This window comes from Babylonia areolata, chromosome 4 (assembly GCF_041734735.1).
Source record: "Babylonia areolata isolate BAREFJ2019XMU chromosome 4, ASM4173473v1, whole genome shotgun sequence".
Taxonomy (NCBI): domain Eukaryota; kingdom Metazoa; phylum Mollusca; class Gastropoda; order Neogastropoda; family Buccinidae; genus Babylonia; species Babylonia areolata.
The window spans coordinates 33,112,961-33,170,460 of NC_134879.1; the positions used below are offsets into that span (position 1 = coordinate 33,112,961).

The window sequence follows — 57,500 nt, forward strand, 5'->3', positions numbered from 1 at the left end:
GTGTGTGTGTGTGTGTGTGTGTGTGTGTGTGCGCGTGTGTTGGGGAAGTGTGTGTGTGTGTGTGTGTGTGTGTGTGTGTGTGTGTGTGTGTGTGTGTGTGTGTGTGTGTGTGTGTGTGTGTGTGTGAGAGAGAGAGAGGGAGAGAGGGACACACACACACACACATACACACACACACACACACACAGATAGACAAACAAAGAGACAGACAGACAGACATATATACACAAACAGAGACGAACACAGAGGTACACACACACACACACACACACGCAGACAAACAGACAGACAGACAGACAGACAGACAGACACACACACACACACACACACACACACACACACACACACAGAATCACTCCAACCACCCGTACCCCGAACACGAGACACCCCCCACATACAATATCAATTTGAGGGGCAGAGGTTACCTTCCGAAATAAAACTGGACGATTCTTTCAATTAAATGCATCTTTTGATGACTGCTTATCAAATAATATTTCCACACGAAAAACTACACAATAAATTCTGTAAACCAATACTTGGAGTACACAAAAAAATCCGTGGTACTTCCTGTGTTACATGAATTATTGGATAGATTCCCAATATGTTTATGGATAATAATCATGCCCGATTATTACATATTGGATTGACATAATACAATAATCAGAAACTTCTGTCGTCAACAGAATATATCAGTCCATGTACCAACAAGAGAATACAGTTTTTTCGTGGTTAATGTTTGTTAGAAAGACACATGAAATCATAGGCCTTGATCACATAAATTTTGGAGAAAAAACCCCCAAACAAAACAAATTCACGCTCAGCGTACATAGACTTAAGTATGTGATTTCTATCAAAAAAAAAAAAAAAAAAAAAATCAGAAACTGAATACATTAGATACTGGAAAGATGTAAGAGAAAAATCATAAAGCTTAAATTTTACAACACCATTGTAACAAATGACAAAACTGAAACCTATCTTTTGAATATAATTATCAGACAGAAAAGACAGACAAGCTTTAACTTCTTCTTCTGCGTTCGTAGGCTGCAACTCTCACGTTCACTCGTATATACGCAAGTCGGCTTTTACGTGTATGAGCGTTTTTAACCCGCCATGTAGGCAGCCATAATCCGCTTTCGGAGGTGTGCATGCTGGGTATTTTCTTGTTTCCATAACCCACCGAACGTTGACATGGATTACAGGATCTTTAACGTGCGTATTTGATCTTCTGCTTGCGTATACACACAAAGGGGGTTCAGGCACTAGCAGGTCTGCACATGTGTTGACCTGGGAGATCGTAAAATTCTCCACCGTTTACCCACCAGGCACCGTCACCGTGATTCGAACCCGTGACACTCAGATTGAAAGTCCAACGCTTTAACCATTCGGCTATTGCGCCCGTCGAAGCTTTATCTAAACTCGGGATAAGTGCACATGACTTGAAAATTGAAAAAACAACAACCCCAAATCCCCTCAAAACAAACGAACAAAAAAACAACAACAAAAAAACAAAAAGGTGGATATTTTAATATTCCACGAAACGATTGTGTAGCAATATTGTAACGTATTGGAAGACGAAACGCATCTACTGGAACATTGTGTTTGATATAACGTCATAAGAGAACACTTTCTAATGGATATTAAAAATCGACTAACACAGGTAACACTACCAGTCGGTTGGTGCTAAAATATTTTGTATGTCTACGAAAAAGATCTGGAAAAAAATGTTTTATGAATGCAGCCCCCCAACTGATGATGCTAATCAATCATTTGCATATCTATTGGTGTCTTTCAAGCCTTAAGGTGTCATGACAATGAATTCTATTCTATTCTGTTCGCACACACAGACACACAGACACATTCACAAACAGACAGACAGACTCACACACAAACACACACACACACACACACACATATATATATATATGTACATATGTTCACCTACATGTTGTACACCAGACAAAGGCTATGCTTTGTTTATCAAAGTGTTTGTACACGAGACAAAGGATATGCTCTGTTAATCAAAATGTTTCAAGGGAAAAGAGATGGGACAGGCAGACAGATCCACACACACACACACACACACACACACACACACACACACACACACACACCACACACACACACACACACACAGAGTCACACACACACACACACACACACACACACAGAGTCACACACACGAGACGTCTCCCCCTTCCGCCCCTCCACCCCCGTCCTCCCCCCCACACACTTTCCTAACCCCAACACTCACACCGCCCCTCCCGAATCCCCCCCCCCCCCCCCCCCCCCCCCTCACACTGTCACCTAACACCCAATGACTCGTCACGCTTTCTCTTGCCCAGCTGTCCAGCTCCTCAGGAAGTGACGACATAGAGGAATCCTTTGTTTACGCCATCACCTGTAATGGTGACGAGCGCTCTCTCGACGACTGTCTGTTCGAAAAGGAGTTCACCAGAGGATGCAAGTACATGGTGATTGAATGCTCAGGGGCACCCGCTGGTATTGGTGAGCATTTGTTATCGTTTCCTTAAAAAAAAAAAAAAAAAAAAAAAAGGAAAAAAGAGAAGAACAAGAAGAAGAAGAAAAAAGCCATTTCTAGTGGTGAAAATATTCGTTGGCTTGTTTCCAGAGTAAAAAAGAAATGTCGTCACCAACTGTGAGCAATTTCGGGGTTCGTTTCATAAAAAAAAAAAAAAAAAAAATCATTGCCAACTGTCAGCATTTTTGGCGTTCGTTTCGTTAAAAAAAATCATTGCCAACTGTGAGCATTTTTGGGGTTCGTTTCCTTAAAAAATAAGATAAAAAATAAATAAAATAACATAAACATTACCAACTGTGAGCATATTTGGAGTTCGTTTCCTTAAAAAAAAAATCATTATCAACTGTGAGCTTTTTTGGCGTTCGTTTCCATAAAAAAACCCAACAAAAAAACATTACCAACTGTGAGCATTTTTGGCGTTCGTTTTAGTTAAAAAAAAAATCATTACCAACTGTGAGCATTTTTGGCGTTCGTTTCCTTAAAAAAAAATCATTACCAACTGTGAGATTTTTTGGCGTTCGTTTTAGTTTAAAAAAAATCATTACCAACTGTGAGCATTTTTGGCGTTCGTTTCCTTTAAAAAAAAGAAAAAAAAAAGAGTAGACGCCAAACCCTCGCACAAAGCCAGTCTACTGATCAGGCCTTGAGACCATGCCTCGGTGTGTGTGTGTGTGTGAAAGACCGACATTATGCGGAGTTTCAGTTTCCAGTTTCCAGTTCCAGTTTCTCAAGGAGGCGTCACTGCGTTCGGACACATCCATATACGCTACACTACGTCTTGCTTGGTAGATGCCTGACCAACAGCATACCCCTACGCGCTTAGACAGTCCTTGAGTGCATGCATATATGTATGTATGTATGTATGTATGTATGTATGTATGTATCTCTCTCTCTCTCTCTCTCTCTCTCTCTCTCTCTCTATATATATATATATACATGTGTGTGTGTGTGTGTGTGTGTGTGTGCGCGCACCTACAGGGTGGATTTTTTCTACAGAATTTTGGCAGAAGACAAGACTTCATGTTACCATTAGCTCTTTTTCAGCTGAGTGCGCCAAGCGCGTGCTGCACACGGGACCTCGGTTTGTCGTCTCATCGGAATGACTGGACACTCAGTTTGATTTTCCAGTCAAATTTGGGAGAAAGGACTCTGACGGACTCTCTGCATTGGCAGAGGAGCGTCTTAACCTTCCCCAATTAAGTGAAATGAATGAATAAACAAAATAGATAAATAAGTGAGTGGCTACATCAAAATATTATAAAGTGAAAGATATGTAGAAAGTAAATGGATGAAATAAAACGAAAAAAAATGGGCCACGCTCAGCAAATCATGCACAGAATCATACAGGCGTGTAAATGTGCGCGCGCGCGCGCACACACACACACATCTATATATATATATATGTACATATGTTCACCTTCCATGTTTGTACACCAGACAAAGGCTATGCTTTGTTCACCAACGTGTTTTTACATGAGACGAAAGCTATGCTCTGTTAATCAAAATGTTTCAGGGGAAAAGAGATGGGTAAAACCCCCTCCCCCCAAAACAAAAAGTCCGCCAGCTGCTTTCCCTGTGTTTTTTCCATAAGATTTTGTCGAACCTTGCCATGATTAAATTTTTTTGTTGTTGTTGATAAGACTGAGACACAGAGACGCCACGGCAGAATCAGTTGACGTTGGACTAAAGGTTCGGTTTTCATTATGGATCATAGTTCGAGGCCCCGTTTTAGCATAAATTTTCCCCACTGGTTGTACGGGGCCTATTATTTGTGGGGCAGAAGTTTTCGTACGCCTGATTTGAAGGACTGTAATGAATCTCACATTTAATGAACGGAGGAAGAGAGTTCCAAACAGATGGTCCAAAAAACGTAAAACTGGAAAATAAAGTCAATATGTTGACGAAGCCGAGACAGATTATAATCATCTGATACGCAACGCTGTGATGCCGTTTGAATAAATTCATTGGGAGATTCAGAGAGAGAGAGAGAGAGAGAGAGAGAGAGAGAGAGAGAGAGAGAGAGAGAGAGAGAGAGAGAGAGAGAGTTCTGCTCACAATAAATCAACTAAACGCAGTTCTTCCGTTGCAGAGGCCACCCCCAGGCCCCATACTGCAGAGGAACCAAACTCCACAAGCGTCACGCACCGTGAATCTACCACTTCTCCTACCACCACCACCACCAGCACCACCACATCCCCTACCGCCACCACCACCACCAGCAGCAGCAGCACTTCCCCTACCACCACCAGCAGCAGCACCACTTCCCCTACCACCACCACCACCAGCACCACTACTTCCCCTACCACTACCACCAGCAGCACCACCACTTCCCCTACCACCACCACCACTTCCCCTACCACCACCACCAGCAGCACCACCACTTCCCCTACCACCACCACCACCACCAGCACCACCACATCCCCTACCACCACCACCACCAGCAGCACCACCACTTCCCCTACCACCACCACCACCACCAGCACCAGCACTTCCCCTACCACCACCACCACCAGCACCACCACTTCCCCTACCACCACCACCACCACCAGCACCAGCACTTCCCCTACCACCACCACCAGCAGCACCACCACTTCCCCTACCACCACCACCACCACCACCAGCACCACCACTTCCCCTACCACCAGCACCACTTCATCCACCAGCACTAGCACCAGCACCACCTCTTCGTCCACCAGCACCAGCACCACTACAACCACCCCGAATACTTCCACCACCAGAACCACTGCCTCAAAGCTGGTGACAACTGGTTCAGTAAAGCTGTCGTCACCACCATCAGAAGCAGCAGCACCAATAACTCAAAGTGCTGACGACCCAGCAGCCGTAGTTCATTCTGAAGATACAGCTGGTTCCCAGTCATCAACAGTTCTGAATGGCACAGAATCTGACCCAGGAGCAGCAGCAGAATCATCAACAGCAGCTACATCTGCTAAAGATTCAGCCACCACTGCCGTCAGTTTTGAGCTACCAGGTCCTGATCACGACGACTCTAACACAACGTTGGAAACAGAAACAACTATTCCAGCAGTGCCTTCAGAAACACCTGCATCCAAAACTGCTGAAGATCCAACTGATCTCGACTCCTCAGTTCCTGACCCTACAGAGTCTGACTCGTCTTCAGGAACAGCAACAGCCGTGCCAGCAGTTCCTTCAGAGACTACACAAACTACAACTGCTGAAGGTCCAGCAGCTGCAGTCTTTAGTCCTGAGCCAGCAGCTGTTGGTGATGAAGCGTCTGACCCAGCATCACAAACAAATGCAACTGCGCCAGCAGCAGCAACAGCTGAAGAAGAAGAAGAAGGCCCGGCGGGTCAAGTGTCATCAGTTGTTGTCGGTACAGAGCCTGACACAGCAACACCTGTGGACCAGACGCACGCGCTACCTGCCTCTGACTCTACGGGTTCACCCGTAACAGGACGGTCCAGCATTGCGGGTCAGCCCACCACTAGCTCTGCCCATCCCTCTGCCGGGGTCTTGGCACCCTCGCGTGACTCGCCCGTCACCGCCACCAACGATGCCAGGCCTCCCTCATGGAACAACGTCACCACCTCTCCTTCAGTGTCTTCAGGCAGCACGAGCTCCACGCCTTCCACCCCCACCCCCACAAGCCACAGTCCTGGCAGCGGGTCAAAGGACATGTCCGATGCTGAGGGGGCCGCCGTGGCTCCCGTGCTGACCACGTCTGTGGTGTTGATGTCTGTGCTTGTTGCCGTCTTCATCGTGTAGCCTTGTCCTGCCCCACTGCAGCAACAATGCCATCACTTGGCTACCTCATGTCGTCTTTTTGCTGTCACATCACAGTAAGAATATATCTACCTCATATCTACCTCATGTAGTCTTTTTGCTGTCATATAACCGTAAGAATATATCTACCTCATATCTACCTCATGTAGTCTTTTTGCTGTCACATAACAGTAAGAATATATCTATATCATATCTACCTCATGTAGTCTTTTGCTGTGACAAAACAGTAAGAATATATCTACCTCATATCTACCCTCATGTAGTATTTTCGCTGCAAGAATATCATCACTTATCTACCTCATGTAGCATTTTCGCTGCCCCGTTACAGCAAGAATACCTTCATTTATCTACCTCAGTAGTCTTTTTGCTGTTCAATCACAGCAATAGTATCATCACTTATATATATCATGTTGGCTTTTTGCTACCCCGTTACAGCAAGAATAGCATCATTTATGTACCTCAGCGTTTTGCCACTCAGAATGGTATGAAATATCAGTACAAGGACATAACTGCATATTATGAATAAACATCTCAGTTCCAACCGTATTTTTGTGTCTGTGTGTGATTTCCAATTTATTTTTGTACTTTTTATTTACTAGCCCCCTCCCCAATATTCCTTGTGACCCCGGTACCGTCGCTAATAAAGACATATTCTATTCTATTCCACTGTTTCAAAATTTCTGGATACAATTGTTTTGTCCCTTAACTTGTGGCGTAAAGCGCGTCTTACTGATCCATGCGCATCTACTATGAGCGGTTAGACAGGAGATCTGAAATCTCTTAAACTCATAACTGTCTGTCAGGGATCATGTTTTCGTGGTCAGTGGTCGGTTATCATCTTAACATTGTGGAAGATTTAACAGAAGAAATCAACCACGTGTCGTCATTCTGACAGTGGGTGTTGTATTTCTGTGATCATTGATTCAGGGTGGAATCCGAGCAGCTATCTTTTTTTTTTTTTTTTTTTTTTTTGGTTGCACTTCAACTGTCAGCGGAAGTAATTTCTTATCACTTAAAAATGCCTGTAAGTTGAGGTAGGTCTACCAGAGGAAGTCATATTCAGATTATGTGACACTCTACTCGGTTGGAAAATCCACATCTTATCATTCTTTGTGGCGTTTTTTATATTTATTTGTTTATCTATTATTTTTTTTTTTTTTCATTCTTTGTTTTATTTTATTGATTTTTATTTATATTTATTTTATTTTATTGATTTATTTATTTATTTTTTTATTATTAAAAAAATTCTCAAGGCCTGACTAACGCGTTTGGTTACACTGCTGGTCAGGTATCTGCTTGGCAGATGTGGTGTAGCGTATATTGATTTGACCGAACGCAGTGACGCCTCCTTGAGCTACTGATACTGATACTGTGGCGTTCCGGGTCCTCACGGGTCCTTTGGTCAGTGTTGTGTCTCCATTCCCCCTTCAATGCCTTCAGGTCCATTGGTCACTGAACATTTCTCGCTGTGTCTGTCCATAAAAAAAGTATACATATTCCTCTCCCACATTTGCTTTTTAGTTGTATCAGATTGTATGATATAAGCACTGTGGCAGAATCGGTCAGGCGTTGGACATCTGATCCAGTATTCATCAGGGTTCCAGTCCCCGTTTCGACATGGTGTTGTGTCCTTGGGTAAAGGCACTTCACTTCGATTTTCCTCACTCCACCCAGGTGTGAATGGGTACCTGACTTCGTATGGCGCAGGTTAGAACGGCGGAAAGAAAGGCACAGCCTTCCTGTGCCGAGCCCTGGACACAGTAGGTTTGAATTCACTGCCCCGATGGCTATAAAGGCTGAGGGATCTTTAACCTTCCTTATTGTTTGATTATATCGTCTGATCAAGCAGAACATTTTTAGGTTTCGTGTGATGACATAAGCTCTGTGATTAACCCGTACTCGTTTTAGCACACCATCAGATGCATGGTATACATTTTCACGTTTCCTCATCAAGAAATAAATGACCTGACTATGGAGACGGGGGAGGGGGGGGGGACATGGGCTCAACAAAGTGGACAAGATTCATCTTTTGTATTACCAGTTTCAATAAACAAGTATTTTCGAAACGATCTGTCACGTGTGTGTGTGTGTGTGTGTGTGTGTGTGTGTGTGTGTGTGTGCGTGTGTGTGTGTGTGTGTGCTCATAGAACGAGAGAGACAGAGATAGAGAAGTATACACACACACACACACAGAGGAAGAGACAGAGAGAGAACAAACGCACACAGACAGACACAGGCACACAGACACACACACACACGGAGGAAATGAATGGATGGTACAACACGGGCGATGTGCTCTCCTCCTGTGCTAGATATTGAGTGAAGGTCTCAGTATTAATGTTTCCGATGAAACGATAAAGTGCAATCTCGTCCGCTGCAATCTTTCGCACGCATAAAAAAGTGCATTTTTTTTTTATCTTAAAAAAACCCAACAACCCCCCCCCCCAACCCCCCCCCCCCCCCCCCCCACACACACACTTTTTTTTTGGAAGTAATTCAAATAGTGCAAGATTGATATTAATATTGTTATTGTGTGTCCGTGTGTCTACCATCATCTTAAATTTGAATTTAAAAAAAAGTTGAAAAAAAAATCTATCTCACGTATAAGAACAAGCATCTCCTGGCAAAAAAAAAAAAAAAAAAAGGACAAAAAAACAGGCACTTACAAATGAATAAAGGATAGGAGAGAAGAGTGAAGGTGAGCCGCACTGAGCAAACGCTACATTTCCGGGGACAGCAGCCGAATGTGAAAAATGATATTGCCAGCCCAGTCCAGTCCATTGCTTTCGAGTCCTTCAAGTTTTGTGTTTTACAACTCACGCCTTTTTGGTATTCATTGGCGTTGTCATGGACAACGCTCTGACCCTCAACAGTTTTTTCACCTGTCTGTTCGTCTGGGGCACAGGATCACATATGTTCTTCAGCGTGGAGACAGTAGTGTTGCGGTGATGCATGAGGCGTTCAGCCAGCACTGTTTATCGCTATGGAGTGCTACCAGCACTTCTACAACGTATGGAGGGTGGCTGGACATGGGAAAGAGAGCCAGCGTTGATAAAGCATGCACAATTCATGTCGTGTGTATGCATGCATATTGCATGTTCTCTGTCCATATCAACTTTGTCATGTCGGTCAAGTCTGTGAAAAGAGTTATGACTGAGAAGTAAACCAAAGACAATGGGTATGTCTGAGCACGAACAATTCCCATCCTTGCGCTTTACACAGTTAAACCGTTAATGGTAATTTCCTATTTTACCGTCCAAAATTCTAGGACGTAGTTAAAAGAAGTTTCTGGGCGTACACCGATGTGCGAAAGCTATACTGATATAAGTACACATCAAATTGTGACTGCATGTCCATAGCAACATGTCAAAGGAGAAATCGAAACTGCTTCTTGAAGATACACAATCTAAGCGTTGTACTGAATGGACCAAAATATTGAATGAGGATCTGAACGTGATGCAGTATCAATCAGTAAGAATAGTAAAAATACTGGGCAGAAAATTGAAATGGGTTCGAATCAGGTTGGTACACAGAAGTTTAGTCACTTGTAAGTGTGCGTGTTTTCAGTGACAGCAACATACTTTTCCTGATCTGTTATTTCAGCTTTGTCTTTCGGTGCACCGTGTCTTTATCTAGCAACAACACACACTGTTGAATCCAGTAAAATACTTGATTACATTGTCATGGGCAAACTTCATCATTAAATGCAAGATAAACGTAGTGTTTCCAAAGTTAACCATTAATTTTTTCAAACATTGTTTAAAGTCTGAATATAATACTTAGGGAATACATTCATAAATCAACAGCAACAACAAAACAAGTAAACGTCACATACACCCTTGTCGCTTTTATCACTCTTGTGGAAGACAGATACTTTAAAAAAAGGTTAAGATTAGTTAGAATATTTCTTTGTAAAATTTGGTGTTTTCCAATGTAAGCCACTAAGTGCTCCTGTATTTCTGAACTTTTATAGTGGTGTGAATCTGTTCGGGTATGTTCAGCCAGGACCACGTATTTCCCTGCAGATTGCTGTGGCAAAATTGGTTAAGTGTTGGACTCCTGATCTAGTGTTCACCAGTGATCAGCGTTCAAGTCTCCATCTCAGGACGGTGTTGTGTCCCTGTGTTATGCATCTTTACCTCAAATAGGAACGTCTAGCGGAATGAAAAAAAAAGAAAAAAAGAAAAAAAAAGAAAAAAAAAAAAAAAAAAAAAAAGAAAAAAAGAAAAGAAAAAAAGAAAAAAGAAACAACTTGAATATAATTTTGCTTTTTTATATAGGGTATATAAAAAAAATGGTTCCAGATTAGGCAGACACACAGAATCTTAACTGCTAATGTATTACTTGTAAATATGGTTGTTGCAAATGATAAGATAAAGAATAACTCCATTATCTCCAATTAGAGAAATTTGGTCAGGTGCATTGTCACAAGTACACAACATGGAGACCATCACTATAAAAATAACAAAAAAACCAAACCAAAACAAAACAAAAACACACACACACACACAAAACAACAACAACAACAACAACAGTTATTAAGATTATAACGAAACACAGATGTAAAAAAATCACACAGACTGTTTCGTACATTCATTCCATACATTGCAGGCAATATTTCAAAATGTAAAAAAAAAAAAAAAAAGAAAAAAGAAAAAAAAAGAAAAGAAAAAAGAAAATTAAATTATTTAAAGAAAAAGAGAAAGAAAAAGGAAAATTAAACATTACTTTGAATAATTATGATCGTGAGCATAACATACTATACTGCACACTGATTATGATTAAGATAAGAATAACTATTTATCTCCCTAAGATTAATTGCATCATGTGTGGCAAAACAACCAGACAATCAGTACACACATACATACACACGCGCGCGCAGAAACATTAAACATTACTTGGTTAAACAGGAGTAATAAACATACGTTTTCAAATAAAAGGATTTCACATATTAGCTTTAAAAACATTGTAATTATGATTATTACAACGTACTTACTCGCATAAATGTATTTAAAATATGAAAGTTAACATCAGGCATATTGCTTTGACATTCATCCTGCATATTGCACATTCATCCTAAATGTTGCACATTCATAACAACCATTGTCATGTGTTTTACGCTAAATTAGATTGTTAAATCCCCCAACTAGAACAAGGTCTGACAACCTATCTTGCATGGACTTTCACACGTACTCACATGAAGGCGCGCGCGCACATACTCACCACACACACGCGCGCCCGCCTGCTCGTGCACACATACACACACAGAGAAACATACGCGTATGCGCGCACACACGCACACACACACACAGGCGCGCGCGCACACAGTTATTAAGAATTAAAAAGGTGGATTAAACATGGAATAAAAGACTTGAGTGTTCTGGATTTCAATTTAGAAGTTCTGTAGCGCCGTCCTGATGGCAGCAGCTCATAGCACTTTGCTGAAATATGGGTGTCGTCAGTTGCTATCTGTCTGCTTTTGTGAACCACTCGCTTCTCATACAACTCTTGCATACTAGCTTCCTTCACTCCCACATTTTTTCTGCACACGCTCATGATATCATTCAAAACACGCTTACTCCTCACTCCCAAACTTCCATACCAGCACAAAAATGAAACTGAGCACGGACTCGATGCAACATCGATAGTAACTTTGAAGAATATTGGAATTTATACCAATATTCCTGAGTTTCTGCAAACAAAATATTCTAGATTGGCATTTCTTGTGAATGGAATCAACATTCCTGTCAAAAGCCAGCTTATTGTCTAAGATAGTCCCTAAATATCTATATTCATTCACCCTCTCCACTGTTTAACCATCTATAACAAGGTTAGCTACAGGCAAGGGGTCTTTCCGAAAATCTATCAACATTTCTTTTGTTTTCAGTACGTTCAAATCCAGATAGTTTTCCTCACACTAAGAACAGAACTTTTTGATTTCACTAAAGTAAATAGCATCAGAGTTGGACAGATCTTCAATAGCTGAATCATCAGAATATTTAATGACCGAAGTTTCCCTCGTGCATCTGCTGTCACGTGACCGGTAAATGTTGAGGATCCACCAACAACCTGACTGGCCCCGCGCAATCTAGTAAAAGAAAATTTACGAAAAAAATGGGTCTCCGGATCCTCGCACGCTCAATATATTGCAGCCCACATCAAGAAATTTTTTTTTTTTTTTTTTACAAACAATACAAGACTATTCACTCGCACAGACATACATGCAAAAGAAGACAGCAGTGAGGCACTAACAGCTATTTCCCTTTGTCCCCCCTCCCAACCTTACTAACCCGCTTATACAAATCGCCTCATTTGAAGCTTTGTTTTTTTAAAATTTTTATTTTTATAGTAGGTATGAGAGAAAAAAAAAACCCCAAAACCAAAAAAATCACATTCGCTCAAACACACATTCACCCCTCCTGTGCACTGCTCTCACACATGCACACGCATCCTCCACCGTCCATGTCCGGCTCTCATTGGTCCTAAGCACGAGGGTCCATGCCACAGTCAAACCAAGATGCCGGCGACCACTGAGAGTCCTAGTCCCGCAAACAGGCCATGCAAAGAGGCAATCTTCACGCGCGGCGGGCACACCTCTGTGACAAACTCGGAGATCTCTCAGGCGCAGAGAAGACTGCAGGTGCCCAGGACAACGGCGGAGGCTCAGGAAGGTGGGTTGCTTGAGCCCAGGACGACCATAACACCCGGGGAACGTGCGGGACTCGTCGGAACACTCTTCGGAGCTGTAACCAGACTCGAGCCGAGAGTCAAGCACAAGAAAAACAGGATGCATGTGCTAAGGCAGACACACAGAGGGGTTTCGCACACCCCCACACGTACAGCTGAATGCCTTAAGAAAATTGATTATCATTATCACGAAAACAAAACAGAAGATATGTGCACACAGATATACATAAAGTAGGATTCACAAGGATAGGGAGAGCTATACTGCACTGAAATTAAATTCGCAAGTGTATTTTTAAAATACGGCAACAAAACCTGAAATTGGCTACCTCTCAGTGGCCCTCCCTGTCTTTTGAAAAAGAAACAATCCCAACACTCTTCACTCCCTTCCAACATGACTCACCTCAAGAGCTCGTGAGGGGAAAAAAAACAACATATGGGAGATGAAATCCCTGGAACTGGAACGCAGTTCCGGACCTCCTGGTCGGACGAGGACTCAGGAAACGCAGTGGCACTGGAGACCCCAGAACAGAACCGAATCGGAAATCCTCTAAACTTCAAAATGAATGGAGCAGGATTTGAAAAAAACAAACAACCTCTCCCTGGCTGGGTACAAATGCCAGTGCTCAAAACATCTTTCGCTGCCCACGACATCGACAGGTGAGCTTTTCTTCATCAAACTTGTAGCTCAGCTTAATAACGTGCAGGTATACATGCACGAGAAAGAAAACAACAGCCTGAGCTGACTACGAGGAAGAGAAGGAACACACACGCACGCACGGGTGCACACGCACACACACACTTTGGGAAGGCCTTAATTGCGTTCCCAAATTCTGAGCACGTGTGTGGTCGAGAACTAGTATCTATATATAAAGCTGATATTATCCTGTAATTCGAGAAGCATTTCTGGTTAGCTTCTGCGTTTGTGTCAGGCAGATACACAGGTTTGTGAATGACTGGTTGAGTTTATCTTCGTTTTTCTGTTGTACTCTGTTCTGTCTGTCTGTCATCTGCTGGGTTTTCTCATCGAACCACATTTCTTTTGTTCATTTACTTGTTTATTTATTTGCTTAATCATTTAGTTTTCTATGACCCTTATGCAGCATGTCTCGAGTTTCACTAACTGCTGCGATGCTGACGTTGTATCCCAACAATTTACGGGCAATGACGGGTGGTCTTCTCTGAGGCCTGGAGACACTGTCTCGATGAGGGTACATATATTCGACGTACCAGTGCTTAATTTCTTCTTTCCCTGATTGAATCGACCGCTTATGGTAGTAAGTTTGCAAGCGCGGTACAGTTTAGTGCAGGCTTTGTTCAAGCCACCATTTCTGGGCCCCTCCATTACTGAGGTGGCTAGTGCTGCCCTAAAGAGGCTTCTCAGTCACCTGGGAAACTGCCTCCCGCCCCCTCCCCCAAAGTCTTCTGTACGAAAGTATTCTGTGCAATGTTGCAAGTTTTAATGAATTTACTAACTCTAAGGAGAACCCGTTTACTTGCAGGAAATGATTTACAAAATGAAGATATGGACTTTGGGCATACATATTAATCCGGTACTAATCTTTTACGAATATCAGAATACCACACACACAAATACACACACATGCACTCGCACACGCACAGAGCTCTCTCCTCACACACACACACACACACACACACTGATTATTCATTGCTTAGAATGTTTTCGGAAATTTCAAACTCAAGTCCAGTTGGTATGCTCCTTTGACGTATTTCAACCAATGTCGTTATTTATATTTACATCGTTGTAAGTAAATACTTGATGATGTGAGTTAATATTTGTTGATATACATACACCTAATTTCCCTCCTATAACACCTAATTTATCACACACCATCATCTCTTTAAACTTTTTATTTCTTATAATAGACTTATTTTTGTTTACTCTAAAACATAGCCTACATTTACACTTTCCTACACTAATATTCACAAGCATTTCCTCTCTTTCACCCACTTCCTCTCTTCTTTCCGTCTAATAGCACTTCAAGAGAATAGACGTTGAATTGAAGATCCTACACACACGCACGCACGCACGCACACACACACACACACACACACACACACATACAAGATTTCCGTGTTTTTTCGGGGTCCGCTGTTTTCAAATTGATACCACAATGGATAACCACAGCTTCGGGTTGTTTTTCTGAAGAGCTAATTTCTTGTAGGCATTGTTGTGTAGCACTCACTGTGTCCAAGACGATTTTTTTTGTACGTCATTCATGACTGAATCGTGAAGAATTAGGGTGTTTGGTAGTTCTTGCTTGTTGTCATTTGAGTTCTGTCATGAGTTAAGAAGTTTCTTCTGTTTGGATTTTGCGTCATTTCTCGCGCATTCCGTGGATGAGAAATTGACGTCATTCTTGGGCTTGGTAGTTTATTGTGTTGTTTTTTTCTTGACTTGGGGGGGCCCATTGCCTTTGCATCCTGCCCACCTATTGGCAAAGTGCAGACTTTCGGTCTTGATAGCTGCCCTGGTGTGGCAGAGGGACCCGACCTCACTGCTTCTGGGTAGGTTGTTGCTGTTGGAGTGCATTAGTCCGTTTGCGTCCCTTAAAAGACACAGCGAAAAAAACGACCTGCAACGAAATTCATTGTAAGTAAAATTGTTGTCGTGAAAGGCAAACGCACAGAAATGAAACATCAGCTATATAACGTCATGCTGACGTTAGAGCTGTATGACGCAAAGAACATTTTTTTGTTGTTGTCGAAAACACTAACAGAAAACTTCACCACCTGCGAGACAATCTGCACCTCACCAGGAAGGGGACCAGTCTGCTGGCGGGGAACGTGGGGCGTGCTGTCAGGGACATGCTGTGGGAGACCCCCAGGAGACCTGTCCGACCAACGCAGCGCTATCAACACCAAGCCTACCCCGCCTTCCCCCATTCCACGTGGTACAACCCGTTCACCACCCTGATAGACTGGTCTTCATACTGATCACTGGGAAAACTTACTTCTGTTCAGAAGTGAGAACTCACTGATTACCACGTGAACACCAGGACGCTCTGCTGCGTGTTATTCCGCTACTTCATCCATGTTTTCAACTCTGTAATCATTAGCACATATTTGTTTATTATACTGATCCATAACCAATCATTTTTATTTATTTCATTTTATTTTGTTTGCACTTATTAAATACATCATCCTTCTGGAACTGTTTTCAACAAAAGACAATCACAGAACTTTCTCGAGCATAAACGGCGGGCAACAACTTAAATGTGTTTCAGTGGAACTGTCGATCAGTTGTCACGAATTATGATCACTTAGTGCAACATCTGGTGAATCATAATTACCACTTGTTAGCCCTTCAATCTCTAAATCAGTAAATGCAAAGAGAGATAAACTGCCAAAATTTAAACACTATTACTTTCCGCCTTTACCTCAAAAAGTGGATACCAATGAGAAAATCAGCACAGCTATATACGTTCGAGAAGGGGTCACGTTCACTCCATGCCTCAGCCCCGTTCCACCAGATATGCCAAATATCCATCCATGTGCTGCAAAAGTCCAGTTTAATTCTTCACCCTTAACGGTCATGTCTGTATACCTACCTCAGTGTCCAAATCACTTTAACACAGAGTGGATTCGAACCTTACAGACAGACCAGGACAAAAAAGTTCTCATCACGAGAGACTTCAATGCACACTCGCCATTTTAGGGGGAGAGAGATCAATAGCAATCGTTTTATCGAAAACATTGTAGATGCTTATCTCTACTTACTTAACGATGGCAGAATAACACATATACCAGACAATCCAAGGCATAGAGCAACTGCCATAGATCTCACTCTAATCTCACCAGATCTCGCACCAATATGTGATTGGAAAACAATGGAAGACACCCTTAATAGTGATCATTTACCTATTATCACGAGGCTTGAATCTAAAATATCTCACTCGATAGTTCCAATCGAGGATAAAATTCCAAAATATAATTAGACTTGCGAATTGGGATAAGTTCGTAAGTTTGCTTTCAACGTTTCAAATAAACAACATAAACGATACAGATGTCAACGGTTTATATATTGATATTTACAAAGGCAATAATCACTGCTGCAAATGAATCTATTCCCAAGTACAAATCAATAAAATCTCATAAGCACTCTGGTAATGTTTGGTGGAATGAGGCTTGTGAAGCAGCAAAGAAAGAAAAGAAACCAAACTTCAAAATATACCTGAAAGAACAATCTCCCCCAAATAATTCATAGATGAAAAAAAAAAACTAAAAGAAAATAAAGCAAACAGGTTTAACGTACAAGCGAAAAGGCAGTACTTGTTATCTTTTTGCAGAAATAAAGTTTTCAATCACAAAGATATGCAAAAGGTATGGGAAAAAATTTAAAAAGGGGAAACAAGACAGGCAAGGCCTTTAAGACTCACTTGTGATACACTTAAAAAAAAAAAATCTAATCGTTAAAATGTGTTCTGTATTTGTTATTATAAAGCTTCGGGTTAAAAGAAAAAGAAAAAAACAACAACAAGAAAAACCTAACGGCAGAGTCGAACTCCGCGTGTTCGGGTGAGAAGAAACTGTTTTACCCATTACACTATCGTGGCTCCTTAACTGACGTTCAAAAATATATTTAAACATGCTTTCTTAAAGAGCGATAAATCGATTGCGGTATTTAAATCATCAGTTATTCTGGTGTATCTTGGGCATTCAAAAAATCTTTAAGGGCAATTAAAAATCCTTTTTAAGTCCGCGGTAAAGGAGACGTGGCTATCGCCGCAACCACACTGCAACATTTTCTCTGGATCAAGATAGATGTACAAGCTTAGTTACACCCGGTTGACACGGTCGATTCAATTTCTCTTTTATGTTCATTCTAGTTTTTATAGTTTTAAAGTTGATATGAAAATTGAGTATTTTGTTAAACTAATAACATGTAGAGCCAAGTACAAGTACTTCTAAACGTCGTATGAAGTGAAAAGGACTTCATTTTGAGAAAAGTCAAGACTGGAAATTTTTCGTTTCATCAATTCAAGGGTATTAACTCGCATGGTTTACAATTTTTAACTGTGAATTCCGACTGATTCAGTGGATATTTTTATGGCAGTTTGGGGCATAATCCAGTAAGTGATGAGGCGTTCACAAATCTTTCTTTGAATAAATATTTAACGGTCTACTTCTCCAACTTCCATCACATGTTATCGTGTATTGTCGATTGAATATAGGATTGAACGGGCAGGTCAACAACTTGAAACAAAATGGCGTCGTTCGCGTTCGCGAAGAATATGAGCACGTGCTTTGAATGTGTATAAATATGTGTACGCAATTGATTTTTGCCCATGACCTTCAGGGCTCAGCCAATAGATCTATAAAGTCCACTCGTCGTATTGATTTTAGTATTTTCCAAAAAAGACCACTTGGGCGAATGATCATAGTGAAAGCCATGTACACTGAGAGTAAAACACACAAACTTTTTATGTATTGAGTGTAATTTCAAAATGTAATGTTTAAGATGAGAAAGATCAGTTTAAAGCAAATTAAGTCCCCTAGCATTAATTACAGATTAATTTCTCTTTTTTACTATCTGCACCAAAACGTTTGCAAAATAAATAAAACTTCCATGCTTAGCAAAAGAAGTTCCTGTTTAAACAAAAATGATAATAATGACTGCTCTTGTTGTTGTTTCAGAATATCAGATCAAAGTGCCAAGTTTAGAGAATAAAAAATATAAATATAACAGTAAATGCAGTTTGGATATAATTCAGCTTCTTTTTTCTTATATATATTTTTTGTGCCCATCCCAGAGGTGCAATATTGTTTAAAACAAGATGATTGGAAAAAACTGAATTTTTCCTATTTTTATACCTAATTTGGTGTCAAGTGACAAAGTATTTGCAGAGAAAATGTCAATGTTAAAGTTTACCATGGACACACACACACACACACACACACACACACACAGACAACCGAATACCCGGTTAAAACATAGACTCACTTTGTTTACACAAGTGAGTCAAAAATGAAGCATACCAAAATTCAGATCGCATGAATCACCTGTATGGAAATAGTGAAATACCATCAGATGAAATAAAGGAGTATCTCTCAAATCTAAAGCAGCGAAAAGACATCTGTTGGGTAAGACGGAAATTCAAACGAAATGTTGAGATATTTCCCCGGAAATCTGACTGACTTTTTACACTTATTTTTAAAGAAATGTTGGTCTGATGGTGACATTTCCTTGTATGGAAACACTCAATCGTCCCAATCCACAAACAGGGCAAACCCAGAACAGATAAAAACAGTTATAGACCAATTGCCTTAACATCGCATGCATGCAAACTAACGGAAAAAATGTTTTGACAGACTTGTGCATTATTCTGACAAACATAATGCTTATGAATCAAGCTGGCTTTAGAAAAGGTAGATCGACCACAGAAGATCTAGTTAAACTGACTACACAGGTAAAGCAACAGTATGCAAGGCGAAAAAAACGTTCTGGCGACTTTTTTTTTAATGTGAAAAAAAAGAAGCATACGACCAAGTGTGGCGTGCTCGACTTTAATATAAACTGAAAGACGGGCGCAATAGCCGAGTGGTTAAAGCATTGGACTTTCAATCGGAGGGTCCCGGGTTCGAATCCCGGTAACGGCGCCTGGTGGGTTAAGGGTGGAGATTTTTTACCAATCTCCCAGGTCAGCATATGTGCAGACCTGCTTGTGCCTGAACCCCCTTCGTGTGTATACGCAAGCAGAAGATCAAATACGCGCGGTAAAGATCCTGTAATCCATGTCAGCGTTCGGCGGGTTATGGAAACAAGAACATACCCAGGATGCACACCTTTGTAAACGGAGTATGTCTACCTAGATGGCGGGGTAAAAACGGTCATACACGTAAAAGCCCGCTCGTACAAACGAGTGAACGTGAAAGTTGGAGCCCACGAACAAAGAAGAAGAAGAAGATATAAACTGAAAAAATATCGGTATCACAGGCAACATGTATGATTATGTTAGAAGTTTAAAAATGTTTTTTTTTTTATCGGATAGATTTATACAAGTAAGATTAAGAAATACATAATTAAACCTTAGACGATGACACATGGGGTTACCACAAGGAAACGTAATTTCGCTGAATTTATTTGATATATTATTAGCAGATCTACCAAATAAGCTAGCTAAAGATACAGTCTTAGTTCAAGTTGCTGATGATACTTGTTTATGGATGAAGGTAACAATGAAAAATAAAACACCTACTAGGACATTGAATTCCACAAAGAAAACATACCAGCGGGAACATGATAAAATTAGCAACTTTATGGCAGAAAACGGCTTATCATTATCCTTAGAAAAACAAATATGATGCTATTTAATACAGCATCTGACCCAGAAAAGCTCCCCGTGTTTACAATAAATGTTATAATTATAAGATATACACAATTTGTTAAATGTTTGGGTGTATATCTTTCTTCAAAACTTTAGTGGAATTATCATGTCGACTATAGACCATGTTCGTTAGAAAAGTAATTTGCCCTTGATTACGCCGGAAAGAGAATTCGTGGGGAGTCTCTAAAAGCGAAAGTTGCGAGTTCGTCGATTGCACTTGTGTAAATGCTTCACAATGAGTCTAGGGGAAACGGGAGGAAAGAATTACTGTTTGTGCTGTTCGAACTTCAAAGGAAAAAAGGTGACATCGCAACGAATACCAGCCACGAACCGATTGCATAGAGCGTGGCGATCTCAATACCACTTCGTGAACTGAACTGAAGCCAAGGACCACACCCTCAGTGGCGATGATATTCCTTCACTTTTTACGAACAAGGTCTTCAAAACAAGCACGGTATGTGACATTTTGAATCGAATGTATTTGTGTGTGTGTGTGTGTGTGTGTGTGTGTGTGTGTGTTTGTTGGTCACATTCTTAGCTGTGATATTTATTCAGCACAGATATATGCATCTCTGACACATCTATAGTACAAAACTGACTAGTGTACCCCTGAAACAAACACTACAAAGAATTTCACTATACAACATTTGTCAGCACATACTTCTTTCAAGTGGAAATGTTTGCACATTTTTAGAAAGTGCTCTAACAATGATACTGAGACAGTGAGATCCTTGCTACTTCCACAGGCAATGTGAATGTTTACACACACACACACACACACACACACACACACACACACAGAGAGAGAGAGAGAGAGAGAGAGAGAGAGAGCATAGTTATTGTTGCAAATTTAAACAACTCATTGGCTTGAGAATCTGCACATGCATAATGCAGTGAATAGATCTGACACATTTTGGGGGTTGTATGCCGTTTGTCTGAAAATGTTTAACTAAAACAAATGTCATTACATTCAAGCTATAATAATATATTCTTTTCTTTTTTTGTCACAGCTGTCAGATGTACAAGTCCAAGAAGACATCACTGCTACTTCTGCATCAGCAGTGGAAACCAATGCTGCTGACAGTAAATTGAGTACTTTTACAAAATGTAACAAATTTGGAAGTGAAAATATGTAATGATCTGACAGCTTTGCTTCCCCCTTTACACCAGTCTGACACTGATGACACAGTGAAAGCTGACTTATTAGGGCCTGAAGACTTTTGTCAAAAACTTTAGACTGAAGGGGGGTTACAGTAGTGGGTGTCAATTTGTAGAGTGTGTGTGTGTGTTAGTTGAGAGTGGATGGATTCAGGTGGATCATTGGTATTGACAAATTGTGTAAGAAGTCAGATTATTATCTGTATGAAGTTTTTTTTAAAGCTTTCTTCTTGGGAATTGTGGAGTTTGAATGCTCCTGATTTTTTGTTCACACTGATGTGAACATATATTGCAACTGTTTATATACCGTTTATATTTATCTGATATAATGTTGATTCATATGCAACATATACATCACTTGTATACAAGAGATAATTTGATTTCAACAGCAAAAACTTATACCCACTGCTTGCTAATGATATTGATCATATGGTACATTTAAATAAGACTTCAGAAACTGTTCTGTGATTTTCCTTCTTCTCTTTGAGGGAGAAAGGTGGGGGGTGGGGAGGGGTGCAGTGTGGTTCAAACCAGTTGAGATCCACTGCAGAGTTGTTGTTTTCTTTTTCTTTCCGATCATGGAAAAAAACAAAAACAAAAAAACTTTGTGAATGTAGACATTGCACTTCAATACAGATGTACATCACACACACACACACACACACACACACATATACACACACGCGCGCGCGCACACATGCACACATGCACAACATCTAAAACTAAATGGTGCTCACATCTTAAATAACTCAAATTGTTTAGACAATTGTTCATTGTTTAGCATTTAGGTATGAATGAATGATACAAAAAATAAAAGAAAATATCTGATCAAAGTGATTTTCTTCTAGTCTGTTTGTGTTTGACTCAGACCTGCTTACACTGCATTTTGTAAACAGTCCTCTACTGGATTTGTTAAAGAAGCTGCAAAGCATTGACTGTAAAGTTTATAAACTCGCTCCATGTGTGCCCATTCATACATCAAATATTGAAACTTCAGAGAAGCAAGTGTTTTATCTCTTGATGAACAAAGGAAAGCTTCGGCAGCAAAATTCGTTATCGAATCTTCCGCATATGAAACCTTTTCAAAAGAAGACGTTAAATTGAATTCATAAAACGATTTTGCAAAAAGAGCTAAGATAATACAGTCCATGACATACATCAATACATTTGCATCAGATATCATTAGTGCCCCAAAATCAAAAGGCAAACAGATTGCAAAAATACCTGTTTTTCACAAGTTCCTGAATGAGATCAGTACAAAGCTACCTTTGACATAGATTGCACAGATTTATCCAAGAACCAGTCACAATTTCTGTTAAAAACTGAAGTACTCTCCCTTATGGAAAATCAATATTCAAATTATCTAAAAATATACACAGATGGATATGTTTTCAAAATGGTAATTCGGGAGCGACCTTTGTAATTTCACCATTTAGAAAAGAAAAATTATACCATATCGGTAGGCAATACTCCATTTTTACAACTGAACTTATAGCCATACTTATGGGCTTAAATTATATTTCAGACCTACCGAAAACTATGTGAGGTTTTATTATGTGTAATTGAAGTCAGTATTACAAGCTATTAAATCTCCAAATTCAAAGAAGCGGATTGAGATGACAATGGACATAAAACATGTTATTCACCAATTCACAAAATAGGGCATTTCTATAACTTTCTGCTGAGTCCTTTCGCTCTGTGGAATATCTTCAAATGAATGGGTAGACCAAGCCGCTTGAAGAGCAGCACGTAATTTCGAAGGCGCAGTACAACTCGACGTCCTATTAGATATACAAAAATGCTTTCGTAGTATAGAAAATGTATCCAGTAATCGATTTGATAAATTGCTTATAGATTCAAATGATCATTATTTCCAATATTGTGTAAACACAAAAATGCGGCTAATCCCAAACAAGTCTCATGTATAGAATTCGTTTAAATGCCTTTCGTACAAAAATGTGCAGTGATCAAGTAACTGTAAACCATCTACTCATCCATTGTCCAACCATAAGTCGGTTAATACCAAAAGCTGTAGTTGATCACTTTTCTACCAATGTTCCATTAGCCACTGAAACGATTTTGAATGATTATTCATTGCTTAGAATATTTTCGGAAATTCTGAACTCCAGTCCAGTTGGTATCCGCCTTTGATGTATTTCAATCAATGTGGTTATTTATATTTGCATTGTTGTAAGTTAATGCTTGTTGATGCTGTAAGTTAATACTTGTTGATATGCATATAACACTTCATTTTTTACACACCACCATCTCTTTAAACTTTTTATTTCTTATAATAGACTCATTTTCATTTCCTCTAAAACATACATTAACACTTTCCTGCACTAATAATTTCAAGCATTCCCTCTCTTTCACCCACTACCTCCATACTTTCCGTCTAATAATAATTATTTACAAAGTCGTCTCTTTGGTTCAAGTCCATGAGGCTACTGGTTCACAGTATCTTTCTGATCTCATTCATCCTTACGTACCCTCACGCCAATTCCGCTCTTCTTCTGAAACCTGCATGCTTAGGATCCCCCCTGCTCGAACCAAAACGTATGGCCAACGCAGTTTTTCATACCAAGGCCCTTTTCTTTGGAATCAACTTCCTCATCATCTCTGTAACTCATCTTCACTGCAGTCTTTCAATTCCAGTCTGAAGACCCAGCTTTTCCCCACCTGAATAATTCTCAACAGCTCATCCCTTTCCAGTATAAACTAAAGTAACTATTAGTGAGTTAGTGAGTTTTGATAGTTTCAGAATTTGTTCGTTGTTTTTCTTGATTGTGTACTATTTATGATTGTGTACTATAACTTGTGTGTGTGCTTGCGCGTGTGCCTGTGTGTATTGTGGGTGTGTGTGTGGGTGTGGGGGGTGAAGAATAATTTTTAATAATGTTTGGCATCTTGTGTTAAATTTTTCCTTTTTGATATTTACATATATGCTCTATTTGTAAACGCCTAGGGCATATTTAGAAGATTAGGCGTAAACGCTCATAATAATGATAATAATAACAGTAGTAGTAGTAGTAGTGATGATAATGATAATAATAATGATCACACTTCTAGTGAATAGACGTTAAACTGAAGATCTCTCTCTTTCTCTCACTGATTTGCTGCAGTAGAGGTGGGAAAAGATCTCCGATGCCAGGATTATGGCGTCAAGCGTGTTGCTCAGTATACGGTAGTTGAAAAAGCCTGGAGAGACGTTTTTCCGTTTCGAAGAAAATTGCGTTATATTGGTTTGGAAATGATGCTAATGTTCGTTTGATTTGCAAAGGATCGTGCTTTACTTTTCATACTTGAATAATGGCCACCCCCCTCTTTCTCTGTCTTTCTGTGAGGCGATCAATAGTGTGGTGGCTTTGTATCTGGTTTTTGAGGTACTCTTTTCTTAGGATTTCCGATTTTCCCAGATGTAGACCACTCGTTTTCGTTGCGTTACCAGCAAGCCTGTCGGCTTGCTCATTTTCCTTCACACCTGCATGTCCTGGGCAATATGAAAATGTAACCTTTTCAAACCGAAAGTTGCGCATTGCCTCATCCGCTCAGGACTCCCCATTCCCCCCCGCGCCCCCCCCCCTTTTTTTGTATGAGTTTAACTGAGTCAGTCAGGATCATGGCATGTTGATTTCCATGCATATGAATAAATGACAGCCACTGAAGAGCAGGTTTCACAGCTTCAACTTCCATAGTCGGGCTGGAGGTTGTGACTTTGTGCACGGCACTCTCTTCCCTAATTGTTTTTTCCACTTTGATTAGCAGTGAATCCCCGGTCGGACTGGGCTTTGGTGACTGAGCCATCTGTGTATATGATAATGTTCTTTACTGTTTTGTTCTATGAGTAGCTTCATTTCTGCATCAGTGTTGCCCTCTGGCCATTCCCGCCAATGTCTTCCTAGAGTGAGTGAAATGTCTTGAAAAGATCTTTGAGATTTTCAGAGTTTTCCTCCCATTCTCTTGTTTCGTTCAGGTTTTATAAATCACTTACCAGCTGGATTGTCCCATTCTTGATCTTCCACGTCCTAGACGGCTGCCTTTTCGTTCCTTAACTGCATCATGCAGTGGGTTTTGAGGGTTTTCTAATGCTCTAAACTAGTGTATAGTATAAAAGAACTGAAACACAAAACTGACATTTACTTAGATCTGAAAATTAAAATTCTGTTATCAAGAAATTCCCATTAATACTTTTATACAGCATTTTCGAGTGCATGGCCTTTCCTAATTCTTTGAAACTGAGATTTTCTAAGGATTTCTTACTTTCTTTTTGACATGCCAGCAGACGAAACTTCATATTAAAAATAAGGTTGTGGATAGCAAGAAACAAACGGTACACACTGCATAACTTCAAATCGTTTATCCCAAATGCTTCATTTCGTGAGTTCATTTTGTTTTCGAAAGGACATTCTTTTTTGTATAATCTTTTTACTGCTCATTCTACTGTGCTTACAATTCAATTTATGCCACTGTACCTTCAGATTGATCATATCATACATTTTCAAAAATCTTTTTGATGCTCAGGTAACAGACAAAAGCCCCGCAGGATGACATCCACCATGCCCCAGTTCAGGACCTTACCAGACTTTCTGCAGCACTGGGCACAGGAGAAACCTGACTCTGAAGCATTCGTCTTCCGAGACAAGAATCAGCGGCGCAATGTGCTGACCTGGGCTTCTCTCTACACGCTGGCTGGTCGCTTTGCTGCCGTCCTGAGGGACAAGGGGATAGCACGTGGGGATCTGGTGATCAACACTCTGCCCAACAGTCCAGAGAGGGTGGTGTGTGAGGCAGGCATCTGGATGGTCGGAGCGGCATCTGTCAATGGTCAGTGTCTGATGGCTGATGGATCAGACTTGTTGAACACGATCACGCAGTCTCGTGCCCCTGCTATTCTCGTGGATCCTGACGTCACAAAAAGTCCTTGGAATGTGCTGAAGAATCACGTGGTCATGGATGATGGGGAGCACGTGACATCTTCACAGCTGGCCTGTCTAAAGACGGTGATCTTTGTTCGACGTGTGGAGAATGAGGGGAGGGGGGATTTCATTGGCCAGCTGAAGGCACAGGAAGAATGGTTTCAAGCAGGGGATGTCAAACCCGAAGATGTCTTCAGTGTTTTTACCACATCTGGTACTACAGGATTCTCTAAGCTGGTTGTACGAACACAAGGACCTTTCATCAGATTTGTAGAAAGTGATGAATTTTCCATATTGGGAATTGCTGGGGTTTGGCTCAACATACAACAGATGGGGTGGATAGGTGGTACCCCTGCCTATACTTTTGTACCAGGTGGTACACGTATCACTACTGACATGAGAGCAGGGGTTCCTGAGGACATGATTCAGCATCTCTTGACCAGTATCCAAGAGGAAAAGTGCAACACAGCCATAATTCCACCCATTTATCTATCAAAATTGGCTGAAATGACAGACTTGACGTCTTCTCTACATCGATTGGATTCACTGATGCTGGGTGGTCTCCCAGTCCAGCAGTCCACAGTAAACATAGGACTCAAGGTGGCCGATAACATCTGCGTTGCGTATGGAGCAACCGACTTTGGGATTGTAAGTGGCATGGGGGTAACTGACAGCCAGACCTTCACTGACCATGATTCAGGAAAACCGCTCAAAGATGTACAAGTAAAGATCGTCAGAGCGGAAGACGAAGCCAAGCTATGTGCTACTGGTCAGGTCGGTCATATCCTTGTCAAGGGACCCAACATGATGAAAGGCTATCTTAACAATCCCAAGGCCACTGCTGATGCCTTCACTGAAGATAGTTTCTTTCGAACTGGGGACTTGGGCCGACTGGATGAACGAGGTCATCTGATTGTCGATGGAAGAGGAAGTGACGCAATCATGAGAGGCGTCTACATCTTCTACCCCTCGTGGATTGAAAAACGTCTCCGAGAATGTCCTGGAGTTGATGATGTCATCGTTGTCGGGGTGCCTGATGCCGAGGTGAATGAAGAGCTGTGTGCCTGTGTGGTACTGAAGTCAGATGACGTCTCCATGGAGCACGTCCGTCAGTTTGCTGAAGAAATCTTTGCGTCAAAGGATGATGTAATGTCAGCCTGTCCTCGGTACTTTCTGAAGTTTGAATCATTTCCTCAGACTGATACAGGGAAACCCCTGAGAAACGTCATCAAGACACGAGCTGCTCAACGACTTGGGCTGATGTCTGCATCAAATTGATGGCACACACCAATCGAACGACATACGATCATCAATTCAATATCGCGGGAAGTAAAAGTTCAAGAATAAAGAGGAGAAGGGTGAGAAGGAAAAGAAGATGAAGAAGAAAGCTGAGGAGGAAATGATGTTGGTGATAAAATGAACTGAGGAGGAAGGGAAAGCATGGATGAATCACTTGGCTTTCAGTGAAATTATCAACGATGTTTGCTTATTTGTTTGAGAGGTTTCTTTCCAGGCTACAGGCTTTCCTGCTTAATCAGAAAAAAAAATTACTTCGAAGTCTCGTCCTGTGTATCAAACGTTTGCTGCAGACCACTGTATTCTATACCTGGCCACGATTCTGCCAGAAACATAATGTCTTGTACCATGCTTGTATTTACTGGATGTAAAGGAAAGTGACATTTTTAATGTGTTGTGTGTGACTGATCTGTAAATAAATCTCCCGTTTCTGTGTCTTGTACTTGATTGCTATCAGACTAAGTTCCCCTATGCTTTCTTAAACAGAAGATTCACTTAAGAGATTTAGAAATAGCAAGATGAGGAGCCAGTCAGACTTAACAGTAATCTTTAAAGCAAATATTTTAATGCAGAGTGGAAATCAATGTTAAAATCGTTCAGCTATTCAAGTTTGTGATTGTATAGGAAACACCCGGACCTGATGGAGCAGAGAACCATGATTAATCAGAGATCTATAGTTTCCTTCCTGTATAAAGTTATTTCATTGAAAAATAAAAAGAATTTCAACTCATTTGTTCTTCATATCTCTGAGTCTCTGTGTCTCTGTCTATGGCTTTCTGCCTTTCTCTTTCAATTATTCCCACCAATCTCCCTCCTCTCTCTCTGTTTCTATCTCTGGCAGCCTCTGTCACCCACTGTTTATCAGACTTTATCTTTCTTATGTGCACACACACTTTCACACATGCAGTTACATACACATTAACATGTATACACGTAAATATGCCCACACAACATGCGCTGTACGCCCATGCCCATGGACACACACACGCACGTACACAGATACACACAAGCGCTGACAAACAAATACATGCACAAACAGACACACACATATAGTCCACGCAGTAGGCACACACACACACACACACACACACACACACACACACACACACACACGTTTCAAGTTTCAAGTCTAAATTATCCTTTCGCTCCTACTGGAGTATGGAGGATTACTGCAAAATAATCTTTTCATGCCCAGAACAAACATTTCCAAATGCACAACAATGTCACATAAATGTCACACACACACACACACACACACACACACACACACACACACACACACACATGAAAATCATGCTGGCACACTTCACAAAATAAAAAAGATGTCAGTCAACTGCGTTGTAAGACACATGACCGGAGTGCAGATGCACACGGCTGATATCAGTGGCCGTGCTCAGAATGACTTGTTGAAGAACATGATGTGACACAGTGAAGAGGATGTTGAAACCTAATGTCTGCAGCGTTAAATTGCTTTAGTCACAGTTGTGACTTGACATGAAAAGAATACGTCTTTCTTGTCGTGTAGCAAGTCTCTGTTCCAACGAGGAAGTAGGAGAAATGGAAGAAAGAGGAGAAAAATGAAAATCCAGATTAATCCAGTTGTTATCATGGTATGTAATCCAGCCACTCACATGTGGTTGTGGAGCTGAAAACAGATCCGTCTTTTTATCTTTAATAACTTAGGTTTGCCTTTGTCTCTACTTATGATGAATTATGTTTGCCAGTCTGGATTATACCTGTACTCATAATGAATTCTCACGCGCATATAATACTTATTCGTGGATAGCTCAGTCAAGATTCTGTCAGTGAATTGTCGTGGTCATGATCTGAAGAGAGAGAGAGAGAGAGAGAGAGAGAGAGAGAGAGAGAGACAGACAGACAGACAGACAGACAGACAGACAGACAGACAGACAGACAGACACACACACACACACACACACACACACACACACACACACACACACACACACACACAGATTTCAAGATTCCAAAGTCAAATGGTTTAATGACTTGAGCAACATGCTCATATCATCAGGTGGAAAACACGCTCCCCCCCCCTCCCCAACCTCTTCCAACGTTCCCTCCCTCCTACACTTTTACGCTTTTCACAACATTCTTCTGCTCTTCATAAGGAATACAAAACAATATCTAACGGTACGTATACGCACAATCTTCGTGGACTACTGATGAGGTTCATATTTGAGTAACCCGAGGCCATCGACCCGATTTCGTAGTCACAGACAGACAGAGAGAGAGAGAGAGAGAGAGAGAGAGAGAGAGAGAGAGAGAGAGAGAGAGAGAGAGAGAGAGAGAGAGAGAGAGAGAGAGAGAGAGAGTATTCAAATACCATTTGTCAATTTAACTTCACAATCGATTAACATACATTTCCATCAACGAATCAATTAAACAGTGGCAACATAAATCGAATGGCGTTTTTGCATGCTAAGAATTGGCTTTCGATATGAAACCTTTGTATGTGAGATCATTTTCGCTGAGTCTCCCTTCGCAGTTTTAAGCTATGGTAAATAAATTTTGCTAAGCTGTTTGAATGTTGAACATCACACAAAAACGCTATGGGATGTATTTTAAGTTTCTTCACCGGTTGCTGTGCACATCGACAGAAAATGCGTTTCATCTTCCAATCGGCATTTACACAAAGGACACGATAAATCTACCCCATAGTCAGAAGAAAAGCGTAATTTATGTGTTTTTATGTCAGATATGCCAAGCCTGAATCGAATGAATGTGTCTCGAAGTTTTATATTTTCGATACTTTCGAAGTAAGGTTCTAAAGATAATTCAGTTTTGAACAATCTGTACACAGAATATCTTTCACGTTCCTTGATTCTTTCATTCCACCCTTGAAACCAACAGTCAGATATACGTTCTTTATATTCACGTAAAAACCAGTTAATCTCTTGTACCCCTTGATTAAGCCAAACAAACCCAAAACCATAAATTGTTAAATGTCTCTGGACATCTGTGACCCAGCATTCTTTACCATTTTCACGAATATTAAGAAGCATGTTGTATGATTTCCTAGGAAGTCTACTATTTTCCATTCTGGTAAGACGTAACCAATATCGAATTGCATTTACTTTTGCATCTATCAAGAGACAGACAGAGAGAGAGAGAGAGAGAGAGAGAGAGAGAGAGAGAGAGAGAGAAGAGATGTGTTCCATTTTTTAGGTAAAAAGTATTCCATATACTTACTGGAAGATACCCATTTTGACCTGAAACTAAAACACTGCATCAGGACTGAGTGGGGTGAGAATGGTTCTTTGTTTCTTACAGTTTCCGGTTCGTGCGGAGTCGACATACATTTAAAAAATAAATCTAAATTAAATATTTTTTAAAATGTGTATAATGAAACCACAGGAAACTACTTTATTTGCATCCACCGAGTTCTTAGGTGACGATTAAAAGAACAACCAAACCCATATATATACTATTGATGTGCATGGGCCAAACCAAGATTATCGTGATTTTTATATTGAACTGGGCGAAAGAATAAAGTTGTAGGATGTGGAAGTATCATAATTGGGGGCGATTGGAATTAGGTTTTGGACTTTATATGCACTGACCTTCCGCCATTTTGTATTGAAATGGTCCATACATACTGACTTTCCGTCATTTTATACTGTGATGGTCTGTACGCACACTGACATTCCGCCATTTTGTATTGTGGGGTTCTGTACCTACTGGCCTTCCGCCATTTTGTGCCGTCGTATTCCATATTTACGCCTACCTTTCGCCATTTTCTACTGTATTATTATTATTATATTTTTTGTTATTTTTACTTTTTTAAAATTTAATATAATATAATATAATTTAATTTTATATTTTAAATTTTTATTTATTTATTCATTTATTTATTTATTTTGTTTTATTTTATTGCTGTTGTTATTTTTACTTTATTTATTTTCTTTTCTTTTCTTTATTTTATTGTTATTTATTTTTATTTCTGTTTTATTTTATTTTATTTATTTATTCATTTATTTTTCTCATGGCCTGACTAAGCGCGTTGGGTTACGCTGCTGGTCAGGCATCTGCTCGGCAGATGTGGTGTAGCGTATATGGATTTGACCGAACGCAGTGACGCCTCCTTGAGCTACTGATACTGATACTGATCTACTGTACATTCCTTGACCATCTCACCATTTTGTGCTGTAGTGGCCTGCATACCCTTGCATCACACCTAAGCAAATCTAGAAGCAGTGCTACAAACTCCTGCTTATGCATGCTGAACGACTCGTTTCGAGAGAGAGAGAGAGAGACCCGTTTGGCTCAACAGCTGTTCTCTCCATGAACAGAATTATAATTACAAAACTGTGATTTGCAAAGCATGTTATATATTTTGTGTGCTTTGTATTGAGAACAAAAACAAAAAGAAGTCTCATTCCAAATGATTTAAGATACTTTTTGGGGGGTGTGGGGGTGGAATGCATGGGAGACATGTGGAGAGGAGGAGGCAGATGTATGTATTTCTCCTTTTTCGCTTAATTAAATGTCCAACACACAGACCAGTCTCAAAAGAACTTTGCCCTTTGTCCGGAACAAAACAGGGAGAAAAGTTGTTTCCCCAACAACTTCACAACAATCGTCCGAAATTGCTGATAAATCATGGACGAAGTAAAACAGAGAAATCACCAATGAACGGCAAAATCATTTGAAGCACGGCACTGTCAGATCAATCAGCACAGTGGCTGTTTGTATGGCTGCACAGCTGGATGTGGATTTTCAATCCAGATTTAGATTATATCTGTTTATTTGTTTATCTATTTATTCTTTTTTGTGTTTATTTTTGTTTTGCATTTCACATGTACACTAATTTGGACCCCCCTCTTTCTCTCTCTCTCTCTCTCTCTCTCTCTCTCTCTCTCTCTCACACACACACACACGTGCACTCACATAACAGCCAATCATATACTAACTTGCCATGTGTTCAAGTCCCACTTCAATTACCTGATTCAATTTCAATGTAGACGATTTCAGCAGTACATTGCTAACATATATATTAAAAAAATTGTTAAAAAGTCCAGTTGGTTCACTATCATAGTGGGTAGGCTTTCGTTACAAAGATGTTATGTTTTGTCTTTAAAAAAAAGTAAAACCGCAACCAATTATGTTCATTATATATATTTAAGTCTCACCTGCAGTCCAGACAAACTGCAACCAGTTATATTCATATATATATTTAAGTCTCACCTTTTGTCCAAACTTCAATCACTTGGTGCTGAAAAACTCTCCCCTCACACGAACACAAACAAATTTTCCAAGCAGCAAATACACTTGTGAAATGATTGTTCGCCTGCAACTCTCTGAACACCTCAATAAGAAAAACCTGTTCTATTCCTTGCAATCAGATTATCGTGCTGGTCACAACACTGAAACTGTTTTACTGATAACTATCAGTGATCTCACAGCCATGGACAAAACTGATACTTCTCTTCTTTCTCTTCCTGATCTGCCAGCAGCCTTTGACACCGTTGATCGTAATACTTTGATAAACCGACCCTCCCAGACGTTTGGTGTGTTTGGTGCTGCTCTCTCTTGGTTCAGCTCTTACCTCTCTGACCGGAACCAGGCTGGTACTGTGAACCGTGTGCACTCAAGACCCTCTCCCCTATAATTTGGTGTTCCCCAAGGATCTGTCCTTGGATCAGTACGTTTTCTGATATATACATACATACATACATATATATATATATATATATATATATATATATATACATATATATATGTGTGTGTGTATATATATATATATATATATATATATATATATATATATAACCTGTTTAAGAAATTGTGTCCCATCATTCTCTTTCACGTCACAATTTTTTGGCTGATAATTTTTGATTATTATAAGTCTGGTTCAATTTCTCATCTTTCTGAGAATATCACCTCTACTCAGCGATGTATCGCTGACAAAAAAAAAACAACAACAACAAAAACCAAAACAAAACAAAACAAAAAACCGACAAAAAAACCAACAACAAACAAACAAACAAAAAAACCCCAACCAACCAAACAAACTGACAAACAACAGACAAAAGCTGAATGACGATATAAACAGGAATGAAATCACTGCGCCTAAAAAAAAAAGTTTGCTACAGTCTGTTTCACTTTCTGAAGCTGTTAAGTTAAATGAGTGTAATGTTCCAACTTAAAAACAACAACAACAACAACAAAAACAAACAAACAAACAAAAAACAACAACAACAACAACAACAAAAAACTGTCGCAAACTTGGTGTGTAATTACAGCAGATTAGCAAATTTCCTCTATCTGTCAAATCTGTTATCTTGAGCTACGCAGAATAAGCTGTATTTGGCACATTCTCTTTCAGAAAATCATTCCCTGTTCCCTGTTTCTATCTGTGCTTGACTACTGTAATTCCTTGATCGCTGGATGCCTCAACTACTTGTTACCCAAACTTCAGAGTCTAAAACCATGCTGCACGGCTTATCTTCCGTTCTCCCAAATTTGCTCATGTTACTCATCTTCCTCATTCCCTCCAGTGGTTACCTATTGAGAAAAGAATAGATTACAAACTCTCTCTCTCTCATGTGGTACAAATTTATGAATGACATAACTCCTTACCTTTCTGAGCTTCTGCATTGCTTCTCTCCATATCTCCAGCTCCGGCCATCAGGTGGTGACCATCTCTAGAATAATTCCCTCCTACAGAACCAGATCGTATGGAAAATGCACCTTCTCTTTCCAGGCGTTTTCCTCGTGGAACGCACTCCGTCTTCCTGTCCACCAAGCTGTTTCTTGCCCTTGTTTATTTCCATCTCTCTCTCTCTCTCTCTCTCTCTCTCTCTCTCTCTCTCTCTGTGTGTGTGTGTGTGTGTGTGTGTGTGTGTGTGTGTGAAGAGAGAGAGTGTGGGTTTGTGGGCTGAGGCTGGAGTTTGAGGATTTGTGCATGCAGGTGTATTGTGCATGTTGTAAGTAAGCATATGTCGTGCTTTTCATTGTAAACGCTCAGGGCTTTTGTACCATTAGATTGGACGTACCAAATGTCATTTTATCAATGTTTTTGATAATACTAACAAAAACAACAACAACAACAATAATAATAATAATGATGATGATGATAATGATAATAGTAACAATGATATTACTATTATTATTAGTATTAGTATTAGTGGTGGTAGTAGTAGTAGTAGTAGTAGAAGTAGTAACAGTAGTAGGAGTAGCAGTAGTAGTAGTAGTATCATTAGCATCATTATTACATGCTCATGAAATTGCCTACGCTCTCGTGTTTTCCGAAAAGGGCCTCTTGGGCGAATGTAGATAGTGTAAGGCCTTTACACTCAATGTAAAATACAAAAGCCTTTTTAAGGCCTAATCATTATTCTAAAATGTATTGACTTAGAAGATTGAAATCCACTTTAAGAAAATTACTTCTCATAGTACATAGAGATAAATGTCACATTGCTAAAAAAAAATCATGATGCACTTGAGAGTTGTGTGCGTGAATGCTGTATTTCAGCGAAAGATGCGGTTAGAACTAACCATGCATTACACAGGGACACAACACCGTACCGAGATGGAGACTCGAACGCTGATCACTGGCGAACACTAGATCCAACACTTAACCAATTTTGCCACAGCAATCTGCGGGGAAACACGTGGTCCTGACTGTACAGCCTCTCTGAACTGAAACAGCTGGTGGGATGCTGTGCCTCTCTCCTGTCAGTAAATAATTTTATCCGTAACTTTCACGTGCTGACAACTTCAAAGTCTCCCTTTTTAAGCAATGTGCGACGCCTATATAAGCAGACAGGACACTGCAGTTTTTTCAGATCGCTTTTGTTGCACTGTTTCGACGAGACGTCAAGGTAAGTTGAAAGTTTGTTTGACACGGGGCTGTTGCAGGTAACGGTATAATATGAAAACAACATCCACTGTGCTTGGTGAAGAAGCAGTTTCTTGCATGATTATCTGGTGAAACTTCCAGTATCCATTTAAATCTGAATGTAATATATCAAAGACACCTAGGATGTTGTCTGTCATATATTGACAAAATAGCACGTCTTACTTTGTATTTCGATTTAATAAAATTAGACAACACTAAAAATTATATATGAGTGCATAGACCATTTAACAATCCCAAAATATATTAATATTTGGGTTAATTTTGTATTTCATTTTAGAATCTTTGTAATTCATGAACTGCCTAGATGATCTGAGATTTGACGGTTTATTCTGAATCATATTGTTAATCATGTGGTCCTATTGTTGAGCATGATAAGCTCGGTACGCAAATCAGGACTAGTATTCTGGTTTTGCTTTCGGTAAAAAGTTTTTAGAAAACAGTAATAATGTTTAGATGAATAGTCCAGTTTCTCAACAAAATGGTAAATCACACACACACACACACACACACACACACGCGCGCGCGCGCGCACGCACGCACGCACGCACGCACACAAACATCTTAATGTACGTGTGAAAATGGACCTATCCTACAATTTGACTCTTTAGAGTCTGATAATATGTCGCTTTTCCTACATCATCAGTACACAGTAAAAAGTCGCTTCTCCTGTTTCATCAGATACACAGTAATTAGTCGCTTGTCCTACGTCATCATATACACAGTAATAAGTCGCTTTTCCTATGTCATCAGATTCACAGTAGAAAGTCGCTTCTCTTGTTTCATCAGATACACAATAATAAGTTACTTCTCCTACGTCATCAGATTCATAGTAAAAAGTCGCTTCTCCTGTATCATAAGATACATAGTAATAAGTCGCTTCTCCTATTTCATTAGGTTCACAGTAATAAGTCGCTTCTCCTATTTCAATTGATACAATGTAATAAGTCGCTTCTCCTACGTCATCAGGTTCACAGTAAAAAGTTACTTCTCTTGTTTAATCAGATACACAGTAAAAAGTCGCTTCTCTTGTTTAATCAGATGCACAGTAATAAGTGGCTTCTCTTGTTTAATCAGATACACAGTAAAAAGTCGCTTCTCCTACGTCATCAGATTCACAGTAAAAAGTCGCTTCTCTTGTTTAATCAGATCTTAAATCAATGTACGTGTGAAAATGGAACTGCCTACAATTAGACTCTTTAGAGTCTGATATGTCGCTTCTCCTACGTCATCAGATTCACAGTAAAAAGTCGCTTCTCTTGTTTAATCAAATCTTAAATCAATGTACGTGTGAAAATGGAACTGCCTACAATTAGACTCTTTAGAGTCTGATATGTCGCTTCTCCTATGTCATCAGATACACGATAAGAAGCCGCTTCTATTGCATCATCAGATACAAAGTGATACGTCGCTTCTCCTACATCACCAGATACACAGTATCGTGACCCTGTACATGGAGGCCAGGGTCTGGGCGACCCTGTTGACAATTCCTTTTTGTTTATCTTTTGTCAGTTTGACACTTTTCCTTTAGGTTCAATTGAAACTAGCTCAGTTACTGTGAAGGCGCTGCGCATTTGCTCTGCTCTGCATTTCTGAATATAATCGAAGCAAGTATTATTTTTGCTCGCCTTGTTATATTCTTTTAAGACGGCGCCATTCTGGTTATGAGACATGCCCTGATAACGATCACATTACAACAGACTAAACGACGCCCATCCCAGCTGTGTGTCTGTGAAAGGGGGGCAGGTGAACAAAACGACAAATTGCACAGAGGGCTGTGATCTATCAGAGTCCTCAGTTAACATAAGAGACCACTGGAGAGTCCCGCGGCCATCTTGAATCGTGCGCATACGCATCTAACTTTCGTCGAAATTGCGAGCAATGCCAAAGCAGCAAACATGTGTTGTCCTCCATTTCTTCAGTTTTTTTCCCCTTTTTTTTCTTTCAGTTTTTGTGTGTTTCTTTTCTTTTTTCTTTCTTTTCTTTTTTTTTTTTTTTTGCATAGATTTTACCATTAATGCAATGTTTCTGTAAACTATGTATTATTCTAAGTATTCATAAAGCAGTATTAGAATAACTGTTCACATTTGACTATTCTCGTTTCATGAACGATTTCAATGATTACTCAAGTACACTTATGGATATGTCTGATTTTTTTTTAGTTGCTTCAATGTGTGTGTGTGTGTGTGTGTGTGTGTGTGTGTGTGTGTCAGTGTGTGCTATAGCCTTGTTAATAGCCTCCATTACTACAACCAAATTCTGTACAATGAAGTGACATCGTATGCACAATAAAAAAAACAAACACAAAAATATGAAGCAAAACGCCGATAAAAGAAGCCTGCTGTTTTGCACGTTCTGACTCTCTCGATCGTTTTTTTTCTCTCAATTTTTTTTTAAGAGTCAATCAACTTAGAGAGTACAGGTCATGTGATGCGCCTCTACAGGTCATGCAAGCACGGAACTCTCCAATGGTCTATTTCCGACATGATATCTAAATCAAAAGATGGCAGGGCATGCATCACGAGGGGAGAGAAATGGGATGGGTGGGGGTAGGGGAGTGGGAGGGGAGCAAGTGAAGGTCGTGGCGGCTGGATCGCTTGATCAAATGATCATTTTTAGCATAAACTTTGCCCAGTCCCTTTGGCAGCGATCGGTGAACAAACTTCATCAGCATACCGCACGCTACACTGCTTTCCGCATCACCCCAAACAGCTGGGCACAGAGACTGCGATAATATCACTAAACAAACACAGAGGCATGGGGGGGAGGTAAGGGGAACGCAGGGTTGGCCTGACATCAGTGGGTTGTGAACCACAGCGGGGAAAAGAGTAAGGAGGGAGAGGGGTGGAGGAGGAGGAAGTGGAAGGTGAGAGTGGGTGTGCAGGTGTCACTACCTGCACACCATAACACCATAAAAACTAAACATTCTTTCCTCAACTAACATACTTGTTTACTAATCTGTCACTTTGTGTATAATCTTCTCATATGTTTATTTCGCTCTGTTTTGTTTGCCACTTTCTTCAACTCGTCTTTTTAACTACCCACCCTGTCACCCCTCAACCCTCTTTTTGGACTAAGACTTAGAACACAGAATACAGAATACTGTATTATCTCAACAAGAGAAATTCATATGTGGTGTAAAACAGAAAAAACCAACACAAGAAAATCACAGTCATTCAAAATGTATATAGACAAACCATGTTAAGATGTAAACCTAGGCAAACCTTCATTACAATCAATAATCACAGTAGACAACAACAGAAACCCTTAAAAAGTAATTTGGAAGAAATCATACATACACTATCACAGTCATACACACATGCAGTAATAATCACAGTTAAAGAATAAACATAACAGTATACTAAAAGTTGATATAGACATGTAATAGCAGTGTGCAATTCTATTGCATCATCAGATACAAAGTAATACGTCGCTTCTCCTACAGCACCAGATCTTCTACCCCTCGTAGACTGAAAAGCATCTCCTAGAATATCCTGCAGTTGATTAGACGTGAATTCACTTTACATGTATTCAGCTGTACACATTTATGTTTTGTGATGCACAGCTCGAAGGCAAGGAAAAGACCACTGACATCCACCATGCCCCAGTTCAGGACCTTACCAGACATTCTGCAGCACTGGGCACAGGAGAAACCTGACTCTGAAGCCTTCATCTTCCGAGACAAGAATCAGCGGCGCAATGTGCTGACCTGGGCTTCTCTCTACACGCTGGCTGGTCGCTTTGCTGCCGTCCTGAGGGACAAGGGGATAGCACGTGGGGATCTGGTGATCAACACTCTGCCCAACAGTCCAGAGAGGGTGGTGTGTGAGGCAGGCATCTGGATGGTCGGAGCGGTATCTGTCAATGGTCAGTGTCTGATGGCTGATGGATCAGACTTGTTGAACACGATCACCCAGTCTCGTGCCCCTGCTATTCTCGTGGATCCTGACGTCACAAAAAGTCCTTGGAACGTGCTGAAGAATCACGTGGTCATGGATGATGCGGAGCACGTGACGTCTTCACAGCTGGCCTGTCTAAAGATGGTGATCTTTGTTCGACGTGTGGAGAATGAGGGAAGGGGGGATTTCATTGGCCAGCTGAAGGCACAGGAAGAATGGTTTCAAGCAGAGGATATGAAACCTGAAGAAGATTCCTTTAGCGGTTTTACCACATCTGGTTCTACAGGATTCTCTAAGCTGGTTATGCGAAGACAAGGACCTTCCATTCGACATGCAGCAAGTGTGGAGAAGATAATCAAGGGTAAATATCTCTGCATCGCACCAATGGGTCATTCTGTGGGCGCCATCATCTTTACTGCCATATCAGGTTCTATCCGCGTCGTTTGTGATATGAGAGCAGGGGTTCCTCATGACATAGTTCAGTTTCTATGGCATTGTATCCAGGAGGAAAAGTGCAACACAGCTGTGTTTTCGCCCACGCATCTTCTGAAAATGGCTCAAATGGCAGACATGGCGTCTTCTCTGCATCGATTGGATGTACTGTTGCTGACTGGTCTCCCAATCCAGCGGTTCATGATAGACAAAGGACTCAAGATGGCCCACAACCTCTTCATCTTCTATGCAGGAACCGAAATTGGCATTGCATGTGGCATGATGGTAAAAGAAAGCCAGACTTTCACTGACCATGATTCGGGACAACCGCTCACAGATGTACAAGTAAAGATCGTCAGAGCGGAAGACGAGGCCAAGCTGTGTGCTACTGGTCAGGTCGGTCACATCCTTCTCAAAGGGCCCGCCTTGATGACAGGCTATCTCAACGATGCCAAAGCCACGGCTGATGCCTTCACTGAAGATGGTTTCTATCGAACTGGGGACTTCGGCCGGCTGGATGAACGAGGTCATCTGATTGTCAATGGAAGAGGAAGTGACGCAATCATGAGAGGCGTCTACATCTTCTACCCCTCGTGGATTGAAAAACGTCTTCGAGAATGTCCTGGAGTTGACGATGTCGTCGTTGTCGGGGTGCCTGATGCCGAAGTGAATGAAGAGCTGTGTGCCTGTGTGGTACTGAAGTCAGATGACGTCTCCATGGAGCACGTCCGTCAGTTTGCTGAAGAAATCTTTGTGTCGAAGGATGATGTAATGTCAGCCTGCCCTCGGTACTTTCTGAAGTTTGAACCATTTCCTCAGTCTGAAGCCGGAAAAAAACCGCGAAAAGTCATCAAGACACAAGCTGCTCAGCGACTAGGGCTGATGTCTGCATCAAATTGATGGCACACACCAATCGAACGAAACAAGAACATCAATTCAGTATCACGGGAAGAAGGAAAAGAAGTACACGAACCAGGAAGAAAAGAGCGAGAAAAAGGAGGAAGAAAGCCGAGGAGGAAATGATGTTGGTGATAAAATGAACTGTGAGGAGGAAGGGAAAGCATGGGTGAATCACTTGGCTTTCAGTGAAATTATCAACGATGTTTGCTTATTTGTTTGAGAGGTTTCTTTCTAGGTTACAGGCTTTCCTGCTTAATCAGAAACAATTATTTTACTTCGAAGTCTCGTCCTGTGTATCAAACGTTTGCTGCAGACCACTGTATTCTATACTTGGTCACGATTCTACCAGAAACATAATGTGTTGTACCATGCTTGTATTTACTGGGATGTAAAGGAAAGTGATATTTTTTATGTGTTGTGTGTGACTGATCTGTAAAAATAAATCTCCCGTTTTTTGTGTCTTGTACTTGATTGCCATCAGACTAATTTTCCCTATGCTTTCTTAAAGAGAAAAAATTATCTAAGAGATTAAGAAACAGCGTGATGAGGAGCCAGGGTCAACAGTCGTCTTTAAAGCAATTTGTTTCTGGCTTTGATATGCTTATTCAGTGTTTGTCCACAGCATACATGTATAGGATGATGGTAAGGAGCCAGAGTGTCGTGTACCCAGAGAAACAGAGGCTTGCTGCAGGACACACAGCACACAGGTCCACCGTGCTGTCCTGACTCCCAGGCTGTCACCCTGCACAAACCCTGCACACTTCTCTCACATCGACATATTCACCCATCAGTTCTCTACCTTCAACCTTACCTTTTTCCTTCACTGAAGGCCCCATTCAACATGCTGCATGTCTGTGTGACACATAAATGAATGCATATATGTACAGTGTGCAAAACTTCTCTTAATGCTGCCTTTCATGTGCTTTTTTTTAATTAAACAAAATGTACACCAGTTAACAGCCAAAGTCCAGTTTTAAGTATCAAGTTGTAAAGGGGTCCCTCCTACTAAACCCATGTTGCTGAAGGAGGAAGTAGTGGTTCCCACTTTAACACTGCTTGCTGAAAGCAAATATTTAAACGCAGAGTTGGAAGTCAACGTTAAAATTGTTTTGCTATTCAAGTTTGTGATTGTATGGGAAACACCCGGATCTGATGGAGCAGAAAACCATGATTTATCAGAGATCTATTGTTTCTTTCCCGTATAAAGTTATTTCATTGAAAAATAAAAAGAATTTCATTCTCATTTATTGTCTGTGATTCTTCATATCTCTCTGAGTCTCTCTCTGTGTCTCTGTCTATGGCTTTCTTTATTTCCTTCTGTCTTTCTCTTTCATTTACTCCCTCCTCTCTCTCTCTCTCTCTCTGTCTCTCTCTCTCTCTCTTCTCTCTCTCTCTCAGTGTTTCTGTCTCTATCTGCCTCTGTCACTCTTTATCTTTCTTATGCACGCACACACTTTCACACATGCACGCTCATATACGCACTTACACACTCACATGTATGCACGTAAATATGCCCATACAACATTCGCATGAACGCTCATGCCCGTGGACACACACACGCACATACACAAATACAAACACGCGCGCAAAGCAAACACACACACACACACACACACACACACACACACACACACACACATATATATATAGTCCTCGCATTACGCATACACACACACACGCACACGCACGCACGCACGCACGCACACACACACACACATATCTGAAAATCATGCCGACATACTTCACAAAATAACAAGAAAGGCAAGGCCTTCAAGACTCACTTGTGATACCCACTTAAAGAAAAAAAAACAACTTAAAAAATAGTTTGTTGAAATGTGTTCTCTATTCGTTATTATAATTATATACAGCTTCGCGGAAAAACAGAAATTAAAAGGCTTCAATGCAGATTCGAACCACGGATGTCTGGATCGAGAACGAGTGGTTTTACCAACTGCGCTAACGATGTTGGCGTTCAAAAATGATTATTTGAGCATGTTCTTTTAGCGGAATGAATGGACAGTGGCAATCGCAGTCGTAAAACTTTCATTAAAGTAATTGCCACTCTATCTAGGCCCCATAATTCCGAACTGTATTGCACACCTGGTTGTACATGAGCACTGAGCTTGAGAAATAAATCAAAAGAAATATAATTGAACACAAATAACATTTTCAGAAAACAGATCAAAGCGTTCTTTGGTCCTATTTGCTAGATTTTTGTAGCTACCAACAAACTCCAACGTATGCAGAAAAATGTTCCCAAGTATTCATAAAACATTGACAACTGGCATCAATGCACCACCGTGCAGCCATTTTACTTTACCGCTCATACAACCATTCTTACAAAATCCTGTGATATTACATCAGAATATCAACTTAAGTGACACAAACGATCAATAAACGCAATGGAGAAAGATGCACACAGTATTTGGGCATCCAGAATTTTTCCCCTCAGACGTAATCAGCAGTGTTAATGACGAGAATGAACACTGTGATTGATGGACTTTAATGGCAATAATGAACACTGATTGATGGACGTTAATGGCAGCAATGAACACTGATGGTGATGGACTTTAATGACAACAATGAACACTGATGGTGATGGACTTTAATGACAATAATGAACACTGATTGATGGACTTTAATGACAATAATGAACACTGATTGATGGACTTTACTGACAACAATGAACACTGATTGATGGACGTTAATGGCAGCAATGAACACTGATGGTGATGGACTTTAATGGCAACAATGAACACTGATGGTGATGGACTTTAATGACAATAATGAACACTGATTGATGGACTTTAATGACAATAATGAACACTGATTGATGGACTTTACTGACAACAATGAACACTGATTGATGGACGTTAATTGCAGCAATGAACACTGATGGTGATGGACTTTAATGGCAACAATGAACACTGATGGTGATGGACTTTAATGACAATAATGAACACTGATTGATGGACTTTAATGACAAAAATGAACACTGATTGATGGACTTTACTGACAACAATGAACACTGATTGATGGACGTTAATGGCAGCAATGAACACTGATGGTGATGGACTTTAATGGCAACAATGAACACTGTGATTGATGGACTGTAATGACAAAAATGAACACTGCTGGTGATGGACTTTAATGACAACAATGAACACTGATGGTGATGGACTTTAATGACAATAATGAACACTGATTGATGGACTTTACTGACAACAATGAACACTGATTGATGGACTTTAATGACAACAATGAACACTGATGGTGATGGACTTTAATGGCAACAATGAACACTGTGATTGATGTACTGTAATGAAAACAATGAACACTGGTGGTGATGGACTTTAATGACTACAATGAACATTGTGATTGATGGACTTTAATGGTAACAATGAACACTAATGGTGATGTACTGTAATGAAAACAATGAACACTGGTGTTGATGGACTTTACTGACAACAATGAACACAGTGATTGATTGACTTTAATGGCAACAATGAACACTGATGGCGATGGACTTTAATGGCAATAATGAACACTGTGATTGATGGACTTTTATGACAACAATGAACACTGGTGGTGATGGACTTTAATGCCAACAATGAACACTGATGGTGATGGACTTTAATGGCAACAATGAACACTGTGATTGATGTACTGTAATGAAAACAATGAACACTGGTGGTGATGGACTTTAATGACTACAATGAACATTGTGATTGATGGACTTTAATGGCAACAATGAACACTGATGGCGATGGACTTTAATGGCAATACTGAACACTGTGATTGATGGACTTTTATGACAACAATGAACACTGGTGGTGATGGACTTTAATGCCAACAATGAACACTGATGGTGATGGACTGAAATGACAAAAATGAACTCTGCTGGTGACGGTCTTTAATGGAAACAATGGACACTGTAATTGATGGACTTTAATGGCAGCAATAAACATTGACTGGTGGACTTTAATGACAATAATGAACACTGTAAATGATGGAGTTTAATGACAACAATGAACACCGTGAAAAGTGAACTTTAATGGCAACAATGAACACTACGAAAGGTGGATTATAAAGGCTACAATGAACACTGTCAGTGACATAATGAGCACTACGAAAGCTAGACACTGTAAAAGCTGTACGTCAACGGCAACGATGAACACAGTTAAAGATGGACTTTCATGAGGTCCCACAAAGGGCCCCGTGGATGACAGCGGGGAGTGGAGGTGTGCATCCAGGACAGCGGTCAGTGGTCCGGAACCAGAACAGCAAGTGAAGGTGGACCGGTGTTCCGTGTCGTGTGTGTCAGTGGTTTGTTGGGTCGTGTCTCTATTTTGAGTGTGTCTTGTCTGTCTGCGCGTTTGTACGTCAGTCTCCCCGTCTGCCTGGTCTGTCCGTGTGCCTACGAGTGTGAATGGGTTGTATAGCCTGTTCTGTTCTGGGGGCTCTTGAAATACCTCCTTATCTCTCTCTCCCTTCCTGTCTCTTTCTCTGTCTCCCTTTGCTCCTCCCCTTCTCTTCCCCTTCATCTCTTTCTCTCTCCCCCCCGCGCCCCCTCACCTCTGTTTCTGACTCTCCCCCATTCCCTCTCTTCTCTCCCCCTCATCTCTCTCTCTCTCTAATTCTCTCACTCTCCCTCCAGCCCTCTCTCATCTCCCTCTCTATTCTCCCCCATCCTCAACCTCCTCACACGCACACACACACACACACACACACACACACACACACACACACACACACGCACATACACACATACCGAGGCAAGTAATGGTTTCCGAAAGAAGCAGTGTTTGGACGCTAATAGTCTCTGCTCGTTAAAATAAGACGAAGTGGATAATGACCTTAGTTTCTACTCTGCTCCACTGCACAGCATCGAAGGACAAGTATGATCATTTTGGTGGAGGCGTTTGGAGTGTATGACAAGTTCTTCTTTAGGAGCAAGGACAACAAACGGTGTCGCGTGTTTCTTGTTCGGGGTGACTTCTTCATCTTCTTCTTCTGCGTCCGTGGGCTGCAACTCCCACGTTCACTCGATTGTATTCGAGAGGGCTTTTACGTGTATGACCGGTTTTAACCCCGCCATGTAGGCAGCCATACTCCGTTTTCGGGGGTGTGCTTGCTGAGTATGTTCTTGTTTCTATAACCCGCCGACCGCTGATGTGGATTACAGGATCTTTAACGTGCGTATTTGATCTCGTGCTTGCGAATACACACGAAGGGGGTACAGGCACTAGCAGGTCTGCACATATATTGACTTGGGAGATCGGAAAAATCTCCACCCTTCACCCACCAGGCGCCGTTACCGAGATTCGAACCCGGGACACTCAGATTGAAAATCCAGCGCTTTAACCATTCGGCTGTTGCGTTCGGAGTGGCACGAATGATAATGGGTGCCTTAAACATCGAGGGGTTTTCGTCAAAGATAAGGGGCTACTCTGAACTTCCATATTTTACCGGAAACTCCATTGAAGCAATTGAAGAATGTGCCGGAAAACAAACTTAAGATCAGAAAACAGTTATATCTACAATTACGATAATGACGACGATGATGATGATATGGATACTTGTTTTAGAGTGCCTGATGATGATGATATGGAGACTTATACAGCACCTATCCTCGGTCAGAGATCAAGCTCTAAGCACTTTACGAACACCGTCATTTACACAGCAGGTTTCCTGCCTGGAGAGAGCTGCCTTTCTGGTGCGCGTCATTCGTTTGCTGTGTCATTCAGTCAGGTTTCAGTCAAACACACACACACACACACACACACACACACACGCGCGCGCGCGCGCGCGCGCGCGCACGCGCGCGCAGAGAGAGAGAAAAAGAGAGAGAGCAAGCAGAAGCGACCGCGAACGAACTCTTTCTTTTCCCCTCCCTCTCTGCTTATCCATCCACCCACTCTTCTTAAGTTACGCGCACTTAATTTCCGAATTTGAACATTTTCATCAGAAGATAAAGGGACGCAACCTCCGCCCCCTATCACAAAACCTCATCGAGTGGCGTGTCCATCACTGGCTTGCCCCGGTGGGGCAGTCCCACTCCCCTCCCCCCCTTTTAATTTTCACACCCCGGGCAATGAAAGCCAGCCACCGCCCCAGTGACCATCTTCAACTGTCCAGTTTTAAAGGGAACGGACGGACGGGGGGAAACGGGGTGACTGCCGGTGACGTTAAATCAAGGTCGCAAGCAATCTTCTCGCAAAAATAGAAGAAAACAAAAAAAGAAAAAAAGAAGATAAAGCCCATCCCCTCCGTCTCCTCCCCCCTCCACCCGGACGCCCTGACCAGCCCCCAACCTCCCCCTGACCCCCTCACCCGCTCCCCCCCCCCTCCACACACATCCATCCCGTCACAAGCTCTCTCATCACGGACTCCACAGATGGGTCAGTGGAGACTGCAGGGCAGGCGTGTCGGTAGAAATGTTTTATTGGCTCGGCTTGGACATGTCATTAGCGGTTGTGTTTTGATGATTGGTTTCCAGCGTCTGGCGTGCTTGATGATAATGATGATGATAGTGGTGGTGGTGGTGGTGATGGTGGCGGCGGTGGGGGGGGGGCACAGTGGGTGACAGCAGTCTTCGTGACTGGTCTGTCGGTCCGCTTGTACAGGCCATGATACCTGGTTTTTGGTTTCTTAATTTTCTCTCTCCCTATTTTGACTTTCTCCATTACACAGACATTTGTTACAGACATTAAAATATCAGTCCTCCATTTGAAAAGAAAAAAACACAACAAAACAGTTCATTGAAGATGGGTGACTGTGTCAACACAATGGCAGTATCAAAACAAACATGTTTTCGATGATTACAAAAAAAAAAAAAAAAAAAAAAAAAAAAAAAAGAAAAGAAAAAGAAAAAGATAAAAAAAGAAAAGAACTGAAAAGGAAAAAAAAAAGCAAACACCTACAATGTACAATGGGTTTCTTCGGGTTTCGTTGTCCACTGAGCAGTTGAAATTATCACACTTCCAATGAGAAGATATCCCGCCCCGCGCCCCCCCCCCCCCCCCCAAGACCCCCCAAAAAACAACAACAAACAAACAAAATAAAACAAAAAAACAACAAACAAATAACAAAAAAAAACACCCCCAAAACAAAAACAAAACAACAACATAAAACACACACACCAAAAAACAACAAACAAAAAACAAGAACAAAAAAAACAAAAAACAAAAAACAACAACAAAAAAACAAACACCACTTACAAGCTGTGTTGTCCTTTGTGAAACGTTGCGAATACAAAAAAATTCCAGTGGCGATTATTGCAAAGCTTTGGGAAACTTTCCCCTGATGATTAGTGATGAGATCGTGTCTGGTACAAACATTGATCAAACGTTTATTTACACTGTTCCTGTCATTATTGCTGTTATTATTATCATTTGTAGTAGTAGTGGTAGTAGGAGTAGCAGTAGTGGCAGTAGTCGTTGTAGTAGTAGTATCATTATATCATCATTATTATTATAATCGTCGTCATCGTCGTTGTTGTCATTATCATAATATTATTATTAATAATCATAATTATCATTATATTACTATATTATTATTATTGTTGTTGTTGTTGTTGTCGTTACTATCATCATCAGAAGCCTCAGGTGCATGCAAGGCCATGAAGCTTTTTTTGTGGCTACACAGTGTTTTTTGTTTTTGTTTTGTTGTTCTTTTTTTTTTCTTCTCCCATTTGGGATGACAGGAGTTAGTGATTAGAGATCGTATGCGCTGTATTCACTTTTGATTTCTGCCTCTATCTATCTGTCTCTGTCTGTCTGCCTGTCTGTCTGTCTCTGTCTCTGTCTCTCTCGGTCTCTCCCCGAACACGGATTGTGACTGCCTACATGGCGGGGGTAAAAACGGTCATTCACGTGAAAGCCCACTTGAGAAGACAAATGAATGTGAGTCGCAGCCTACCAACGACGACGACGATGACGACGACGCCTGTCTGTCTGTCTGTCTGTCTGTCTGTCTCTGTCTCTCTATCTGTGTGTGTCTCTCTCCTCCCCCCCTCTCTCTTTCCTGCGTTAATCTTGCCCCTGCTGTTATAAGTGTCAGTGGCTGTGAACTGTTCAAGCGGACAAGAGATATAGGAACAAGGACAGAGTGGAAGACGACACGCTACTACATTTTTTATCCCATGGTGATGTCTTTTTCAAAGGTTGGCTCTCCCTCAGTCTCAGTGATCAGGGATCGAGGCCCTGTTTCGGCATGGTGTGTCCCTGGGGAAAGGCACTATAATCCGATTTTCCTCACTCCCGTCCTTCGGTTGTGGAGGGTTAAAACGGCGGAAGGAGAGGACTGGGCCCCGCCTTCCAATACCGAGCCCTCTCTTAGACCGCTACTAAGGTCTAGTGGAGGGGTGGCGGTAAACCCCGGTCCTTAATATATGGGACTCAAACTCGCTTGCCAGTCGGTTGCATTACCACAAGGCCACCGCTCCACTCAGTTTGGTAAGGTTTGAGCTGAACGTTGTGCGACTGCCGAGACGTGTGACAAATGTCATGATCATACAAACTCAGTTTGGTAAGGTTTGAGCTGAACATAGTGTGAGTGCCGAGGTGTGTGACAAATGTCATCATCATACAAACTCAGTTCGGTAAGGTTTGAGCTGAACGCAGTGTGAGTGCCGAGGTGTGTGACCAATGTCATCATCATAGTGACTCAGTTCGGTAAGGTTTGAGCTGAACGTAGTGTGACTGCCGAGATGTGTGACAAATGTCATCATCATAGTGACTCAGTTCGGTAAGGTTTGAGCTGAATGTAGTGTGACTGCCGAGACGTGTGACAAATGTCATCATCATAGTGACTCAATTAGTAAGGTTTGAGCTGAACGCTGTGTGACTGCCGAGATGTGTGACAAATGTCATCATCATTGACACGGACTTCTTGTCACGGTCCAGGCATGACAAAATGGTTCCGCGCTATGACAGATGATTTCGTGGAACCGCCACCCGCTGTTATTGACAGTCTACCGTTTGTCGCGTAGTCTTCTGACCAGTATAAAAGTATAGGTACGCTCCCCCCTCCCTCCTCTCCCACCTCCCGCTTCACACCAATACCTCCACCCGCGTTTTCGATTTCGTTCTTGTAGTTTTGAAATCCTCAGGAATCACATGTAGGCCATGAAGGCTTTGCATTTTGTTTTCCTCTCCCTGTGACCTTCTTCCACCCAGAACATTTTTTGTCCATATTAATTTGCGAAATCATGTCCAAACTGTTCACACAGAAAGCGAGTTGGATGTATCGTTAATGGAGCACTAATGACCTCAACATCTGGCTGTCTGACTCGTGGTGTGTACCGGTTCAGATGACAGGGGAAATAACCTCCACTATCTCAGACGCAGACGGCTATTGGCTGTCTGGCAGTGTGCCCTGGATACCTTCGGTGCGTACACGATCTGATAACGGTGTTAGGCATCACAAGTGTCTTCTACATGTCACATTTGCCCCTGGTACATCTTCCTAAAGGTCTGTTCTATAAAATCGATAACAGCACACATTTTGGTTTTTTTGTTGTTTTGTTTTTGTTTTTTTGTCAAATACACTAATGGGCAAGTCACTGCTGCTCCGTCCCCCCCTCTCACCCCCCTCTCTCTCTCACACACAGAGAAACACACACACACACACACACACACACACACACACACACACACACACACACACACACATGCACATTATCACACTATCTCCATGGAACATATTTTAAGTGCTACAGTTTCAGTTTCAATTTCTCAAGGAGGCGTCACTGCGTTCGCACAAATCCATATATGCTACGCCATATCTTTTTTGACAGATGCCTGACCAGTAGCATAACCCAACGCGCTAAGTCAGGCCTTGAGTGCATGTATATATATATATATATATATATATATATATATATATATATATATATATATATATATATATATATGTACCTATCTGAGTGGATTTCTTCTGCTGAATTTTGCTAGAGGACAACACTTTTGTTGCCATGGGTTCTTTTTCAGTGCGCCAAGTGCGTGCTGTACACGGGACCCCGGTTTATCATCTCATCCGATTGACTAGACGCTCAGTTTGATTTTACAGCCTAACTTGGGAGAAAGGGCTGGAGCAGGATTCAAACCCACACCCTCACGGACTCTCTGTGTTGGCAAATGAACGTCTTAACCATTCTGCCACCTTCCTCAGTTCCTCTTGAGTGCTACACATAGCTGTATTATGGGTCCTGTCTTTCTCTGTCTCTTTTCATTTGTTTTTTTTTTTCCCCCCTTATTTTCCCATTGTGTTATACTATTAAACAACAACAACATCAAAACACACCTGCAAGACCCTGCATGCTTTGGTGTCGCTACATTGTTTTGTTCTTGGATCATTGTCATGTATATTTCAATGTTAGACGAGTACTTAAATGGCTTATGATTTGAAACTGTTAGCATCTTCATTTGAACCATTTCATCTTTCACCACATATGTTTTATTTTTTTCTTTTGTTAAGGAAATAATTGATATGGCTTTGGTGAGTGGTTTCAGATAATATTTTAGGTCGGGTGATAACGGAGGTTAGGATGAGTATTGAGGATCACATTCACAGCACTGAATTTTTTGAGCACATGCGAGTGGCGAGTTTATTGTTCTAGCATACCCCCATTCAGTCTTTACATCCACCCAGCAACATTTCTCCACTGTTGAATTCAGCACTATTCAAAGATTCCTCATGAGTGTTAAGAAATGTGAAGGTTCATAGAGCGTTTGTTAGAAAAGTACTTTGTATTTGTATTTCTTTTTATCACAGCAGATTTCTCTGTGTGAAATTCGGGCTGCTCTCCCCAGGGAGAGCGCGTCGCTACGCTACAGCGCCACCCTTTTTTCTTTCTTTTTTTATGCGTGCAGTTCTATTTGTTTTTCCTATCGAAGTGGATTTTTCAACATAATTTTGCCAGGAACAACCCTTTTGTTGCCGTGGGTTCTTTTACGTGCGCAAAGTGCAAGCTGCACACGGGACCTCGGTTTATCGTCTCATCCGAATGACTAGCGTCCAGACCACCACACGACATGTCTGCTCGTCAGAGAAGGGCTGTCGCCTCGCATAGATAACAACGACTGAGCTTACAGGTCAGGACGTCAGGTACCATTCTCTACTTGAGCTTCTTCCTCGAGGGATTGACTGCATTACTGTTGGGCTTTGCCCAGCTGAGTCTGGGTTTTGTCCAGCAGAGTCAACGACACCGTAGAAACGCACGTAAAGTGTCCCATTTGCACTTCACATTCATGCCACACTGGTCTCTCGTTTCACCACTGTCCAGCATTGAATGGGTTAATCATTTGTCATTCAGTCACGTCGGGTTTAAAGGTTCTGATCCAACTGTCGGTCGGCTGTTCTAAGTTTAGAGAGAGAGCGAGAGGGAGAGAGAGAGACAGAGAGAGAGGGAGAGAGAGAGAGAGACAGAGAGAGAGAGAGGGAGAGGAAGAAAGAGAGGTATGGGTGGGTGGGTGGGGTCTGGAGGAAGGGCAGGAAGGAAGGAAGGAAAAAGAGGAATAGAAGAAAAAGAAGAAGAAACGGGAAGAAGAAGAAACAGGAAGAAGGAAGCTGCGTGGTGCCGACCGTGAAGCGACGCATCGAGCACTGAAAAACCTACCGGGCGGGCATTTCTGACATGGGTGGCCATTTTAGTAACAAGACACCGGAAAAAAAAACACCCCAAACCCAAAACCAAACCAAAAACCAAACCAAAACCAGCCACCTCATGTGATGTATCTTTCTGCGCGGTATGTGTTCTCATCAGCGGTGTAGAGACCAGCTCGCCAGCCACGTGTGCTATTTGTGCTGATGGTCTGGCGTGGTCAGTGACCCCAGTGACGGACCGAGGCAGTGCAGCTGTGTGTGTGTGTGTGTGTGTGTGTGTGTGTGTGTGTGTGTGTTTGCGTGTGTGTTTGCGTGTGTGCGTGTGTATGTATGTATGTATGTATGTATGTATGTATGTATGTATGTATGTGTTTGTGTGTGTGCGTGTGTGCGTGTGTATGTATGTGTTTGCGTGTGTGCGTGTGTATGTGTGAATGTGTGTACGTGTGTGTGTGTGTGTGCGCGCGAGTATGTGTGTGCGTGTGTGTGTGCATGTATGTATGTATGTGTGTGTGTGTGGTGTGTGTGTGTGTGTGTGTGCATGTATGTATGTATGTATGTATGTATGTGTGTGTGTGTGTGTGTGTGCGCGCGCGCGCGCTCACGTGTGTGTATGCAGGAAAGGTGGGTGGACAGCTGAAAACTGGGAACTTTCTATAAACGCCCAAAGGCATATCACAGGCAAACACCGAGAAACGATACCGACCAGCTGAAGAATACAATCAGATCAAGCGACAACAATGAAATCTACCAGAAGTGAGGAAAAAGAAGCCTGGATTCGACTGAAGAAAAATGTTTGATGTATGTTTTTGCTGTCCTGCTTATTTGATAGATATTAAAACGTGTTTTCTTTTGTACAGTGATCCAGATTTGATTGATCATCATACACACACACGCACATGAATACATGAACACACACACACACACACACATGAACACACACACACACACACACACACACACACACACACACACACACACACACACACACACACACACTCACATACATACATACACATGCACACGCACTGGCATGCATGGACACAGTTACATACAGACACGCTTACATTTTCACACCTAAACGCACACACACACACACACACTGACTGAAACCATTTATTGTCAGATTAACTTTTTGTTGTACTCTCACACACACACACACACACACACACACACACACACACACACACACACACACACACACACACACAACACACACACAAGTTTTAATTATCCTTTCACTCCTATTGGAGTATGGAGGATTACTGCAAAATAATCTTTTCGTGCCCAGAACAAACATTTCCAAATACACAACACACACATGGCCACACATACACACACCCGCACGCGCTTACACACACACACACACATGGCCACACACACACACGCGCGCGCACACACACACACACACACACACCATGTAAGCGATGCCTTTTCCCTTGGCCTTGTTGTGAGGTGGGAGAGACGAGGCGGTCAGATTCTCGAGGTGGTTATAAATTCCCTGCCTCCATCCTCCCTCCCTTCCCTCCCTCCCTCCCTCTCTTCCCTCCCTCCAGCACCGAGCGAACCCCAAGGGTGAAAGCCGACACTGGTAATCAGCTCTTTGGTCAAATATTGACGACCATACACAAGGGTACGATTAGTCTGAGGGAGCAACCAGTGCTGTGAGCCTGACCGCCAAATTATATGGTCAGCTGACAGTATCAGTATGATTTTTTTTGTTTTGTTTTTTGGTGTGTGTTTTTTTGGGGGGGCGAGGGGGGTGGGGGAGGAGTAGGATGATGGTGGTGGGGGGGCGTACGGCCCTTTTATTTTCTCTCTCTTTCTCTCAAATGCCCTTTCTTGCCTGATCTTGAGCCATGAAAATTGCGGGACGTGCTTTGTCTGTCTTTGTTTCTGTCTCTCTGTCAACCAGTGGGTGTTCATTATTTATTTTTCTCGGTCTGTCTGTCTGTCTGTCTATAATGATGCCAGCTTATATGTCAATATGCGCTCTCTTTGTCTGTCTCTGCGGGTTTTTTTTTTTTTTTTTTTTTTTTTCAGAGTCAAGCTCGCTTCCGTGGTCGCTAATTTGCCTGCCTCTGTTCACATGGTTTTGCGCTGTGGTGGGCATTGTACTGTCCTTCGTTGCCTTTTGTCACAGCATGTCTCTGTGTCAGGAGAGCGTGTCGCCTCATGTATGTATCTATCCCTCTCTCTCTTTATGAAAAAAAAAAAAATATATACACTGTCCTATCCATCTGTCAATCTTAGTGTGTGTGGGGAGGGACGGGGGTGGGGCTGTCAGTGTGTGTGTGCGCGCGTGTGTGTGTATGTGTGTGTGTGCGCTCGCTCGCGGGCAATTGTGTATGCATGTGTGTGCGTGGGTGTGTGTGGGGGTGGGACGGGAAGGGGCGTGGGTGGGGGTGGGGGTGGGGGTGGGGGTGTTTTCTTCATTATGTATACCCTTCTGCATGAATATCTTTTCCTTTCATTTATGTGTGTGCTATTTGTAATAGATGTAGATTAGCAAGGACAGATTGGAAGAATAGGCCTAAAATCTTAATCCTTGAATAAAAACGTTTTGAGTTCTGAGTTCTCTCTCTCTCTTATATATATATATCTTATATATATATATATATATATATATATATATATATATATATATATATATATATATATATATTCTTCTTCTTCTTTTCTCTCTCTCTCTCTCTTCTTCTTCTTCTCTTATTGTGCTTCTTCTCCTTCTTCTCTAAAAGTGCTTCTTGCTTCTTCTTCTTCTCTCTCTCTCTCAACGTTTCAGAGTAACTCCAGACTGCCCCTGTATGACAGGTATATACATCTTGCCCACTGCCCCTCCCCCTCCTCTCTTTCTCCTCCACTCTGCTCCCTCCACTTTGAACCCTCTCCGCCCTCACTCCCCATCCCTCTTTAGTCTCCACAACCACCTCTTCCCTCCCCCTCACCTCCCCTTCCCCTGCTCTCTCTCACCCCCCTACCCCCCACCTTTCTCACCCCCTCCTTCTTCACAAGCTTCCCCCCCCCTCTCGCCCCCCTCACCCTCCCTCCTCCTCTCTTCCATCAGGTGTAAGGCCAGCAACCGACCGTGACCTTTGTAGGGGTGGGGGCGGAGGCTTGTGTGTGTGTGTGTGTGTGTGTGTGTGTGTGTGTGTGTGTGTGTGTGTGTGTGTGTGTGTGTGTGATGGGGTCAGGGGTTATGTTCACGTCTCACCAGTCAAGGGTCACTGGAGATGCTGTGATGTCGTGACCATTTTAGACTTTCCTTTTGCTTGTACACTTTACTTACTTCAGTTCTTCCTTTTCTCCCTTTTTCGCGGAACGGGGTGTGTGTAAAAGGGTGGAGATGGTTTGAGGCGGGGGAGAAAGAGTTTCGGGTGATGGGATGGACGGAAGGGGAATGTGTGTGTGTGTGTGTGTGTGTGTGTGTGTGTGTGTGTGTGTGTGTTGAACATTGTTTTATTCTTATGTCAGTATATACGTATCTTCAGAGTGACATTGTGAAGCGTGCAGTGTTCTGTAGTTAACTATTATAGAAATACCTTTTCAACAACAACAAGAATGATATGATACATATGTGTAAATGTGTCTCTGTGTGTGTGTGTGTGTGTGTGTGTGTGTGTGTGTGTGTGTGTGTGTGTGTGTGTGTGTGTGTGTGTGTGTAAGAAAAAGAAAAAGAAAAAGAGAAATAAAAAGAGAAAAAAAGGAGAAAAGAATAAAAGAGAAGTTATTTCCCTTGCATAGTCCTCAATAGATTCGAAGAGCAGTTACTTCCCTTGCACTGGTCTGCGCGTGAGTGTATGTGGGTGTGTGCGCGCGCGCGAGTGTAATATCACCAACGGTGAACAGACGTTAAATAAAACGCTTTGACGCATCTTGGGAACTGAAATTAACTTTATGTCTTCCTACCTCTCTCTCTCTCTCTCTCTCTCTCTCTCTCTCCCTCTGTCTCTCTGTGTCTCTCTCTTTTTGAGTCGTCATTATTGGAAGCTATTTCTTAATTAACGCTTATTATAGTTAACCCCACCATCTTTGCTTCGAGAGTGTGTGATTCAGCAAGGACAAACATTATAAAACCTTCGTTTAGTCTGCATGGACGAGCGATGAAACTGATTCTTTTTTTTATATCCTCATCATTGATCATACATGGTTACTTATGGTTTATTTTTTATTTGTATTTTTTATTAAATTTTATTATTTATTTATTTTATCTATTTTAGTTTTTAATTAAATTATTTGATTAATTAATTATTATTATTATTATTATTATTATTATTAATTAATTATTTTTTTCAAGGCCTGACTAAGCGCGTTGGGTTACGCTGCTGGTCAGGCATCTACTTGGCAGATGTGATGTAGCGTATATGGATTTGACCGAGTGCAGTGACGCCTCCTCGAGCTACTGATACTGATACTGATACTGGTTACTAAACGAATCTTCATAATTTTTTCCACTAAAGACAAAACTTCAGAATATGTATGGAAAACAAGGCTGTATACGTGTTTAAAATGATGTATGTTTTTGGTCTCCTTCACCCCTATACAAAATAAATATGTAGCTGCATTCACCGTAACGTTCATAAGATAAAACGGTACCGCATTAAAGGATCGATGTTTTCAGATGTAAATTTTCTTACTCAGGGGGTTGTTGCTTGTCCAATGAAGAACTATCCTGTCATAATACTTAGACATTTAAAAGTATGATTGTCTTTAAAAAATATATATCTCGAGTGTATTTGATGAAAAAATCCGTGATTATCCTGATACATGAATTTGTTACCTAACAAAATTTACTGATTATTGATAATCTGTCGGACTCTATGTCTGTCTTCCTGTACACCCGTACAGGGCGTACTAGTATGAAGTTTGTTCTTCTGGTTTATTGTGGCATGGGAACCGAAGGCTAGCCGTCTAATGTTACAGACGCTTTCGTGGTCAGTGGCGTGGGATGTGCACCTCGTGGGCCCTGATACCATCGGGTTGTCAGTTCTGTTTAAGTTGAAGTCAGGGTGGTTAATGCCAGCTGTTAGCTGCTCTGGGATGGGAGGACGCTATCTTTTCGCGGGGATTTCTCGG

At 41.4% G+C, this 57,500-nt stretch overlaps 2 protein-coding genes across 7 annotated transcripts; both read left to right on the plus strand.

Moving 5' to 3' along the window:
• The first annotated feature begins 13,429 nt into the window (after nt 1-13,429).
• Nucleotides 13,430-28,443, plus strand: LOC143281096 (putative acyl--CoA ligase YdaB). 6 transcript variants are annotated; one of them, XM_076586039.1, is made up of 3 exons: nt 13,430-13,645; nt 15,727-15,900; nt 26,014-28,443. In XM_076586039.1, the coding sequence occupies exons 1-3, from the start codon at nt 13,552-13,554 to the stop codon at nt 27,684-27,686; spliced, it is 1,941 nt and encodes a 646-aa protein (XP_076442154.1). In that variant the 5' UTR covers nt 13,430-13,551; the 3' UTR covers nt 27,687-28,443. The 6 variants fall into 6 exon arrangements, 5 of the variants coding, with proteins under 5 accessions (XP_076442154.1, XP_076442155.1, XP_076442156.1 ...); XR_013055096.1 differs by lacking the exons at nt 13,430-13,645; nt 26,014-28,443 and adding exons at nt 13,886-13,929; nt 21,345-26,007 and having other exon boundaries at nt 15,727-20,788; XM_076586040.1 differs by lacking the exon at nt 13,430-13,645 and adding an exon at nt 13,886-13,929 and having other exon boundaries at nt 15,727-16,054; nt 26,014-28,440.
• Nucleotides 28,444-39,155: 10,712 nt separating this feature from the next.
• Nucleotides 39,156-41,628, plus strand: LOC143281662 (putative acyl-CoA synthetase YngI). The gene has a single exon (XM_076586909.1). It carries the CDS (start codon nt 39,186-39,188, stop codon nt 40,815-40,817), a length of 1,632 nt encoding a protein of 543 aa, XP_076443024.1. The 5' UTR covers nt 39,156-39,185; the 3' UTR covers nt 40,818-41,628.
• Nucleotides 41,629-57,500: the final 15,872 nt, after the last annotated feature.

Coding starts and splice junctions, on each gene's coding strand:
- LOC143281662 (XM_076586909.1), top strand. CDS start 39,186: ATGCCCCAGTTCAGGACCTTACCAGACATTCTGCAGCACTGGGCACAG.
- LOC143281096 (XM_076586039.1), top strand. CDS start 13,552: ATGGAGCAGGATTTGAAAAAAACAAACAACCTCTCCCTGGCTGGGTAC. Junction 13,646..15,726: donor GCTGCCCACGACATCGACAG/GTGAGCTTTTCT, acceptor AAACACTAACAG/AAAACTTCACCACCTGCGAG. Junction 15,901..26,013: donor GCCTTCCCCCATTCCACGTG/GTACAACCCGTT, acceptor TTTGATGCTCAG/GTAACAGACAAAAGCCCCGC.